The sequence below is a fragment of the Grammomys surdaster genome, unplaced genomic scaffold (assembly GCF_004785775.1).
Source record: "Grammomys surdaster isolate TR1022 unplaced genomic scaffold, NIH_TR_1.0 203, whole genome shotgun sequence".
Classification (NCBI taxonomy): Eukaryota; Metazoa; Chordata; class Mammalia; order Rodentia; family Muridae; genus Grammomys; species Grammomys surdaster.
The window spans coordinates 3,752,201-3,823,753 of record NW_021604648.1 but is presented as its reverse complement, the minus strand read 5'-3'; the positions used below and the strand labels follow the sequence as shown (position 1 = coordinate 3,823,753).

General features: G+C 42.0%; 3 protein-coding genes across 3 annotated transcripts in view; 2 read left to right on the top strand and 1 right to left on the bottom strand.

The window, feature by feature from the left end:
• Rsf1 (remodeling and spacing factor 1) overlaps positions 1 to 9,588 on the top strand; it is a 111,087-nt gene extending 101,499 nt beyond the window's left edge. Inside the window, exons 12-16 of the mRNA XM_028770612.1 lie at positions 1,857 to 1,924; positions 3,709 to 3,916; positions 5,521 to 5,747; positions 6,089 to 6,277; positions 8,578 to 9,588. Of these exons, the coding sequence (XP_028626445.1) occupies positions 1,857 to 1,924; positions 3,709 to 3,916; positions 5,521 to 5,747; positions 6,089 to 6,277; positions 8,578 to 9,146 (1,261 nt within the window). The 3' untranslated portion in view covers positions 9,147 to 9,588. The remainder of the gene's footprint in view (positions 1 to 1,856; positions 1,925 to 3,708; positions 3,917 to 5,520; positions 5,748 to 6,088; positions 6,278 to 8,577) is intronic.
• A 10,609-nt stretch (positions 9,589 to 20,197) lies between these two features.
• Positions 20,198 to 44,204, top strand: Clns1a (chloride nucleotide-sensitive channel 1A). Its single transcript, XM_028770659.1, has 7 exons — positions 20,198 to 20,386; positions 31,543 to 31,679; positions 37,229 to 37,327; positions 38,118 to 38,225; positions 39,601 to 39,774; positions 42,096 to 42,185; positions 43,523 to 44,204. The coding sequence occupies exons 1-6, from the start codon at positions 20,247 to 20,249 to the stop codon at positions 42,161 to 42,163; spliced, it is 726 nt and encodes a 241-aa protein (XP_028626492.1). The 5' UTR covers positions 20,198 to 20,246; the 3' UTR covers positions 42,164 to 42,185; positions 43,523 to 44,204.
• A 3,653-nt stretch (positions 44,205 to 47,857) lies between these two features.
• Positions 47,858 to 59,968, bottom strand: Aqp11 (aquaporin 11). The gene is made up of 3 exons (XM_028770666.1): positions 59,105 to 59,968; positions 52,489 to 52,605; positions 47,858 to 50,551 (listed from the first exon to the last, which is right to left on the bottom strand). Exons 1-3 carry the CDS (start codon positions 59,721 to 59,723, stop codon positions 50,472 to 50,474), a joined length of 816 nt encoding a protein of 271 aa, XP_028626499.1. The 5' UTR covers positions 59,724 to 59,968; the 3' UTR covers positions 47,858 to 50,471.
• Positions 59,969 to 71,553: the final 11,585 nt, after the last annotated feature.

The following is a 71,553-nucleotide window of genomic DNA, read 5'->3' as shown; positions in this document are numbered from 1 at the left end:
GGTTTCTCTGTGTAGCCCTGGCTGTCCTGGAACTCACTCTGTAGACCAGGCTGGCCTCGAACTCAGAAATCCACCTGCCTCTGCCTCCCAAATGCTGGGATTAAAGTTGTGCGCCACCACTGCCTGGCTTGTTTCTTATTTTTAAATCCAAAGAATAGATTTTTGTGCAAAAGCACATTTATCTAGTTGTAAAATTGGATCACTTGTATATGAATTTAACAACACACTTATTTTCAATAGTAATTATGTAATAATCTAAAGACTCTAAAACTTTGCTGATTCTTTGACGTTTTTACTTACTTGTTTATTGATTGTCCAGAGTGTTATGTGTGTGTGTATGTATGTGGTAGAGTACTTACTTTACATATACTGATGTTGTATGAATCTTTCTGCTTTCCTGTGTAGAAATACTATCAAGTGGATAGCTTCCAAAAAGCATATGTTGATTTCTCACAGTTCCAGAGGCTTTATAAAGTACCAACAGATTTGGAAGACAGATTCTAGAGCCTGTTTCTGGCTTATCAATGGTCCCTTCCTGCTTTATGCTCACATGATAGAAATTCTTGTAGATCTAGTGTCTGATATGGGCCTGCTTCTTTATATATACTGTGTGTGTGCGCGCACATGTGTGTGTGTGTGTGCGTGTGTGTGTGTGTGTGTGTGTGTGTAATCTGTCCTCCTGCTTTAATGTCACATGGCAGATGAAGCCAAGAATTTTTTTTCTTCTACTGCTTCCTGCAAAGGCAGGCTCTCCAGGGGCATGGCTGCTCAACACAGCCTCAGCCAATGAGTCCAGTTATGGCCCCATTCCCTACCCTTGATGCTGCTGCTACATTCCATTTAGGACTACATAGGAGTGGAAGCGCTCCCATCCTTGGCACATTGGTCTCATCATCCTACAATGGTCAACGGTCTGCCTATGCCCAGAAGGCTATTCAAAGAAGAAGCCGAAGATCCACTGGGCCTGGTCTTCTCTTCCCACCACTTCAGATGACATGGTCACAGGACCAACACAGCATACGTGCCTTGAGTGTCCCTTGTATTCATTCAACAACAAACATCAGTGAAAATGGCAGCAGTAATGAGAATAGAAAAGAAAACCTACTCTCCTTCAGTGCCTCAACAGAGGATAAGCCCATCCCCAGCATGGGCAGGCCCAGACGCCTCAACGGATGGACCAAGAGGATAGGGAATGCCATGAGGAAGCTGTGTTGCTGCTTTCAACCATGAAACAAACCTTGCCTGGGGCAGAAGAGGGTCTCCCCCCAGAAATGAGGCACAGGAAGAGAGTCCAGAGAAAGAGCAGCAGGCAGGGCTCAGGGACCTTTGTGCTTTGTCCTTACCAGTTTGCTCTGTTCTGGTCTCTCCTCTGAATCAGGTTTCTATTTTCTCCACATTTCTTCCCTTCTTCCCTTCTATAATACTTCACAAGTCTTCCTCAACCACAAGCCTTTTCTCCCTCTTCTGGACTTCTCCTCTTCCCAGCAGGAACTCAAGATTACTGATATGTACCCCATTCTATAGTTGTCTTGATGATCCCATCCCGTCTCCATCTGCCCCTAAAGCCAATAGCTCCCACAGGGTGAGGGCTAGAGGGCTATGGGCTCATGGACTCTTTCAGGAGCTCCCGGCCCTAGCACATGTGTCCATCAGTCACAAGCCCTGCAGAACAGATGCTTACATTTTTAATCCTGCTTAATGAAGACATTAATCATATTCTTCAGTGACCCATGCCCTAAGATTGTCACATGTGAGTTGTATGGGGACAAAACCAGATTATTGCAGCCATTTTGTGTAGGTGGTTTATTGAAATCAAACATATACAGCTTAGACTCTGATCGCTGTGCTTATTTTAGATTTGATGAATTTGATGAAGCGATTGATGAAGCTATAGAAGATGATATCAAAGAGGCTGATGGAGGAGGTATGTGTTTATCTATTATTCTTTTCACACAACTCTACCAGATTATTCTCTCCAGTGCTAACACTGAACAAACTGTCTCATATTTAAAGTAATCTGTTGACATAGTGTTATTATATTAAGTCAGAACTTAGTAATTATTAATTTTTTGTATGATATAATACAAAAGGTTAATTTCCTTTATTGATCAAACAATTACTATCTGGTTCTAATTAGAATTCTCAGGAAACTTTCCTATTGTTTTTATAACTACAAAGCCTCAAAATATGTGGATAATTCAAATTTTAATGCCTGGTGTAACTCTGTTAAAAATCAACTTATTCAATTACCTCCCTCCCTCCCTTTCTTTCATTCTTTCCATTTCATTTTGTTTCATTTGAGATAGGGTCTATCTCTGTGCTCCTGGTTGTCCTGAACTTGCTGTGTTGACAAGACTGGCCTTTAACTTACAGAGATCTTCCTGCCTCTACTTCCTGAGTGCTGGGATTAAAGGCATGCACCACCATGCTGGCCTTAATTGCCTTTCAAAACAGCATTATAAAAAAATCTGAAGGTTGTTTGTTAAAGCATTATATGGCCAGTTACTAGTGCTCTGATGTAGATCTTTCTGCTTTCTACTTGTTACTGTGAAATATTAAGAACTGATCAGTAAGCCTTTTTTTTTTTTAAGGAAACTAACATTATAGCTTTTCAGAAATGTGTCTTTTATTTACGTCTTTATTTTTTTCTGTCCTTATTCAAGAAGATTCTTGAGCAATTGCTAACACGTATGAGGTTTCTTTAGAGTGAAGAGAATGCTCTCAGATTGGCTAGTGGCAACAGATGACTTTGTGGCTAAATCAGAAAGTCCTGAGTTACTTTCTTTACGAGATGGGTCTGGAGAGATGGCTCAGCAGTTCAGAGCAGTTGCTGCCCTTTCAGAACTAGAGTTTGGTTCCTAGCACCCAGGTATGTATGTACAGCACATGGGTGGCTGATACCCAAGGTCAGAAGATGGAGACCAACTCCATGTAACTAGAGTTAGTATGGTTGTGAGCTCGGAAGTAGATACTGGGAGCTGAACACAGGTTCCCAGGTTCCCAGTATCTACTTCCCAGCTCACAACTGTACTAACTCCAGTTCCATGGAGCTCAACTCCATTTCCTTTTTTTTTTTTTAAAGATTTATTTATTTATTTTATATATATGAATACAATGTTGCTGTCTTCTGACATACCAGAAGAGGGCATCGGATGCCATTACAGATGGTTGTGAGCCACCATGTGGTTGCTGAGAATTGAACTCAGGACCTCTGGAAGAACAGTCAATGCTCTTAACCACTGATGCATCTCTCCGGCCCCTCGATTCCATATTCTAACCTTAGGTATCAGTATCAGGCATGCATGTGCTATACATACATACAGCACTCATACAAATAGAGTATTGAGCCAGTTATGGCAATACAAATCTATAATTCTGGAGCTGAGGCACGAGGATCCCCGGGAGTTCAAGACCAATCTAGGTTGCACAGAGAGGCTTTTAAACAGCCTTCTACCAAGTAAAAGGCAGTGAGAGAAAAGAGGGGGTGGGGGTGGGCATCACTTGGTGGTATAGCAAGTCAAATGTAAATTAGGGGTCTCTGCTCTGTGAACTTATACATCGTAAGATAGGTGCATTGATCCTTTCTTTAGAGCATCAGCCGATGTAAGGAACCTGCATAGTTCTAAGATAAATGAAGCAAAGGAACAGCTGTTGCTCTCAAAAGTTATGGGGAGGTTCAGTAAACATGCAGTTACCTCTTCCTTTCAGGAGTTGGCCGAGGAAAAGATATCTCCACCATCACAGGTCACCGTGGGAAAGACATCTCTACTATTTTGGATGAAGAAAGAAAGGAAAATAAACGGCCCCAGAGGGCAGCTGCCGCTCGCAGGAAGAAACGCCGGCGACTGAATGATCTTGATAGTGATAGCAATCTAGATGAAGAAGAGAGTGAGGAGGAATTCAAGATCAGTGATGGGTACGTGTCTAGGGGCCAGTGGGCCGAGAGCTGTGTCCTCAGAGAGCCCTGGCGGTACTGTGCTTGTGGCATTTATTTTTCATCTAGATTGATTTGCAGGATATTTAAATCAAATTAGAGATCACTGATTTTGACTCATTTTTAGATTAAAGATTAAAATTAAAGCTATGTTTATAGTAGTTTAATATTTAAATTTGATTAACTGTAATTGAAGTTTCATTTATTAAAAGCTTTTTTTATACAACTTTCTACCAAGTTCATCAGTAGTTTTTAATCAAGCATGGGAAATGATAAAGAAGTAGTTACTGTACTCTCTCTGGTGCTCTCTAGAGGTTGGGTAAGGGGTAAGTAAGCCAATATTCGTATCACTTCCATTTATACAGAACAAGTATACACAGTATTGTGGAGTTTCTCCTTTTGGCTTGTTAATAGATGTAGTATAACAGATAAGTATACAAAACCACAGAAAAGTCCCTCTGCCTTGCCTGCCTCTGTAACAGATAAAATAAAGTTAGGGTACAGAAGATAGTTGGTCAGGGCAACTACGTAATAAGAAGTTAGAGTTGACATGTGTAGAATGGATATTCTGGGCAGCCTTGTGAGTTTAGCATTAGAGGCAGGGTGAGATATGAAAGCAGCCAAAACAGAAGCCACATTTTCAAATGTCAAGCCATATTTAGGAACCTCCCAGAAAGGCAAGACTATGGGGGTGAAATAGATAATATTCTGGTAGAGTTCCAACCAGGACATAAAAAAGAACAAAATCACTGAGTGGGTTTTTTTCCCTTCTTCTTTTGTTATGCATGTAATTTTGAACTTTGTCCTTAGAAATTAATTTTAAAAAATTACCCAAAAGGTTGATGCATGAGGTGAAAGGGCAAAACTCAGCCTAAGTATACATTTCTGGCTGAAGTCACTGGCTCGGTGAGTGATTATTAATGTCAGGCTGGATAGCTGAGCATGTAGGCGTGTTCACTGCCCAAGCCTGGCGACCTTTTCTTTAGAAGCCATGTAAGGGTAGAAGGACAGAAGCAACTCTATAAGTTGTCCTCTGAATATGCAGGCAAGAGTACTCTATTTCTCCTCATAATAAGCAGTCAAAAATTTTGTATTAAAAATATCAGGCTGGAGGCCAGCCTGGTCTACAGAGTGAGTTCCAGGACAGCCAGGGCTATACAGAGAAACCCTGTCTCGAAAAACCAAAAAATAAATAAATAAATATATATAGATAGATATGTGTATATATTGAGATATCTATCTCAATCAGGCTGGTCGACAGAAGAGTAGTAAGTTGAGACATAGTGAGCCTTTCCGATGTGCTGGATTGACGACGAACCCAAAGAGGTTGGTGGAGCTCCTATGTGGCTCACAGCGTTTATTTTCACAGCTTCTATAATGAGAGGGATAGGTGGCAGAGCATTAACTTTATAGACAAAAGTTGACATAATTTTCCGAGTATATCTTCAAATTTACTTAACATTTTATTGGATTCTTTACAATTAGTGTTTGGAACTTTTGAAAAACTGGTTATCACTTTTAAATGTACCATAACAAATCAAAACACTAAGTGCACTATCATGACATATCTGGCTTCTCCTGGACAGATCTCAGGATGAGTTTGTTGTGTCTGATGAAAATCCAGATGAAAGTGAAGAAGAGCCACCATCCAATGAGGACAGTGACACTGACTTCTGTAGCCGAAGACTGAGGCGGCATCCTTCTCGGCCAATGAGGCAAAGCAGGCGTTTGCGGAGAAAGACACCAAAGAAGAAGTACTCCGATGACGACGAGGAGGAGGAGGAAGAATCTGAAGAGAATAGTAGAGACTCTGGTATAAATGCCTTCAGTTTGTGTCATATATCAGTCTGTATCTGGGTGTGTGCGTGCGTGTGCGCGCGCGTGTGTGCGTGCGTGCGTGTGTAGAGATTGATTGGGTGATTGAGGGAGAGAGAGTGAAATCTACCTGTCTCTGCCTCCCACATGCTGAGATTAAAGGTGTGTACCACTACTGCCTGGCTCTGAATTTTATTTTAAAAGAAAATAAAATTTAATATACACTTCTCTACTAAATTTTTAGAACTAAACTCTAGTAACCTTATATTTTTATAGTGTCATCTAAGTATACTTCTACCAGTGGATTTAAATTTTGTAATTCTTTTTTTTTTTTAACAGAAAGTGACTATAGCGATGATTTTAGTGATGATTTTGTAGAAACCCGGCGAAGGCGATCAAGAAGGAACCAGAAAAGACAAATTAACTACAAAGAAGATTCAGAAAGTGATGGTTCCCAGAAAAGTCTACGACGTGGTAAAGAAATCAGACGCGTTCACAAGCGCAGACTTTCCAGCTCGGAAAGTGAAGGTAAGTAGTGTCCTGTGTGTGCAGGAGGTCTGGCGGAAACAGACACTGCGTAGGAAGAGACGTGGCTCAAGCTTTACTTTAAAACTCATACAGTCACTAGTGTCAGAAGATGAATCTTAGTTTTTTTTCTCCTGTTTATTATAATTGAAATAAATGACTCAACAGGATACTAATTTTTAAAGGTTCCATTATATTAAGTTCTTAATACAATGTGATTTACTCTCCTTTTTGTTTTGTTCCCATTTGAAATAACTTCCTACGCACTGAGTGGCTAAGCAGTTTCAAACCAAATTATCTTTTGTTCTTCTGTACTTTCGATATGAATTTCAGCTGGGATCTGATTCATGTAATGGCATGAGTTGTACTATACCAGAAGTGTAGAAAAGGTTTGAAAACATTCATAGCTGAGCAGTGGTGGCACATCCCAGCACTTGTGAGGCAGAGACAGGTGCATCTCTGAGTTCAAGGCTGGCCTGTTCTATAGAATGAGTTCCAGGATGGCTTGGCTACACAAGAAAATGCTGTCTTGAACACCTCCCTCCCCAAATTTATTTGTAGGGGCTGGAAAGGTTACTCAGTGGTTAAGAGAATTTCTTGTTCTTCCAGAGGACCAAGGTTCAGTTCCTAACACCCACAGTAGTCAGTTCACAACCACACATAACTCCAATTTCAGGGACTCTGATGCCTGCCTTCTGATGTCTGTAAACATTGGCATACACAGACACATACATATACATAAAAATAAGGTAAATCTTTAAAAAATTTTAATAGAAATTTATGATAATATATTTCATTGTTAATTCAGATATCTAAGTTCATTTAAAAAGATGCTGATTCTTTTAAGCATAATTTATCATTGTTTGTGATCTGCTTTGAATATTTCTTTTACAAATTAAACATGAAATAAATGTTTAAAGTATGAGAACAGGAAAAACATATGTGGATATAGGAGACTAAATAAAGGTAAATGTTCCCTTGAGTATCTTCATATGTCACAAATAAACCATTAATCCAGCCATTAAATGTCAGTATTTATTGGACAAGACCTTGGTATCAGCACTAGGAATAGGACAGAACAAAACCGCCCTCATGTAGGTAGATGGAAAGGGTATAAAACAATGTTAGAGTATAAGCTATTAGAAGGAGAAAAGAGGACTAGAAAAATACCCTTCCAATTTCCAATTTCTTCATTGAGAATGATAACATTTAGAGAGCAAAGTTAGGAATTTCTGGTGAAATATTTGCCTAGCATGCATGAGGCTCTAGATTGGGTTCTAAACACACACAAACCTATCTTTACTACACATGTTCCCACATGCACACTCATACATACTCTTTCATACACACAGACTCACACACAGGTGTGACATTTAAGATCCGAAAGAAACACTGGGTAGGTGTTGTTCTCTGAAAGAAGAGTGACACCCCAGAGGGAATGCCTACCTCAGAGACTGAGCTGACTGGACCCACATTGAAGAGAACAGAAGGAAGGCCAGAGTTGCTAAAACTGAATGTGTGATGAGGTCTCTCCTGACATACATACATACATGCATGACCTTAGATCATCTCAGAGCTGTCTAGCTTGTGTTCTACAATAGCTAGAATTTTTTGTGTTAGTGCTGATTAATTCAGTAATACTATCCTCGTATGGCTGTGGAACACTTGAAATTTAGCTGGCTTGAGCATGGAACTAAATGGTGCTTAACTGTAATTAATTTAAATTCACCACGACTAGTGTCTGTGAATGGAATAGGCCACTGTATGGATGATGGATTTGCTTTGTGTGATATGGGAAGTACGATGGAGTAGTATGGTCTCTCATGGGTTCTAGTTTGCTAAAGTACCTTTATTACCAATAAACTGAAGGAGAACAAGTCAGTAGCTTGGAGACCAGTATTCCTGGGATGATGGGTGTGCAGCTAGGTCCATACTTGTAAGAGCAAAAATCGTGTTATGGATAGTTTGTATTTTAAGAGTGTGTGAGTGTATGTGTGTGTGTGTGTGTGTGTGTCTGTGTGTGTGTGTGTGTGTCTGTGTGTCTGTGTGTGTGTTTGCAGTACATGGATGCCTAGTGTCTATGAATGCCAAAAGAGGGCAACAGATTCTCTGGAAGAAGTAAAATACACACTAGATCTTACTCAACATTGTTACAGGTGGTGACGGAGTTAGATGTCTTATCATACCAGATGTCTATCCATTTATTACAGAGCAATATTTTCATAAGAGCAGAGGATAAAGTGGATATGGGAAAGAAAGTTTATGTTAACTGTGCCAACAGCTTAAATGTTTGTTTATTCTAGAGAGCTATATGTCCAAGAACTCTGAAGATGATGAACTAACAAAAGAATCAAAGAGATCTGTTCGAAAACGGGGTCGAAGCACAGATGAATATTCAGAAGCAGATGAAGATGAAGAAGAGGAAGGCAAACCATCCCGAAAACGGCTACACCGGATTGAGACGGATGAGGAGAGCTGTGACAATGTTCATGGGGATGCAGAGCAGCCTGCCCGTGACAACCAGCCCAGTGTCCTGCCCTCAGAGCAAGAGAACAACAAGAAGCCGTACCGGATAGAGAGCGATGAGGAAGAGGACTTCGAAAACGTGGGCAAAGTAGGGAGCCCATTGGACTACAGCCTAGTAGACTTGCCTTCCACCAATGGACAGAGCCCCGGCAAGGCCATTGAGAACTTGATGGGGAAAGCAACTGAAAAGTCCCAGACCCCCAAGGACAGTGGCACAGCCAGTGCAAGTCTAGCCCCCAACGGGACAAGTGGTGGACAGGAGGTGGGGGCACCAGAAGAAGATGAAGATGAGCTTTTGCGAGTGACTGACCTTGTTGATTATGTCTGTAACAGTGAACAGTTATAAGACTTCTTTCCATTTTTGTGCTAATTTATTCCACGGTAGCTCTCACACCAGCGGGCCAGTTAGTAAAGTTCTTTAATTTTTCCTAGAAAACTCCACTACAGAACGACTTTTTAGAAGAAAAATTTCAACAAATCTTGAAGTCTTTCTGGGAAGTGACCAGTTTTGAACTTTGAAGATTAATAATTGCTGTAAATTCCTTTTGATTTTCTTTTTCCAAGTTCATGGTCCTTGGTAATTTCATTCATGGGAAAAAATCTTATTATAATAACAACAAAGATTTGTATATTTTTGACTTTATATTTCCTGAGCTCTCCTGACTTTGTGAAAAGGGTGGATACGAATGCATTCCAAATCTGTGAGGGCCCAAAACAGAATTTAGGGTGGGAGAAAGCACTTGTGCTTTAGCTTTTCATATTAAATATATATTCTATTTAAACACTCACGGCATAGGTGATGATTAACGAACTGTTTAAAAGTTCATGTCTGTACTGTTGCAGTTTGAGTATTGTAGATAACATCACACATACATCACTTAGTAATAGCTTTTGTGACATCAGTTGGTTTACTATTGGAGTTACCACACTTTAAATAAAAAAGAGACCCTGGAAGCACCATCATAAAAAATCATCTGGAAAGCATTTGTATAGTAAAATGTGTAATGAAGCTTTGATAACCAGATTGTGCTAACAGAATCTTTTCAATAGCTTTTAAGCTGTTGTAATAAATTAGATGGCCTCTACATACTGGGCCAGGTGGGCAGTTAGTGAAATAAGTGGTCTGTCCCTAAAATCCAGGTACACTATAAACTTGCCAGTAGTGTTAACTCTTCAGGCCACATGGATTTCACCATCTGAGATGCCATTGAATATAATACATCACATTTGAAAACTGAGAAGGGATTTTCAGGTGAATTTTAACTGGTTTATTCTTGCCCTTATTATCTACTTCAAATTGAAGTCTACAAACAAAGCAGTTCCTTTGGGAGGTTTTTTAGTTTTGAGTTTAGGCATGTGTATGGTGTGTGATTTGTATGATTTGTGTGTGTGTTTGTGTGTATGTATGTTGGAATTTTCTATCTGCCTGGATATATTAGCAGGGTTTGAATGTAGTTTTGGCCTTTGGCCATTATATACTTATATTAAAATCCATTAATAGTCACACAGCCAACAGAAATTGAATGAAAACCGCTGATTTACTTAATAAGTATAATTTCCATTTTAAAACATCTCAACACTTTAAGGATAAGCCCTTTGCTTCAAGAATATGCGGTTTTTAAATCAATGTAACAATAGCTGGCACTAAAATATGAACTTATATCTTAGTTTGTTACAGTTGTGAAGTTTTAGGCGCAGTCCTAACCCTGTACAGCTGTAGCATTTGTGATTCACCTTGCTTGGCACATCCTGAAGCCTTCAGCATTGCTTCAGTGTGTGCTTTTGCCCTGATATTCAGGTTTGCTGTTCCAGTGTTGTCTGTTGCCGGCAATAGACATGCTGTATCTGCTGCTGGCTCAAGGAATTTCACTTTTCTTCTCAGATTAAGCATTATATGTAGTCAGTGTACAGTAAACTACTTCTTTTTTTTATTATTGGAAGCTGGCATTAGACTTGTGTCATAAAGACCTCTGGACACTGTATGATCCTGCTTTCTGTTCCGTAACAGAAGCACTACTAAGTCTTATCTCCTAGTCTTTACATTTTCGTGCTGATCTTTCTTTTCAGTTAGTTGATTTTGGTTTCACTTTAGTTCCATAGAACTTGAGCGTTAATGTTTGCTTTGATTGTAGCAGTGAACTTATGTTTCTGTATCAATAAAACAATGAAAGCAACCTAAAAAAACAAGGATGCAGCAGCCCCAGCTGTGGTTTCATCTGGAAACAATGTTGTGCTGGAAGGACAGGGCAGGTTTACGTTCACAGGCAGTGAAGGACTAAAAAGGAACACAGCTGCATGTATAACTTCCTTTCTAGCTGTTCTGTTACTTGAAAATCAGCTAGGAATAAAGTTTTTAACTGTCTAGAACAGACAGGCATAAGTATTCCTAATACTGTGTGGTAAGTGGTTCCTACTACCCCAGTCTCAGAAGGTTTCAGTCCTGCAACTAGGTAAAGCCACTGTGGTGTAGAAAATCTCCCACGTGCCTGTCTCTACCTCTGCACACGCCAGCTCTTGCATCCACCTATCAATTCTGTTCATTTACACAGATGATTGGAAGTAGTAAATGGGTAGCTAACTCAACAGCATGCAGAATGTGAAGTAACTTCTTCATCTTCTGCTATGGAAAACCCACAGTAATTTTTACTGTAAAGACTGAGTATTCGACTGAGCAAATGTCCCACTGACTTGGGTTTCAAAACCACTTGTGCTACCTGATCCTTACTAAACTTGAGTGTCAACTTCATAATGAGTGTCTCCCTTATAACTTTACATTCTCATTAGACCAACTGGCTATAAAGAGTAATCCAGGCAGCTAATATATACCAATTCTTAGAATCCAGCTACTTCTGCTTGGCTTTTTGTTGTTTCTGTTCATGCTGGAAATGGAATCCAGGACCTCATGCATACGGGGTAAGTGTTCTGACACTGGGCTAGAACTCTTGCCCTGCTATCTCTCAAAAATACTCACTTGGAAGATGTTCCCAATGAGGTTTCTGTTGCTACTGTCAAAATAAATGTTCTCTATCAAAAATTCTGATAAAACTACTAAGAACTGGAGGATGGAAAGGAAAACAGTCATGTAGACTATCTTCAATCCTTGATAGATTCAGACTTATAATAGCGTTTTAGAAAGTCTCCCTTTAATAACTAAAGTGACCCCCTCCTACCTTTTAAAATACAAACATTGAACTTGTATCAAAGGGCTCCCTGTGTCAGACTCCTAGTCTACAGCATATGCATTAAGGGGAGATACAGTGTAGTACTATTCAAAGTGTTTAGTTTTTTATTTCAGTGAGGTTTGAGAGCTAGCCAGATTTTTACAGTTCCAGAGCTTAGAATTGAAATAGTGTATGAAAATGACTCAGACTGGTTTGTACATGTGTGATGATACTGTGTTTATTGTAGAATGTTACTGCAAAGTCATGTGTTTTCAACAATACATATGACACACTGAGGTGGTTTCCTTGACATCTTTTTCCAATTGGTCAAGGTTGCAGATTTAGCGGATAAAAAGTTGCATTAAGAATGAATTCATGTTTACTGATAACTCATTTTTTAAAAAGTGATCTGCCAAAGAACCAAGAACTTCAGATATTAATGAAATTGTTGTGGGGAGAAAGATTTTTAAAAGGATGTTATTACTTTTCACTTTCTAGTTGATAGAACTTATCCTACATAATAAACATTGAAGCAAAGTGCATATATTAAGAAAAAATGTGGACACTTGTTTGTTTAAATAGAGAGTTAAAATCATGGAGAATGTGTCAGTTTTTAAGTGGGGTGAGTGGAGTTCCCTTTGTGACAAGAATACCCATTTAGCCCCGTTGGTAGGCATGAGGTGTTAGCCCTCAGTAGTTCTTCTCCCAGAAGACAGAAAGCACCAAACAGATCTTTAACTCTTAGAAAATGCTGTGACTGCACTGCCAGCTGCCACAGCAGAGCAGGTCTTTAGTTCAGGGTGGTGTCTTAGCTTTAGAACAGATGCTCAACGATTTTTCTTATGAGAAAATGTGTACATACACACATTCTGGATAACTACTAGAATGCTGAATTCATCATGAACTAACTGAGTTACTAAAAGTATAAGGCAAATATGACAAAATTATGAACATGATTCAACTATACAAGGTTTAAAGAAAAAAACAGATTTTCTTGATGGTTTGACATTCTCAAAACATTTCTGGTTCTCTTAAGAAGCAGAGAATGCCAAGACCACATGTATGCTGTAATCTACATAGTCCTTGTCTGTTAGTATGATCCATTAGTGAACTCTCAGAATAAAATTCATTCCTATTTTATCTGCCATTCCCACAGAAACCCTGGAAGTAGCAAGCAGGCTAGCTGCAGTTTTATTTCCTCACTGTTTTTATCCTGATCCTGAAAGAGAAAACTTTTGCTAGCATCCAGTTTTAGACTGGAATATTGTGTTATGCTTCCACTTAATTTCAGAATATTTTGCTCCAACTTAAATAACTTTTTTTTTTGAGTGCCAAGGTTTACTAGATAACTGGCTGCATAACACTGAGGACAGGTCATTTCCATGTAAACAGCCATAAGGTAGCCTTGGTATTGAGCCACGTTTGATTGTGCACTCAGCCCTTGTTGCTCATACAGACCCTCTCAGAAGTTGATTAGAACAGAGGTCCCTGAAGTTTTCTACTCCTGGTCATGTACACAACTCCCTGCCCCAAAACACATTTATACCACTTTGCTCTGAAAGACTGTTCTGGCACACTCACAGTAGGGGTTTCGGTTCGTGGAGATGTTCTTATCTTAATAATGTTTTAGATACATCTATCCCATACACAAGGTATGTGATAGAATGTAACAAATTACCAGATGAGTAGGGATTTATTAAGCTCTAGATATTTTGAATGAGAAAAAGAATTAAGGAACTATATTTGTGGGGTTTGGGGTTTTTTTTGGGGGGGGGGGGTTGTTTTGTTTGCCAAACTGGCACAAGCTAGAAAATGTGCAAAGGACTGAATAAACTCCCTGTTCTTTTTGCCACTGGATGATATAAAGCAAGAACTCGTTTAACTATATATTTTCTTGACTTTCATCAGTTTCAGAAGGAGTCTAACTTAGGCATTTGGGGTTTGTTTGATCTGTATTTATTGCATCCTGGTCATAGGCCAGGAGCTTGCATGTTATGTTTATGAACAGCTAGAACACAGCCATGTGGAACTTAATGGCTCAAGATCTTCTAAATAATTTAACTTATTTTGTACGTTGCAAAAAAGAAAAAAAGTTTATTTTGCTTGAGAGTCACATTTTTTTATAACTGTACAGCTTTTGAGGGATGGGAGGTGGGGAAATACCCTAAAATAGGATGTAGATTTTTACAGTTGTGTTTATGCTAGAACATCTATGGGAGCATTATGTAATTAAATCTCCAGTTGTTTAAAACCTTGTGCCATGGTCTTTTTCGTTCTACTACCCTTTAGCAGAGTTGGTGCATGTCAATACTGCACTGCTGCGTGGACAAGCCTTGAGGTTAGATTAATTCCTGTTTCCAAAGCCTTCATACCATTGCATGAATTACCTCCCTACACACACACACACACACACACACACACACACACACACACACACACAGAGAGAGAGAGAGAGAGAGAGAGAGAGAGAGAGAGAGGGAGAGAGAGAGAGAAAGAGAGAGAGGGAGGGGGGTACAGTTCCTATTAGTGTAAATGCATCTTCAGGATCAATATAACTTAACATACAGACCCTGGCAATCAGCAGCAGCATTCTTTCCGTGCATGTCGTGGTACAGTCTAGGGTGTTAACTGATGTTGGTGTGTTTTGTTCTCTTATCAAAATAGCTTCTTGGTCATAGTGTCTGGAAAATACCTTGCCCAAAACTCCCATTGGATTTCACGTGCACTTTAAGAAGGGATGTCCTATGTTGAGACAGAGATGGGGATGGGGCAAGGCTAGTTTCTTATGTGTAAAGAGAAGGAAAAACTACAATTGTTGACTCTTCTGTAGACTTACCTAACTCCACACAAATAACTTGCTGAAACTTAGCAGGAAAGGAAATCACATGAAGCTTTCTATCCCTCCTTATTTAGTAAGTAATTTTGTAATCTATTAGACCGCTGCTGGCAGTCTTCACTAGCACATTTTCCCATGCTGTAGCTGCACCTTTTTAAATGTCAGTACTTTTTTCTCCCCCGCTATCTGGTAATTTTACCATTCTGATTTACTACCTGGATAGCACAGCTGTATTAAATTTATCTAAATATGTCAATTTCTAAGTAACCATCATCTGCTGGCAACTAATTTGGGACATAATTTTCTTTCCTATTTTTATCCATTTAGAAGCTTAGGGACCATGAGTTTCAATGTGAAGAGTATAAATTCCAGCTAAGGGTTTGTAAATTGTCTTATTTTTAGAATCTCATTTCAATTTTAAAATAGTAACTGAGTTCCAGGAAGCACCTAATCAGAACATGTCCTGGGTTTTAAGATGTGTCGTCTATTTGGAATACTTTATTTTCCCTATGCATAAGAGAAAAGTATTGCTGGAATAGTTCTCCAACTATTGTTTGTAGATGAGAGCTGAGGCAGAAGCTCCAGACTAGCGATCAGAGTAACTGTCAGGGTCATTAGGCTCATGCTGTCTGCCAGTCACAGAGAAGCTGGAGTGCGCTGTCACAGAATAATGTGGTACTGCACGTGTGAACGAGGTGCACAAAGATCTGCAAAGGTGACTCTGACAACACAAGTGAGGTTTGTGTGTGGAGAGTATGGCAGGTCCTGACTGCTTCAGGCTTCAGGAGTGTTAGAACTATAGATCATAGTTGTTTAAATACAATATTTCTTGTGACAACCAAAATACATTGTGGCTGGTGCCAATATTTTCGTTAATGAAATGTTGAATGTTGCATTACAGTCTGATCAGAATTCTCAGTGTAATAAGCCAGGCCTAAGCTATTTTATAGCTACTGGCCTAACTGTGTAACTTTTTTTCAAAATGTTTTATTATGATACTTGTCATTTCTTTCACTTAATATATGTTAATTGTCATAATAAAAAGTTTGAATAAGTCGATGTATTTAGCATTGTGTTTAAAAACATAGTTTATGTTACATTTTGTGGCATTCTAGAAAGCTCAGAATTTTCAATAACTGGTTTGTAAAAGGTTAAGATGTTCTGTATCACCCAGGAATAGACTGTTATTTCATGATCTAGAAAGCAAATTTGTAAGTAGATCAACTTCCTCAAAATAGTTTTTAAGGCTATCTGTCAACTAAGTATAAACATACACGAGAGCACTATTCTTGGTTGTTGTTACTTATCCTCTGGAGAGCTGGCAAGGCCTTTCTTCCCAACAGCCCTCTGCGGACACAACTACACTACAAGTCAGCAGCATAGGCAAAGGTTTTTTGTTCCTTTTGTGTGTGTGTGTGTATGTGTGTGTGTGTGTTGTGTGTTGTGTGTTGTGTGTGTGTGTGTATGTGTTTTTTACTTTATGGAATGAATGCTGTTTTCTGGTCTGTCAATGTTTATGAGCAATTTGAGATTTTTTAAAACAATCAGCTAAGAAATGACAGTGTCAAGACAGGCTTAACTGTTTCTTTTTTTTAAAAAATCTTTCTTAAAAATTCTTTTTGTATATGGGTACTTTATTTGCAGGTATGCCTGTTTAACGATATACATGCATGATGTCCTTGGAGGTCATAAGAGAGCAGTAGGTCCTCTAAACTGGACAGTTGTGAGTCACCATGTGGGTGCTGAGAATTGAGCCCTGGTCCTCTGAAAAATGGGTTTGTACTCTTAACTGCTAAGCCACCTTTCCAAACCACAGCCCTAACAATTTAAAAGTCTTAGCTGAGCATGGGGCTAGAACATAGCTGTCAACTTTTATCTTAGATTAAGAGACTTGAGGATGGTTTGTTTTAAAAACTAAGATTTGATGCATAAAAGGGTGATCAGTTAGTCGATGTGGAATTACAGTAAAACTATTTTAATGAAATTAAATATTAGATGTTAGGACCCTTCTAGATGAGCTAAATCCTTATGTAATTCTGACTGAATAAGTTCAAGGTTAGTCTGAAGAACACTAATCGGATGTGACCTAGTATATACAACATTAGTGTATACGTCACCTCCTATAGGAAAAGTTAGCTAGAACCTATAAGACAATCATGTGGTATAGGCCACCTTCCCTGCCCAGTAACTCTTACTCATTTCAAAGCCACCTGACCCAGTTTCCATCTTTCTGGACTGACCCCAAGAAGATTCTGCAGCAACACCTCTGTCTGTCTCTGTGACCTGGTAGCTTTCCTATTGCCTTTGGGCCTTTCTCCTTTTAGTTCTCTTTGTCTCTGATCTCCATAGTGTTCCTCTTTGAAACATGAAAAAGATGGGTATGTTCTTATTTAATCTGTCTTCTAATTATTTCTTACTGACTTTCAGTGTTTAAAATGAACAGGTCATGGAATTATTAAACTGTATTTAAAAGTTCTTACAAAAATGTCACTAGTTTCTAAGAGAAATTCCAAGAAGCCAATAGGTTCTGTGGCAATAATTGAATTCCACTATCAGAAACTGTTACAGAAAGCTGACACAACAGGAGAGAACACCCTCCCCCCCCACACACACACACACTTTGGTTCTCTGATTTTCTGTTGAAAGCCTATTTTGTCTGTTCACTTACATTTTATTTTCTAGTGAGGCACCTGAAGTTGTACTATGACCTCTCCAAATAAAAGATTTTATTCTACTATAGGGACCAAAAGTAAACATAATAATGATAAAACATCATTAGAACATTTGCCTAAGTTCTAATAATAGTAATTCTGATTCAGTAAGAATGGGTCTATAAGCTTAACTGTTACTGCTACCAAAAGGCAGGAACCTTTATAACCTCTTATCTTTACAGGGCTCTGTCAATTGTTTCTACGTATTGGGTTACATTAAAATGATAGTCTCAATAAAAGGATAGGAATAGTTACCAGGGCATAGTGGTGCACTGTAATAACAGCACTCAGGAGATAGAGGCAGGAGAATCACAAGTTGGAGGCCAGCCTGGCCTACACAATAAGTGCTTAAGCAAGTCCCTTTTCCTGATCTTTAATTTTAGCTATAAAAACACATAACAGCTACCCTGCCTTCCCTCACAAAATTACTCTCAGCAGTAAAGGAGAGAATCGGTGACAAAACCATTCTTTAAAAAAGTTCCACACTACATGAGGTGTACTAAGTGCCCACTACTTACGTTATTCACAGGGATTGAGACAAGAAGTAGAAAATTCAAAGCTTCCGATGTCAGTACTTGATGCTGGCCTGTTGTTTGACTCTCTGGCTTGGCTGCCACTGCTGAGCCTGGCAGTAAGTGCTTGACGGGACCCTTCTCACAGCTGAGATCTTTCTTCACTCATCACCTCAGATAAAATGTTTTGCCATTGGGCTGTAAATGACTCTGTAGACTAAGACAAATTGATAAGAAATTATTATACTGGTTTTAGCCAGTTCTCTCTGTAATACATGGGGACTCCATTTCTGAGAAAAGCACTGTTTGTTTGTTTCACCAAATAAATGTCTTAGAGAAAGTCTCAGATTAATCATTTCTCAAATTAGATTCATAGGCTACTCTTTTTTTTTTTTTTTTTAAAGTACTGGGGATTCAACCCAGGCGTCACACAAGCTAATCCATCGCTCTGCCTGAACTCTGTCTGCTACCCTTGAGACCCACCTTGAAAACCTCTTTGTGAAATCTTCAGCTTAGAAAGCACATGTGCTCATCTACTCAGCTTTTTAAACTGGAAACTTAGAAATGATATCTAACCTCTCTTCCTTGTCTATTCTTGTCTTCATCTTCACAAACTCTTCCTTTCAATCTATATCCACATGATGAGTGAGCGCTTTAACCTTCAGAGAGTTCTAGAATCTTTCTTCATCCCCATCTTTACTCCATTCCCACTGTCTCATTCCTGTTCAGTGGACCTGTCTCCTAGTCTCACTAATGACGAACTGGCCAAATTAAAAAACTTAAAACGCTTGGAACTGGAGACATGGGTCAGCCTCTGAGAATGCCTAATGCTTTTGCAGATGGGGTCATTGCACCCAGGCAGAGGAGCTCACAACTGCCTATTCCAGGAGATCCAATGCCATCTTCTGGAGTCTGTGGACACCTGCACTCACATGTACACAGAGTTAAAAAAAATAAATAAAAATAAATCGTAAGAAAAAAAAACTAAAGATTCCTCTGTTTAGAAGATTCCAAAAAGAAAATATGGAGGAGGAAGAGGAAGGGGAGGAGGAGGAAAAAGAGGAGAGGGCAGAAGAGTAAGAGGAGGAGGAAGAAGAGGAAGAGAGGGAAAGACAAAACTCCCATCACCGTGTTATGTCATCCAACCTAAACAGCCCTACTCCATAGACATTACAATTCTACAGCCAAAAAAAGTGGAGTCTAGAGTCAGTCTTGGAGATTCCACCCACCAATCATTACCAAACTCTAGCTTGTGAGTTTAATGTCTCAGGTCTCATCTGGTCTCATCATAAAATGGGTCAGTAATAAAAAATGTGTTCATGTTTATCATGAAGAAAAAAAATTAATTAAGCAGGTGTGGTGATGGATGTCCGTAACAGTACTGGTAAACTAGAGTACGGTGCAAATCGATTATGTATTGGAGGCCAGCCTGGGCTATGTAAGGAAGCCCTGTCTCAAAAACAACGAACGAATCCATGAAGAAATAAAAGAAGTAAAGTCCTTATGCTGTGTGGTCTATAGGCCTCGGTTACAGGTTTCTGTTTACTAAATCTGTAAGTTTTAACTGTTCTTATTCTTTGGGCTCTAGCGAGCAGGTAAGGCAAGGGCTTCGGACCAGTGGACTACCTTTTTCTTGGGCACTGTCTTTTGACTGTCTTGCCGCACTATCGATCAATTAATGTAACCTTTGTGTGCTCGTGGCGAGATACGTGGGGATGTAGCGCTCGACCTCTCTGGTGACCTGAGGTGGCTGCGGTGAACCTAAGGAGAACTGGCTCGACGAGGCGGAAGCAGAGTAGACTCATGCACCCAACCCGAAGACTTCTGACCTCCAGATGAGTGTGGATTTTATTTCTGTGCGTCCTCCTCAGGCGAGACTCCTGGGGCCTAGGCCCATTCCTGCTTTTTGTTGGGAAAAGCTTCGTATTCTTCATACATCCTCTCTCAGGGTTTGCTGCTATGACCTTGAAGTAGAACCACAAAGAAAACACTCGGTTATTCTAAGCATCCTTAGAGGACCGGGAAAGGGGAACCAGTGTCACGTGACAAGAGCCAGCTGGCTCACCAGGGACCTCTGAGTTGCCTAGAGTATCCCGTCTCTATGGTCAACTGCATGCCAAGTCCCTCGCTGAGAAAGTTGTTCTTCCGGGTTACGGCTACTGCTTCCGGGGCAGCTCCCTGCCAGCCGGGATTGCGGTGCTTGGCTTTCTCGGTTCCTGTGGAGCTATGCTTGCGCCAGCAATGAGCTTCCTCAAAAGCTTCCCGCCGCCTGGGTCGGCAGACGGACTCCGGCTGCAGCAGCCGGACACCGAGGCTGTGCTGAACGGGAAGGGGCTCGGCACCGGCACTCTTTACATTGCGGAGAGGTAGGGTTCCCGGGCTCTGGCGCCGGCCTCCCTAAGGCGCGACCGCGGGGTGCTGCGGGGATGGGCGCCGGCCGACGTTGCTATTATTCGGGTAGGGTGGGATTCTCCCTTCCCGAGCTCAGCTAGCTCTGTTCTCTAGACCGTGTTTCTCCTTAACGACGTGGTGGTTTTTTTTTTTTTTTTTTTAACCGGCCTGTCTCCTGCAAGCCTGGCGCGTGGTCACGTTTAGTTTTGAGTCTGCAGAGCCTTGGTTAGTTCTTCGATGGGCCTGGCTTTCTGAATGATCGTGTGGAGTAGATGTTTTCCCTGAGTGAAATATGTAGCTCGGATTGTGACGGGTTTGGGACCTTTGGTTAACGGGCTTGGGTTTTTTGCTCCAGGTGTGGGTGGGGGAAAAGGAGCATCTCCGGGCCCACGCAGGGCGGAATCATAACCAGCCGAACCCGACTCCTAGATGTGCGGGTCCTGGAAGGAATTCTTATATTTGAGTACCTGCAGGACTTTGTACTTTCACAATAATATAGACATGTTACTAAAATACACACTACACACACACATGCTCATACCCTCGTGCCGCCCCCCATATTTTCCTATCCTTATTCTTCTCTCTCCCCTCTCTCTCCCTCTCCCCCTACCCCTCCCTCTCCCTCTCGTTATACTTTCCTGTCCTTCAGAGTCTCTGGTTTACCTTTTGCTTTATTCCATTTGTTGGCCACGGAGGAAATCCTCTGCTTTTCAGAGCTCGTGTTATAACATCTGGTCTACCTAGAAAATCCAGGCTAGTCCCCTTACTTCACCATCAGTTGATTAGTAACCTTAATTTCATTCAGAGTCCCTTCTGTCAAGTCACTGGAAAACAAATCTCTTGGGAACCAAGATTATGCCTACTACAGAGTCCAGGGTATAAAAGTATAAAATGTTATCTGTTTAGAGAACCATTTGGCTAGTGGGGCAAAACCTGGGTGTTTAGACACGGACTGGAAATACATATGTGGGTGTGTGCTCAGTTTGGTTGGTATATATGTTTGGAGTAGTCAGGAGGGAGAAAGAAAAGCTTTGGGTGGGAGGGAAGAAGTGGTGGAGATTCATTCATTCATTCTGTAAATTCTGTTACACTAGAGAACTCTCAACTAATACACATGGATAATTAAAATGGATCTTGTCGAAGTTAGGAATATATTTCTGTTCACACTCCACATACAGAAGAAATTGTTGAGATCACCAAAGATCTTACTACTTCTACCCAACAGATGTTTTCCAGTTTATAGTCTGACTATTCCTTCCATTCCTTCTCTCTCCTAAGTCTTCTCAAAAGACTCACCTCTTAATCCATGTGTCTCTCTAAGGTCCTTTCCCTCGTCCTCTCTTCTGGGCTATCTAGCATACTCCAGTGAGTATGTTAATACCTACTCTGTTGACTTCCAAATCTGTCTTTTGTTGCAGGACATTTGATCACACTGAAAACCCTGACATTGTATACTAGGAAAAAAAAAACTTTTTCTAGTTGTGGTGTGGCTCAGCCCTTAGCATACACCTTTAATCCCTCTGGCTGGAATACAGACATTCGCTTAGTACACACCTTTAATCCCAAACAATGAAGATAAAGTTTGCAGAAGGAAGCACCATGTTTCAAAGTGATGTCTAATTGAGTGGCAGACAAAGTGACAAATCAGAGAAAGATTTGACAGAATTGGATATGCTCATCTCTCAGGAGGAGAGAGAGGAAAGGGAGGCTACTTATAGAGCAGTGCAGAGAGAGGAAAGAGGCAGTTTGACTGGTACAGTTCTACAGAGACAGATTAGAGAAAAAGAAGGAGCCAGAAAATGAGAAGTAGCCAGAAGATCAGCTAGAGTTATTTTGATGCCAAGCAGAACAATTCAGGAGAAACTGAGAAAAGCCAGATTGAATCAGTCATCTTGGAGAGGCGTTTGCACCAGAACAGCTGGGTTAAACCAGCCAGTTAGAGCGCAGAAAGAACAGGAAAAGGTGAGTTTATTCAGCAGTAAGTATAAGTCTGTAAATATTCTAGGCCTAGATGAGATTGTAGGATAGAAGCTTCCAAGACTAGGCCTGGGTTAGCAAACTGAGGAATTAAACTTCAGAGATGACAGTTGATACAGGAGAATAAAAGTTACTTTTATGCCCTTTGATGTCATTCTCAGATAGAAACTCAGAAGACCAACTACTACACACACACACACACACACACACACACACACACACACACACCAACCAAACTCAGCATCCCTCTTTAGGCCAAACTTGCTTTCCTTCACATTCATGTATTTCTCGTCACTGTGTGAACACCCAGGTTTTGTCCTGTATCAAAATTGCGCTCTAGGTGAAGAGGGTTTTATTTTTTAAAAAACACTTTTATCCCCTGGACTCTATAGTAGGTGTAATCCCTGCTCCCCACCACCCCTGCCTTTTGAGGACAGAAATATTACAGGCAGTGGTCCAGTTAATCCAGTAATTGCTGGCCGTGAAGGGAAAGCCCAAGAATGCAGAAGCTGCTCAGTCCACAGGGCTGAAAGTCTCGTCTGATCCGCAGTGGATGCTGGAATCCTATCTCAAGACCTGGAATAAAGGCACAAGTCTTCCTGATTCAAGATCAGGATTAGAAGTGGATCTCCCGCCGGTGGTGGTGGCGCACGCCTTTAATCCCAGCACTTGGGAGGCAGAGGCAGGCGGATTTCTGAGTTCGAGGCCAGTGTGGTCTACAGAGTGAGTTCCAGGACAGCCAGGGCTACTCAGGGAAACCCTGTCTCAAAAAACCAAAAAAAAAAAAAAAAAAAAAGGAAGTGGATCTTCCTACTTCAAATTAAGCAAAAAACAAAACAGAACAAAAACAAGCAAAAAAACACCCTGCACTGGTGTGCCTGCATTTTTAGTTAATTCCAGATGTACTCAAGTTGACAACCAAGAATTGCCAGTCACACTGTGTAAAATGGGTTTTGTTTCTTTGTTTTTGCTTAAGACAAGGTCTCTGTGTAGTCCTGGCTCACCTGGAACTCACAGAGCTCTTCCTCCCTTTGCCTCTGGAGTGCTGGGACTAAAGATGTGTGCTGCTGCCATGCTCGGTGAGTCTTTCTGTAATTCTTTTGGGAAGGGGAGGCTTCTTGTATATGCTTTTGCATTTTGGAAAGTTTGCAGCTTAAAGGATACAAGTGTTGTTAGTGCCTATATACTCTTACTATATTCATTAACTGAGGGCTGGAGAGGTAGCTCCAAGCTTAAGAGCATTTGCTGCTCTTGCAGAGGCCTCCGGTTCGGTTCTCACATGCTGGCTCACAATGATCCCTAACTTGACTTCCAGATCTGCTACCCTGTCTGACCTATGTGGCCCCAGGCACACAGATAGTACACATACATGTAGCCAAAACATTTTTTTGTCTTAAAGAATCATTAATAGTTAACATTTTGCCTTTTTAAAAAATTATTTATTTATTTATTATTTTTACTTTAGACATGTTACGTTTTATGATCTTTACTATACAAAAATACATAATTTATTAATCGTATTATAAAATGAAAATCATGATATATGGACCTATCAGCATGACATATGTGTCTTGGGAAATAAAAATCTCAGAAAAGTTAGCAAATGTATATTCTGCTGTGACTTTCTTCTTCATTGAATCAGTTATACTCTTTTTTTTCATATATATATATATATATATATGTAATTTTTTTTTCAAATTGTAATTTATACTCATTCACACAGGGGTTTTAAACACAAAAAGGCAGGACGTGGGGAAGGGGATGACACTGGAGTGTAGGTGTTCAGGGGGAGTACAGATATCTTTCAGAACTGGGTATCGGCTGGGTGAAGGTTCAGGGGACAGGTCACTATGACTCTGTCTATGACTCGCTTGTCCTTATCTAAGTTGGTATTGTCTGCCAAGGCTACCTATTTATAAGGTCTATGACTACTCAGGCCGGTAAATGGTCTCAAAAAGTGCCTGTTTACAATAGCTTATAGCCATCTGTTTCAGTGTTTATCCACAGAGACCCAAGACTTGGTGTTAGTATACATGTATGACAGGCCTATTGCTGATTTTAGGCCTATGGCTGATTTTAGGCCTTCAGTGTGTAAGCAGGGCTGCCCCTGACATCTCCTCCCTTCTCTAAGTATAGACGGGCTGTGGCAAATCTAATCTTGCGAAGTCGGGGATAGAGACCTGACCTCCAGTAATTGAAGGGGACTTTGTAATGGCTCCAGTCCCCCTGTTGTTGTTCAGTGAGGCATGGGGGCCATACTCATCCCGATGTCTGTTTCCTGGAGAGGGGATACTTTTGACATCAACCCCTATGCAGTCAGGCTTGTCCCTCAGGAAACCCAGAGAGATATTTTTAACTTTTATTGATATTCCCTTGCAGTGCTTAGCCTCGCAGCCTAAGCAAGAATTCAGGTCGCCTGTCAGAGGGGGTTCTGGGTAGCCCCTCTTGGCTTGGTCTAGGGGCAGAAGTCCCCTCTTTTAGGTTGGGTGGAGATGGGTTTTGGGAACTCCCTGGATAGAGTAACAACCTCATCTTGAGTCTCGTGGTCCTCCATAGCTAACCATGATATTGTATCTGAAAAGGTTTTGCTACCAGATTATTTATCTGTTGTTTCACAGAGTTAGTCAGCCTATTTGAGGCCCAGGGACCAGAAGAAATAAGCAAAAAGAACCCAAGTAATGGTCCCAAGATGAGAGGAGGTAGGGTTGACAACCCTGGAGAGTCTGAAAACCAATTCTTGTACCAGCACTCATCTTTCTCTTTCTCTATCTCTGACTTTTCTCAGGGCCTTCTCTGACCTTTTTCATGCTCTCTTTAACCATCCCTGTCTTGTCTATGTAAAGGTAATATTCTCCTTTAAGGGCTGTACACAGTCAAGAGCTGTACACAGCCTTTTCTATTATAATAGAGTAAATCAAGTCCAATAAGGATCTTTGCGATTTTAGGAGGTCTCTTCAGACAGCGAAACGAGGGATTTCTTCAGATTAGTGATATCAGTCTCTAGCTGTTTGATGTTCTTGTCAATGGCCTTTTGAAGGTCTGAGTAGTATAAGTTTGGAGGCCAGCATCTGGATTAGAACTTCTAACAGCAGACATCACGGGTGATTCATTTTTACCTGGAAAGGAAAAAGAAGGAAATTCTCAGGGAGATTTCTCTTCCCTGGATGTAAATTGTTATTCATTTTATTTATAGTTGGGCCTGGCTTTGTGGGGGTATCTATTTATTTCATTAATCTTTTTGGTAGCCAGTTAGCTGTGCCTTCTGTGGTATCAAACAGGCATATCAATCCTCAGCCCCATAAGGGAACTGGGTCTGGGCCATTCCCTTTAAGGGTAAGAGGGTCCTTCCCCATATCTGTGGCATAGTTTTTATTGGTCTCGGTGATGCCAGAGGCAGTCAGCAGCAGATTTGCCATGAGCTTTCGGTTTTAGAGAGTTAAAAGTGAACAAGGCATGATGGAGAGTATTTCAGGGGGACTCCTTCTGGGGGGGGGGGTACCATTCCCCCTCTTTTGTTTTTAAAGCCAATTTTTCAGAGTTCTTGTAAAATCAGGGCAGAAGCACCAACAGTCGCTCCTTCCACACTAAGAGAGTCATGTGGACATTATTTAAAGAAATATAAATCTATATTAATAATCTCTTTTATCAAAGGACTGTTATAGCACAGCCAACAACTAATCAGACTATATATCAATTAATAATAGCTTCTATTTTTTGTGAGATTACTTCTCTTTTGTCAATTAATTGTTGAGAGAAATTAGGATTTACATCTCTCTTGAGAATATTAAACAGAGACTTAAATTCTTTTGTGGAGAGCTTAAAATAAGATCTTAGCCAGTTAGCATCTCCTAGAAACTTTTGAAAATAAAATAAATTAAGTAAATTCTCTCTCTTTTTTTTAGACCCTTTATCTGTTATGTTTTTTATTGGATATTTTACGTATTTACCTTTCAATGTTATCTCCTCTCCCATTTGCCCCCAAAATTCCTTATCTCATACCCACTCCTCCTATTTTTATGAGGGTGTGCTCCAAACAACCTCCCAGTCCCATCTCCCTGCTCTCGAATTCCCCAACACTAGGGAATTCAAACTTTCAGGGACCATGGCCCTCCACTTCCACTGATGTCTGACAAGGCCATCCTCAATTACCGATACAGTTGGAGACATGAGTCCCTCCCTTTGTGCTCTCAGGCTGGAGGTTTAGACTTTGGGAGCTCTGGTTGAAACTTTTGATACTCCTTCTAGAAAGGACCAAAGCACCCACACTTTGGTCTTCTTCCTTCTTCTTCTTGAGTTTCATGTGGTCTATGCATTGTGTCTTAGGTATTGTGAGCTTTTGGGCTAATATCCACTTATCAGTGAGTTTTGTTTTTTAAGCAGTTTGAAAGTTACAGATATCTCTTAAACTCATATGTAAATATCTTAGCATGTTCCTCAGAAGACACAGTTACCATATACAGAAAGTTTATCTCGTTTTAAGTTTTTATTGGCAAACTCTTAATGTTTCTTTAAGAAAACATTTTTGGAAATGTCCCAATTATAGGTTACATATATATGAATTAAGAATTAATTAAATCAACATTACATTTCTGTCTTGTACCATCTCTAGATACCCTCTTCCCTCATTTCCTTGGTCTGATCACCCTTTGTATTTTTTTTCTCACCTGGCATTTCCAAGTCATGGATTCAATAACTGGCAGTTATTGAAATTATTACAACTGGTAACTAGCATCCAGTCAATGGCAGTGTGTGTTATGTTGGCAGGTGTTCTAATTAAAAGAAGTAGGGCACTTAGGTAAAATGGTGAAAAACCGTATTTTTTTGTGGCAGGACATGTATGTATTTTACACATGCATACATGGCATGCATGTGTGTGTGTGTGTGTGTGTGTGTATAGATATATGTTTTTTAGTAGTACTTCATCTGAGGAAATGAAGGAGAATGTGAAACGACCCAAAGCTGGAACAGGTAAGAGCATGTCCATGGGCATGGGCTTGACAGTATTATATTGTAGTCTTTGGGGAAGCTTTTAGGACAGAAGCAAGAAAAGAATGATGTAGAATTTGTCTCTTAAGGAAGTAGCTTTTGTGTGTGTCTTTGGAGACGCACAACTCCTGGGCTCAGTTTCAGAGTTTAGAGGCTGTTTTGTTTTCAGATTTATTTTATTCCATGTGTGTGGATGTTTTGCCTGCATGTATGTATGTGCACCACATATATGCCTTGCACTCCATGAGGTCAGAACAGAGTATTGGATGCTTTGGACTTAAGTTGTAGCCTATCATGTAGGTACGGAGGATTGAGCTGTGGTCCTCTGCAAAGAGTAGCAAGTGCTTGTGAACACTGATCTCTCTCCAGACCCTAGAGCTTAGTTTTTTTTAAGAAGTTGAGTTCTCATCTAAGTAAGGAAGAGAAAAAGGCATGAGTAGTTCAAAAGAAGTTATTTAAGGCCAATAAACTTTGTACTTAAATTAAAAGTAGGTGCTTTGAGCTTAGAAACAATGCATTTTTACATATCATTCCCAAATCAGTGTTAAGCCAATTAAGCCAACGAGGATTCAAGTTCTCTTTTACCTGCCTTTTATTTCCCAGAAATAAAAGACACTGATTGCACTTATTCCTGAGTCTCGGATTTGACAAAACATGAGTTAGTCTATGTTCACTGCGTTCCTAGTTCTTGTCCTTGAAGTTATGACTCATGTCGCTTTGGCTTTGGTTTTGGTTTTTATGACTAGTCATAAGTAATTATATATTTTGGGTTTGAAGTGCTTTGTGTGAGAAGAGTCTTAAAAATAATTAGAACTTAAAGTCAAGCAAGTATTGCTCCAAGTGCCAAACTGGTTTCCCTCAGCTCCTCAGAGCCTGTAGGGACGTTGTGTTGAGACAGCATGCTGGTATCCTTAGGGCCTACAGCACAATTTCAGCCTTTAAACCAAAGGCACTGATTTTATTTAGATGCCAACTTTTTTGACTGCCCAGGTTTTGTGACTCTGAATACTTGAAATTGTTTTGGACTTCAAAATTTGGGATGTTCCATTCTAAATTGTAGTCATATCAGAAGATTTTGGAGGTGAGAAAGAAAACAATTTGATTGGGCTGTTCATGCTTAGTACCCATGAGCACTGTTTCATCCCCACACTGAGTAACAGTAGGTGGGAAAGGTGCGTGCGGCATGCACATCTTCACATAAGAAACATTACTTTAGAAGCAATCAGGATGAAGTAATTCCTTAGACTTCTATGACTTTGCAATTTAAAGTTTGTTGCCTTAGCCCTCCTTTTTTATTTCAAATAAGCCTAGTGGGTGAAATTCTTTCCAATAACTGCATCTTTTCTTACTTTTAATTTTTAAGTATGCCATTAAATAATCATAGTCTGGCCAGACACAGGTGACACTAACCTTTAATCCCACTACTCGGGAGACAGGGGCAGGTGGATCTCTGAGTTTGAGACCATCCAGGGCTACACAGAGAAACCCTGTCTCAAAATCATCGTCATCGTCATAGTGTTTTCATAGAGTTGTACATTCACCACCACAGTCTGATGTATGCCTTTTGGTAATGCTCCTGCTAAGGCTTGTGTCACACAATTGGGTTATACTGTGAGACACTGATTCCTTGCCACTGGTGAGTTCCTGAGGCATAGAATTTAGTGTCCTCTTAACTGACTGTGAATAATTTTAGAATGCTACTCTATCACTGTTCCTGCTCTTGGCTCTCCAGTTGTATAGTTTTGTTTTGTTGTGTTGTGTTTGTTTTGTTGTTATTTTAGACAGGGTCTTATGATGCAGCCTTGACTGACTTAGAACTGCTATGTAGACCAGGCTGGGTTTGAACTTACAGAGATCTGCCTGCCTCTGCCTTTCAAATGATAGGATTAAAAGAGTATGTCACCATTTGGCTTTTTTGTTGTTATTTGTTTTTTATTTTGAGACCTGGACTGTCTATAGACCAGACTGGCCTGGAGTTGATTATGTAAATTCCATACCAGACTTGAACTTAACAGCAGTTGTCCCAAATCAGCCTCTGGGGAGCTCGTAGTATAGTTGAATTTAGGATATGGAGGCAGGAAAAGCAAGAGTACCAAGAGTCTGTCTGTGGCTGTGGTCAGTTGTGGTAAAGAACAGTTTTAACCCAGCACTGGGAGGCAGAGGCAGGCTGATCTCAGTGAGTTCCAGGACAGCCAGGGCTATGTAGAGAGACACTGGCTCAAAGGAAAAAAAATCATGGCCAACCTGGGCAACTGAGGCCAACATGGGCTAAATATTAAAACTGTCTCAAAATAAGAGGGGATGGGGAGAGGAAGGAGGAGGAGGTGGAGAAGAAACTGGAGAGGAGGATATAGAATATGCATATGTTCTGCAGAGCCACATCCCCATCCTTCTATGTTTAAAAGTTTATTAGTACATTATGTATACTCACATAAAATAAATAAGTAAATCTTTTTTTAAAAGTGCATTAGTGTATAGTAGTTGTATAAAACATAATGGCTTTTTATTGGGACATTCCTCTTTAAAATTGCATTATTTGTTTTATGTGTGTGAGTTCACTGTAGCTGTCTTCAGACACACCAGAAGAGGGCATCAGATCCCATTACAGATGGCTGTGAGCCTCCATGTGGTTGCTGGGAATTGAACTCAGGACCTCTGGAAGAGCAGCCAGTGCTCTTAACTGCTGAGCCGTCTCTCCATTCCCTAAAATAGTGTTATGTATTGACATTATTTACATGCATACAACTTGCCCATTTTATTCATAGAAGTTGATGATTTTCGTTATGCACTCATATCTACACTCAATTTTAGAATATTTTGTCCTCCCCCAACCCCCCAAAAAAACCCAACTCAATGCTCGTTAGTATTCATTTCCTATTTCCTTTCAGCCTTGGAAATATTTTGTGACTTCTTTGGGATCTTGCCCCGTGCCAAAGTGTTTTCACTGGCTTTTCTGCTAAAAAAAAAAGTTCATGGTTAGGGAAATATTCCCAGTAAAAATAGGCATTACCTGTCAAAATTCAACATACTGACTTTGGTGATATGTTTCCTTTGTTAAACCAATAAAATATTTACATTTGTGCACTTTAACAGAAAAGTTTTTTGCGGTTCTTTTTCTTTCTTTCTTTTTCTTTTCTTTTATTTGCATGATATTTTCCCCAAATGTATGTCTGTATATCACCTGTGTCCCTGGTGCCTAAGAAGGTCAGAGGAGGGTGTCAGATCTTTTGCACTTAAGAGTTACACATCATTGTGAGCTGCCATGTTGGTAGTTGGAATCTAACTTGGGTCTTTTGGAAGTGCTCTTAACCACTGAGCTATGTCTCCAGCCTCTGTGGCTTTTTCTTAAAGCTGGTAATAAATGGGAACTTTATCTTGTCTCCCAAAGTAATAATTATTTTTTTGAATTGTAATTGTAATCACAGCTGCTTTGTGTGTACATAATTTAATGTATGATGGGTGGAAAGGCTGATTACCAGTTGTTGGGTGCATGCTTACCTACTGAGAACTGTGCTAACGTTTTTGAAGAATGTTAAATGAAGGAATGGAAGTAGCAGACTGACAAACATACATTAACATTATTGACATACATGTGCTAGTGTGTGTTACGGAGCTGCAGTTGAAACAGAAGAGGTCCCTGTGGAAAGGAGGGCCCATGGAGTTATTTGGAACTTGTTTAGATGAAAAGATCTGCACAACAAAGAGGGTGACTGAAGACACTCTAAATAAGGATAAGCCTAAAAAACAGATGCACATGGAGGGCTGAAAGCTGTTAAGAGCACTTGCTGCCCTTTCGGACGACCAGAGCCAGATCCAGTGACCACACTGGAGGTGACAGCCTCCCATATCTCTAGCTCCAGGGATCCGAGGCTCTCCTCTGGCCCCCACCAGTACCCACATGTATGTGCACATAGAGGAAAAGGAAACACAGGTGATTTGAAAGAACCTGCCTCTCAAAATTTTGAATTTATAGCTAGAGGAAAAGAAAACATAGAAGAGAAAATTCAATTCTTGTTACTAATTTTTTTTATTTTAGGATTATTTCTCATATTGTCAATAAACTTAAATTCCTATACATAAAACTGTCCAGGTTGAACCTTTATAAATTTTGGGACATTAAGTTAGGATTTAATTTCTAAAAATAATCTGCCTAAAACATGTTTTTCAGCCGCCTGTCTTGGTTAGATGGTTCTGGATTAGGATTCTCACTGGAATACCCCACCATTAGTTTACATGCGGTGTCCAGGGACCCAAATGCTTATCCTCAAGAGCATTTGTATGTTATGGTGAATGCCAAATTTGGAGGTATGTATGATATAACTTAATCTAGTGTTTCCTCTGGTAGCGAAGTGTATTTTAAGGGGCATTGTTTGTTTGAGATGAGGTCTTCAGGTTGCTCAGGCTGGCCCTGAACTCCTGGGTTCGATTAACAGTCCTCACCCTCCCAGATACTGATGCTTTAGGTATGTGCCTGCTGCTATCTAAAGAGCAGTCTTTGGTAATACTCTAAGAACTGGCCCATTGGCTCACATATCATAGATATTAGCGTATTAAGCTGAATTAATTATCTAAAATAATTTGAGCACCTGAATTTCTTCTAATGGGTATTGGTTTTGTATGTATCTGCATATGTTTACATTTAGAAGTCTTCTGTTAATATGGTTATATTCTTATTTTTTATCTGCTTATTCAATCTCCTTCTAAAGGCATTTCAGAGATGTGAACCAGTATATTCTATCTTTCCAAAAATGTAAGACAGATTGTATTTATTTTATTTTAAAGATGTGTGTTTGGGCAAGGGTTGTTGACTGCGTTTATGTCTGTGTGCTGCTGCGTGTGTGACTGAGGCAAGAAGAGGGTGTACATTTCCCTAGAACTGGAGGTATAGACTGTATGCATGTTTCTGTGTGTGAATGTATGTGACGTGTGTGGATGCCTGCAGAGGACAGAAGAAGATTCCTTGGAGCTAGAGTTACTTCAAGAACCAAATGTCCAGAGTAGCGTATTAGCTACTTTTCTGTTGCTGTGCCAGAGCGCCATGACCATCAACTAAAGAAGAAGGTGTTCTGGGGGTTAGAGTCAGTGATGGTGGAGCAAAGGCATGCAGCAGAAACAGTCCTAGACTGAGGAACAAGTATTCAAACATAGGAGCTTATAAGGCCATTCTCATTCAAACCACCACAGCAGCGAGCACTCTTAACTGCTGAGTTACGGTTCTCAGTGGGTGGCAGGGAGAATTTAATATATTTCCACTCATTCCTTTATGTGCTGCCATTGGTCAGTGAGATTTTCACTGGAGGAGGAGGGATGCTGCTGGCATCTAATAGATGCCAGATCCCCTGCAGTAAAAATGGTGCAGTCCAGATGTCAGTGGTGGCACGGTCCAGAAACCCTGCATTACAAGGTTTCTAAGTTTTACTGTTCATGAAAATATAACGAAGTTGTTAATTTTATTTTACTTTTTAAAGATTTATTTATTATGTATAGTGTTCTGCCTGCTTGTACACCTGCAGGCCAGAAGAGGGCACCAAGTCTCACTATAGATGGTTGTGAGCCACCATGTGGTTGCTGGGAATTGAGCTCATGACTTCTGGAAGAGCAGTCAATGCTCTTAATTTCTGAGCCAACTCACCAGCCCCCGAAGTTGTTAATTTTTTTTTTTTTTTTGATTTTTCGAGACAAGGTTTCTCTGTGTAGCCCGGGCTGTCCTGGAACTAACTCTGTAGACCAGGCTGGCCTTGAACTCAGAAATCCGCCTGCCTCTGCCTCCCAAGTGCTGGGATTAAAAACGTGAGCCACCACCGCCCGGCCGGCCAAAGTTGTTAATTTTAAGATAATGGGTTGCTTTTGTTCCTGACACCTTCAAGTTGGGATTTTCGTTTGGTTTCAGATCTAATCATTTATATTTCGTTGTGAACACTAGTTACTAATTTTTAGAACTCTGGCAAGCCATGCCTTATTAAGTGATATTGACTGATCCAGCTATTCAGAAAATACTATCACTAGAAGATTTTAAATTCTTGCTGTTGGGAACTATTCAAAGATAGATAAAAATATAATAAAATCTGAAAAGGGATTGGAAATGTTAAAAGTTCTTCAGACCTTGGAGTATGGCATGATTTCTTAATGAAGTATTAAGCACAAAGTTCACTGGCTTGACAGAAAGAAGAAAGGGATTCTTCAGTTTTGCTCACAGTTTCAGGGATATTTCAGTCCATTGTGGTGGAGAACACATGACATGGTAGCAGGCGTGTGGGCAACAGCTGTCCACTTGTCAGGATCTTCAAAGGCCTGCCTGTGGTGCTGCCCGCTGGGCAGGAGTGTTTAAAACATGTCTCTGGGGACATTTTAGAATCCAACCATAATACTAAGTAAATTCAACTATGACTTTTATAACTGTGAGTTAGCGCACTGTTGCTATGACAAAAGAGCTTAGATAATCAATTTAATAAGATGCTTATTTTGGCTTATGGATCACAGATTTTAAGCTTATTTTCATTTGGTCCTGTTTCTTTGGACCTGTGTTGGCACAGCATATCATGGCAAGAGCACATGGTTGAGGAGACTTTAAGGCAATAAATAGAAGACCTGATCACATTATGATAGTCAGGAAGCAAAACTTAGAGGGCCTAGAGTCCCCATTTTCCCCCTCGAGGATAAGCCTACACATGTTCTCACCTCCTCAAGATTCTAACTTCCATTAGCACCACAGGCTGGTGACTTAACTTTTAATATATGGGTTCTTGAGTAACACTTAAGATTCCAGCCATAGCTTTAAATAAGATAATTATTAGGTGGTGTTTGAAATGGAAAACTTTAAAGTATTCTTGTTAATTCCAAATGTTGATGGGTTGGAGCTAGGGGTGTGACTCAGTGGTGTAATGTGTTCAAGCATCTGAGTTCAAAGTCCACCACCAAAACCAAAATAAATGCTGCTGCACAGTGCCCTAAAGTTTGTCTAGCATTGCCACTGAGCAAAGATACTTGTCCAGTCCACAAAAATCTAGTGAGGCAGGGATTCAGTAATAGTAGATACAAGGACCAAGCACCCTTAGTAAGTAAGCTGGCCTTACTTGCCAGGCAAGTCATTTTCTCATGAGTCTTAGTTTTCTTTAAAAAACTAAATCAATAGAGGATTACGTTAGTCTCACTTTTCACATGGCCTCATCTCTGAAAGAGTCAAACTCCCAGTTGCACCACCGACTGGTGACTAAATCTTTAACATGTGGTAAAGTTATAATCCTTGGAAGCCTGAATGCTGCTGTTCTTTGTTTATGCTGATGCTTAAACCCAGGGCCTCATCTACTGGATAAGAGCTGTACCTAGCACTACCAACAGTTTCCTACATTTCTTTCCATCCGTGGCCTTAAGGTGGGTTCCTGAGACTAGAAGAAATTGTTAATAGTGGTTATTTCCAGGGTATAGATGGCTCAGTTCAGTATAACCATGGAGATCTGGGGTGGGGTTCTCAGCACCCACATTAAAACTATGCCTTTTGCCTGAGCACCACAGGAACATAGATAGGCAGATTCCAAGGACCAGCTTGTCTCAAAAAAAGGGGGATCAAAGGCCTGGGCTTAACTTAGGGCTTATGTACATGTATACAAGCAAACATACCAGTCACACCTATACACACACACACACACACACACACACACACACCATTAGAATTATTGTTATTCTAGACTGTGTTATTCTTATACAGTTACTACTGTATTATTACTAATAATAACTAAAGATAACATATATTAAACAACGTGCCATTGGAAACAGCACAGAAAATGAACTGTGAAATTTATTACTTAAAGGTATTATCCGTGACCAGAGTTTTTTGCTTTTGTTTGTCTTCTACACTGACCTTGTAGTAAATAAGTACTGCATTAGTGGATGCCCCTTGTTTACCTTGTCCACCTTACTGGGTGGAGAAACCCCAAAGTAAAGTGTGCTTCTGTATGTCTGAGGGTTTCCAGAGGCAGTTAACTCGGGGAGTTGAGGGGGGAAGCCCCAAATGTGGATAGCACCATCTATAGCTGGTGCCCAGAGGGACCAAAAGGAGAAAGAGGAGGCCTGCCAGTGAGGGCATTCCTGCTTTTTCTCCCCTTCCTTTCCTCTCCCTCCTTTTCCTCCCCTCTCTTCCTTTCCTACACCCTGCTTCCTGATTGCCATGAGGGGAGCAGCACTCCTTCCTCTCACCCTTCCACCTTGACTCCGTTCCCTAACAGTGGAGCCTCCTGCCTCTGGCACCAGAAGCCAAATCAGCTCTTTGTGTTGATTGCTCAGCATGTTGTTACAGTGAAGACTGACACGCCCCTGTGAGTAGATTAACAAGTGTTACTGCATCTTTTCTTCATCTGCATGGATGGTTGAAGTTTTTTTTAATGCTAACTTTAAATGTAAAAATTTACTTTTTCCTTCTTTGCCGTAGCTAAAGACGAATCCAAGGCTTTGAACACGCTTGTCAGGCAGGCTACCACTGATTTGCATCCCCCGCCCATCCATATCCGTTCATGTACATCTCAGCTAGCCCAGCTGTGTTTATATTAGTGTGTACAGTGTGTGTGTGTGTGTGTGTGTGTGTGTGTGTGTGTGTGTGTGTGTATTTGGTTCTTTCCACCTTTAAATGAGTTCTGGGGATCAAACTATTGTGAAAAGCTGCCCTTTTTGGGGTGGGGGTATCTATGTTCTGGCACTCAGTATACAATAAAGATCCACCTGCCTCAGCCTCCCTTGGCTGGAATTGAAGATGTGTGTCACTATGCTCAATTTGGAAGCTGTTTTGTATGGATACCCATTTCATCCTCTACTCTGGTTCAAATTAAACAATATTGTAAAGGTAGTGTGTGTCCTTCCTGTATATGCTTTGCTTTGTTTTTTATTATTATTTTATGTATGAGTATTTTGCCTGTATCATATATATGCCTGGTTCCTGTCAAGATGGGAAAGAAGAGGGTAGATCTCCTGACACTGGAGTTACAATTATGAGCTCTACTGTATGAGTGTCAGGAATTGAATCTAGGTTCTCTCCGAGATAACAAGTGCTCTAATCAGTGAGCCAGTTCTCTAGTCTTCCTATATATGCTTTTAACCTTTCCTGAATATGTATATGCCTCCAACTGATGTGATGGTTTTATGTTTAAAATTTTAATGTAAAACTACCTATTCTGCAACTAGCTTTTTCATCTAGTTCCTTTTGTAAATGTATTTGTGTTGATACATTTATGTATTCAGTTTTCCAGTGCAAGGACTTGAACCCAGGCCTTCCTGTGCAGAGTAACTACCACTAAGCTATTATTTTCAGCCCCTATTCTCCTTGGACATTTTGTTGTGTCTACATACTACTCATTTGTCTGAAATAGTCTCACCGCTGTTAGTGCTGCGCTCTGGGTTCCATACACGTGGGCTCCTGCTGAGCACTTTTTCCAGCGCTGCATAACTAGCAATAAAAATTGAATGCAATATATGCCAGTAAATTTCCTAGCCTGTTGGTTAAATTTTTTGTGTATATATTTGCTTCTCCTTCTCAAGTACAAGTATTTCAGGCACATACTACCAGGATCTAGCTTCAGTGTCTTTAAAATGTAAAATAAGCACTTGTAAGTTTTCATTCCTTGAGATTGGAGAGACATACCAGCAGTTAAGAGCTCCTGCTGCTCTTTCAGAAGACCAGAGTTAGGTTCTGGGACCCATGTTAGGTGACTCATAGTGCTTCTAACTCTAGCTCCAGGGGACTTACTGTCGTCTTCTGGTTCCAGCATGCATTCTGTACATAGAAACTTAAACAGGCACACGTAAGTAAAGTCTTAAAGAAAAAAAAACTTTTAATGTCTAAAAGGTTCCTTTTATTTCTTTTATAGAAGAATCAAAAGAACCTCTCTCTGATGAAGATGAGGAAGACAATGATGATGTTGAACCCATTTCTGAATTTAGATTTGTGCCCAGTGATAAGTCAGCATGTGAGTGTTGTGTGACACTGATCTTTCCTGTGTGTGTTTCCCTCTCCCATTGGCACACACACCTCTCACCTTCATTATGGCTGCCACCATTCTATTGCTCTGTCCTCAGTTTAGCCTCCTTAAAGTCATTCATTGAGCAGGTACTTACTGCTGTCACAGGTTGTGAATATAGTAAGGATATTGTGAACAGCATGGTACCTGGTGCATTTTGTGCAAGGAGGATTCTGGTTAGTCTTATTGGTTGATGTTGCTGACTCAATTGTCAACTGCTGGAAGCACTTTCAGAGTTGAAAATGTGGAGAAAATGTCATGTGACAGAGGCTTTATCCTAATTAGCAATGTGACCAACAACTCTGACTTTTGTTTCCTTTTCTCTTTGTCTTGCTTGTCTTCTCTTCTCCTTTCTTTTCAACAGGGTCTCTCTACATGGTCCAAAACTGTCTTAGAACTATGTAGACGAAGCCTTAGACTCAATGAAATCTTTTTGCTTCTGCTTTCTGAGTGCTGGGATCAAAGGCCTGAGTCATATCACCTGGCTTGGCCTTTTTTCTTAAATCCAACCACCCATGAAGAAATCTCATAATGTCTTGAACTCTTACTTTGTGACTTGTTCATTGTCTTAAGCACCTTTCATGATCAATTTCTATTTGAATTTTGCAGATTTTATGAATATAGTTAGCCTAGTAAACCTTTTGTCTGCTTTTAAACTGGTTTGTAGCAGTGGTTATGTTTATTCTAAAACTCTGTGGTGCACTGGAAAAAATAATAGTTGCAGTTTAATGTCTTTCAGTGGAGGCGATGTTCACAGCAATGTGCGAATGCCAGGCCTTGCATCCAGACCCTGAGGATGAAGACTCAGATGACTATGATGGAGAAGAGTATGATGTGGAAGCACATGGTCAGTGACTTAGGTCTCACATTGGTTTTAGTCTTTCATCTTAAGCATGTAGTTGTGCTAAGGGCATAAGATTTTAGCTTTTTGTGTCTCTATAAAGTAACCTATGTAAAATGGCTATAAATAAAGGGAGGGGATGATACATTAGGATACTTGTGCCTAGGCTTTTTCAGCAGACAAATTGGGGAAATGAATGGATTTTCCAAGCTTGAACAACAATAAGATGTTAGGAGTGGAGATGGATAATAGAAACAAGTGGAAAAGAAAGGAATTGCTAGAAAGTGGGTAGTCAAGAGCGTACCTTAGGCTGAGCTGGCTGCTCCCACCCTCCTGCTGAGAGGTCTGTTCATATATACCTCTTTAAAGTTATATTTATTTTGTTTATTTTACATGTATGAGTTTTTTGCCTGGATTTATATATGTGCACAACATTGTACCTGGTGCCCTCAGAGGCCAGAAAAGGGTTTTGGAACCCCCTGAACTAGAATTCCGTTTGTGAACTGCTGGCTGGATGCTGAGAACCAAACTCCAGTCCCCTGCAAGAACAGCAAATGCTCTGAAGCACCGAGTGGTCTCTCTAGAGTCCTTTTGCTCTTGCACTTTAATTTTCTTTTCCCTAGAACCATACTTTGTTTATCTACAGCTATTTCCCCTTGCCTCCCAGACCAGGATGTGCTCGCTTGCCTGATATAGGCAATTTAACAGTTCCTTTTGCACCAATCTGGGTATCTAAAGTTTTTTCCTATATATGAATCCAGTTCCTGGCCTTTAGACTACCCATTTCTAGCTGGGCAGCACTTGGGAGGCAGAGGCAGGTGGATTTCTGAGTTCGAGACTGGCCTGGTCTACAGAGAAACCCTGTCTTGAAAAACCAAAAAAAAAAAAAAGAGAGACTACCCATTTCTGGGATTACTCTTCATATACACAAATATGCTCTCATTTCTTAGAGGTTTTTAAATGGTTTTATGGTTTGTTTGTTTTTTATTTTATTTTTTAGAGTTTCTGATTTTTTGAAAAGGAACATATGTTAATTCAAACTTCTTTCAGTATCAAATTTTGTGTTCACTTGTAAAATTCCCACCTTGGAATGATAAAGGATTAACTAATTTGAGAAACACCCTCTTTTCCTTCTAGTCCCTAGATAAGTCCTTTCTCTGGAAACTACGGTTTCCTAGTTTATTATTTTTTAAATGTTTTCTCATTCTAGTGGGTAGGGGCATTTCTTTTCTTTTTGGAATTCTTAATAATGACCCTATTAATAAATATTGGAAGTCCCCAGAAGCCTGTACATCTCCAGCAAATGCATTATTTATTATCTATTTTCTTTTTTTAAAAAAGAACATGTATAAAATTGTTTAAAAGCATTCTGTTTGTTTAGAACAAGGACAGGGGGACATCCCTACATTTTATACCTATGAAGAAGGACTATCCCATTTAACGGCTGAAGGGCAAGCCACGTTGGAGAGATTAGAAGGAATGCTTTCTCAGTCTGTGAGCAGCCAGTATAATATGGCAGGTGTCCGAACAGAAGATTCAGTAAGAAATTATGAAGGTGAGTGTTCTTTTTCTTCAGACTGAGCAAATGGCTATAAGGGAAATCTTAAGGGAAATCTTAAAGTAGCAAAGTTTTTTCTTGGAAGCTAGAAGACTACAGAGTTGTTGCTCCAGCCTCCTTTATACAGTGTTGGCTCTGAAGGAGAGGCATCGTTCACCTCATGTGGCAGTCCTGTGCTTTCTAATCTCAAGCTGATTATAGCCACACCTGGATTTAAAGCACATCTTTATATATTTACTCGTGTGTGTGTGTGTGTGTGTGTGTGTGTGTGTGTGTGTGTGTGTGTGGTTTTGTGTGTTTTTTTTTTTTTTTTTTTTTTTTCAAGACAGGGTTTCTCTGTGTAACTTCTGAGTGTCCTGGAACTCTTGAAGTAGACCAGGCTGGCCTTAAACTCAGAGATCCACTTGCTTCTGCCTTCCTACTACTGGGATTAAAGGTGTGCACCATCCCCCCTTATATGTGCTCATTTAATTCTTTTAGAGCTCTGTTGGGTAAGTTTATGATCACATTTCACACATTAGACAGCTAAAGTGAGAAGGATTGAGTTGCTTGAGGTCAAACAGTTGATAAGTGGCAAGAGAATTAAATGAACCATTATATAAAAATAATATGCCTGCCACTGTCATAAGCACCACTTGAATTTTATATGTGTTTAGTATATATTAGTATTTTATGCTCTGGTAACATTGTAATACTTGTTTTTTTTTTTAAAAGATTAATTAATTAATTAATTTCATTTATATGAGTACACTGTAGCTGTCTTCAGACACACCAGAAGAGAGCATCAAATCCCATTACAGATGGTTGTGAGCCACCATGTGGTTGCTGGGAATTGAACTCAGGACCTCTGGAAGAGCAGTCGGTGCACTTAACCACTGAGCCATCTCTCCAGCACGTAATACTTGTTTTTAATGACTACAGGACATTCTTGAAGTGGCTTTAGTGTGTCTTCTGCTAGTCCACTTTCACTTCTCTCATGATGCTGTGATTGGTATCTCCATGCATACAGCATATTGACCTGGGTTCTGGGAGTTCTAGGATTGGCCAGGATGGGGACATGGGGCAGGAATTGTATCTTACTGTATTAATAGCCTATGCTAGACACAGACCAGTTAACTCAAGTAGTTATCCTATCCTAGCATGCATTATTCACACATCCAGGGGGGGCTTTTGGCAGAAGTTTGTGGCAAGTGAAGAGTTGGGAGAGGGTCAGGAGTGAGAAAGTAAAGAAAACAACCACAGATGTTTCTTTCTACAGCACTTTGTTTTCTGTCCTCCTCTCACACCTTTCTTTAAATTGTATTTTATGTGTATGAGTGTTAGTCTGCATGTATGTCTGTGCTGCATTTGCATGACTGGTGCCCTTGTAAGCCAGAAGAGGGTGTCAGACCCCTGGAACTGAAATTGTAGACAGTTGGAATCTACCATTTGGCTGCTGGGACTCAAACCTGGGTCCTATGAGAAGTAGCCAGTGCTCTTATTCTTCACGGCTGAACTGTATCTTCAACTTTCATCCCACACTGTTTTAGTGAGATGATGATAATAGGAAGATAAAATTTGCTGCTGTTGCTTTTTTTTGTTTTCTGCTCTGTGTCTTCGGCTTTTTGGGTGTATTATAAAATAATGTCTAACAGTAAATATGTCAGTTCTGTGAGGAATGAATAGTTGGTGCTTAGTGAATTTGAAAATTCCTGCCAGCCAGACATAGTGGCACGAATTTGTGATCTTAGCACTTGAAGGTGAGCCTGGACTACACGGTGACTTTGAGCCAGCCTAGGCTACATAGCAAAACATTCCAAAACGTTTTAAAAGAGAAAAGGGATGAAAAGGCGTAAATTGACTCCTATTTAGGATTTGTGTGTGTGTGTGTGTGTGTTGATGTTGTGAATTTACAAAGTTAGGTGTGTAGGTTGATCTTAACTTAAGTCCACAGATAGCATTTTCCTTACAGTTTCCTTTCAGGAAATTTAGTTTTCAAAATAAAAAGAGTGGAATTGGAGTGTTAGGTAAGCTGATGTGGTAGTTTCCTGTAGTCCTAGCTCATGGGGGCTGAGGCCAGGAATGGAGGACAGCCTGGACTACATAAGACCCAGTTTCAAAAACAACGAAATGCCCAGATTTTAAGATCCAGTTGTTATTATTTTATTTTTTAGATTGGGTCTCACATGTAGCTTGGACGTTACTACACAGACTAGGCTGGCCTCAAACCCACAAAATTCTACTTGACTGCCTCCCAAGTGCTGGGACTAAAGGCGGGTTCCACCATGTCCAGACCTTGTTGAATCGACCTTTCTGAAATACAATCTCTTTATGTTCAGATGGCATGGAGGTAGAAGCCGCACCAACTGTTGCCGGACAATTTGAAGATGCAGATGTTGATCACTGAAGATGATTTTTGCTACTATACAGTGAGTTGCTTATTCTCTCTTGTTGCAACATGAAGATCCCTGAAATTATTGATTTAAAAAATTCATAATTCAAGAGAATTCTATAAAGGTAGCAGTTTAAAAAAATGTTGCCCATCTCTGGTTGCTGGAAATGACATAGGTTTTGTCCTACAAACATCTCTAAGTTCAGTTCCAGAAAGATATGACGCCCCCTTCTGGCCTCCACAGGCACTACACACACATGGTACACATACATGCAGGCAAAATACCCATATACATAAAATAAATATATATTTTTTAATTTCAGTGTTTCCAAAGTACTGCAGTTGTAAAACTAACTATGAATGATAACATTGGGTTTCTGTTTTCTTTTAATGCAGCTATCAAAATAATAACCTTAGAGAAATTCTGTGATTCTGTGATTTATCTCTTCCTTGCACCTTTGCTGCTTTTGTGTAATCTGTAGTCATCAGACTCTCTGCTGCTAACATCACTGGCTAGCTTTCCTGGTGCCCGGAGAGTTTTCAGCTCTCACAGTCCCAGATGTCGAGAACTTTACCTTTTTATGTCATGGAGAGCCACCTACTCCCAGACCTGTCACCTCCATTACTCACCATCACGTTAGTTAGTGACAGCTGCTTTTGGAGGGAAGGGGCCAGTGGCTGTCATTTGTAAATGTGTTATTTGCCTAGACGGCAATTTTTTCTTTAATCTGGCTTTTCCATATTTCTCCGACAATTCACTGTTCAGAGAGAATCATTCTGTTTGCAGCTGGCATGAGTGACCCACTTGGCACATCACTAATGTTTACACAGTGGAATGCTACTGGAATCCCTTGCAAAGATTCTTGGAGTCTTTATGATGGTGAAATAACTATAAAATTGCTACAGATTTGAGCTGCTGGTTTGTTTTCTGCTCATTTTATTCTCTCTGCTCAATGGCAAAAGAAAATACAGTACTCATAAATTTTATTCATGTTCGTCTGGTAATTGACCTGATTTCCAAACAGTGTAATTTTTGATCATTTAAGATTGTTTGTGCTTTTAAAGTCTGAAGAAGGACTAGAGTGTTGATGTCACCATTACTAATGTCAAACCTCTGGGTGCGTGAGATAGGGTACAGAAGAATGTACCCAGATCATAGATCACAGCTCCCCCATGCGCATGCACACACTGCCTGTGTTCTTCTGGAGGTAACATATACATAAGTTAACAGGTTCTTAGTTTCCTCATCTGTAACATGGAAACATAGTTACCTGTCAGGGATATTACAAGGCCTGAAATACAAGAAGTCTGGACCCCTCCAAGACTTAAATAGTGGCTGTTAGTAGTAATAACTGTGAACCCTTTGTCTTTCAGATTCTGCTCATAACTGTAGGCAAGAACTTGGTGCCTCTTCACTCCAGAAGGGCTGGTGAAAGGCTTTTTTCTTCTCCAAAACTCATTTCTCAAGATAAACTATAATGAGACAGCAAGCTGACACCAGCAGAAGAGACTATGACCTCTATTAACAAAGGTGAACTAACTGAACGGGTATTTGTAGTTTCTCATTTACCCCCAAACAAACTTCCTGTGTCTAGTTATCTTCTGAGAAGGCCTCTAACTCCTGCCTTTGCTGTGTGCAGTCTGTCAGCTGCAAGGCCTATGTGGTAAATGCACAGAGCTCACACTGGGTGAGAGAAGGCGAGGTGCTGAAACTTAGATGTTGCTGGGACTTAGGGGAACTCTCTTATCTCCAAGATAAAAAGCAAAGGCCTCAGAGGGAGCAGCCCTTAGCATGTTCCACAGAGGCATGCGTCCTCTACTTGGGGCTCAGCCACATCTCGCCATGACACAATACTTGTGTGCTAGCTTCTGTCCTTCCTCAGTTACCATCAGCTCTGTTATGTCCTCCCAGGTTAGGTCCTTGACTGTCCACCCTCTTAACATTAGCTTTCTGTCACAGAATAAATCATCTGAAATGAAGTCTGCAAAGTACTCTTAATGATATTTTGTCTTTGTAATAGTTAACAAATAAATATGGGTTTTCTATATCACTGTAGTTTTGCTCTTGACTAAAACCATTAATGAGAAAAGATTAAGATTTTTAAATTGTGTACGTATGTGTGTTTTGTCTGTGTGTATATCTGTACATCATGTGCATGCCTGGTGCCCATAGAGATCTGAAGAGGGTATTAGAGCCACTGGAACTGGAGTTCCAGATGTTTATGAACTGCCATGAGGATGCTAGGAACTGACCCTAGGTCCTCTGCAAGAGCAGCAAGTATTCTTAACTGCTGAGCCATCTCTCCAGCCCAGCACTTGCTGCTCTTTTAGAGGACCTGAATTCAGTTCCTCTGCTTCCATATTGTGCAGCTCACAGCTGCTATACTGCTGACTCCCGGGGATCTCACAACCTCTTCGGATTTCCCTGAGCACTCAGCTATACATGCAAATACATACACCCATACATCATGAATAATAAATAAAGTTTTAAAGTAATGCTGGGGCTAGGGATGTAAGTTAGTTGGTAGAGAGCTAGTCTAGCTGCATGAAGCCCTGGGTTTAGTCCCTACCACTGTATAAGCATGGCCTGATTGTGTATGCCTATAAATACAGAATGATAGTCGGATGCCTGGCCCCTGCTTTGTTGACCGAATCACCTATAGCAGCAGACCAACCACAGCAAATCCCACAGAATCCTGAAACTTGTTCCTTCAGAAAGATACTCAATGAAATTTCTGTTGTCAACCCATGAGATGTTGGCCCCGTGTAATGAGTATACTCCTAGGGTAGAGTTGTGGGTGGTATTTAGACTGACAGCAGAGAGACGTGCAGAAGGAGTTTGTACTTAGTCACTGCTGCTGGGAGGTACTGAAGCTGTATTGTTTTGGAAAACACGTTTAAAAAACACAGTTCAATACCCACATAACCTGATTGGCGCCAGCTCTATAAAGTGGTGTAATGCTAGACAATCACTTTATTTCTTCATTTTTGAGCTTAATTTTAGTGTTACTGGAATTATGCTGCTTGCATGATCTTATGGACTTTATTCCCAAGTTTGACTTGTTGAAATATCCCCAAAAAATAGGGTTAACAGTTTTGTTATTAGTTCTATCATTAAAATCCAGAAACATACTGAGGTTAGAAAACTGCCTTAGCATTTAAGAGCACTGGCTGCTCTCCCAAGGGATCTGACAACCGTCTTTTGCCTCTGAAGGAACTGTGTACACTTGAAGCGCAAACACATATAGTTGTATGTGTCTAGTTGGAAGATTTCATAATTTTAGGTACATGGATGTGATACCAGCACTTAGAAGGTAGAGACAGGAGGATCAGGAGTTTGAGGCTAGCCTGGACTAAATAAAAGTATATAGAGGGTAATTGATACAGCTTGAAATTTTGAGGTTTGTTTTAGAGATTATTAATTATTAGTATATGTTGTAATTATTTAAAATCAGCCTCCAGCTCAGGCCGACTAAGCTGCAGCAGCTCTGCCTAGCCCAACCACCATGTTTCTCCGCCGGAGGCCACATGCATGTGTGCTGCAGCTAGAAATGGCCAACTAGAAACACCAGCCTTGCCACCCACGAGACGTCAGCGTGGGAGATGGCTCTGCCAATCTTCCATGCTGTCTCCACAAGGCTGGGCATTGCCCAGACAGACCATCCCGCCATCCACGTGGGCCCAGTAGAAAAAATGAGACTCTAATGCTTAAAGATTAATCAAAGGCTTTATATGTTTGATAATGATTAATAACAAGATCCCCATACAAAAAGAAAGTTGTATCCCAATTAGCTAACCTAATTATAAGTTGTTCCCCACGACTGCTCTCCATACCTGTGTGGTTCTCCATCCTCCTACATCTCTGCCCTCTCTAGCTCCTCCTCTTCCTCTCCTTACTCCTCCCACCTTAGCACCTCCTACAAGTATATGTGAGTTGCTTATTATAACAGTACCTAGAAGGTAGCTCAATAGGTGTTATCGACAAGGTTAGTGCTGACTTCATTTATCTATTTATTTATTTTGAGGCAGAATCTTATGAGGTCCATACTGGGCTTGAGTTTGCTGTGTTGTTGAAGACTACTATGAACTTTAAGCCCTCCTGCCTCCACCTCTTAAGCCTGGGATTACTGACATGTGCCTTCACACCCAGTCTTATGTGGTTATGGGGATCAAACTCAGGGCCCTTTGTGTTGTTGGCAGGTACTACCAGCCAAGCTGCATCCTAGCCCTGGTACTGACTTCCTGAAGTGAAGCTATGACTAACCCACCACCAGATTAGAATACGTCTGTGAAGCTTGAAACAAAAACTCCAGGAAGCAGTTAAACATCTCAGAGTCTGAGCTTTTCTTGTAGGGCCTGCAGGCCTTCAGTGCAGGTTGTTCTTTGTGCTTTATAATCAGATCTAATGCACTGGAGTGTCTGCTTTCCAGTAGAGCAGATGGGTAGGAGAAGGAAGTGACTCTCAGTCCTAGCAACAGGAACAGTGAATGGCTGACAGCATTATCAAGGGAAGCAAGTCTTTGCAAATAAACAGTTGTTATATACACTGTGTAGAGCAGATGGTTAGGCTGTTCAACATGAGGCTAGTGCTGCAGTGTTTGAAAAACTCTTACTCTTAACAAAATTCTAGTGGTGAGTCCATCCGAAGCCGGTGGAGAGATAAGGGTGTAGCGTAGTGGTGTGGCGCTTACCTAGCATGCACGAAGCCAGGGTCCATCCTCAGCATCGCTTTCTAAAACAAGGTCAGTGGGGAAAAACTGGACAAAAGGATAAAAACAAAACAGATCCATAAAGGAAGTTAGGGACCAGGAGTGTTGACATAGTGTGGATGCTCTTCTGATGTTAGACTAGTGTCTTAACGGTTGCCCTGAGTTCACCACATTCAAGATGATGTTAGCTAGCCTTATGTGTGCCTATAAGTTGCAAAAACCAGAAATCATCTAGCCCTCTCTGCCTTTGAAATGGAAGCATACTAGCCCTGTCTAGATTCACACAGGAGGGATTCATAGATGCTGGTTTATGAGAAGTGTACATTGTCTCCTGTAGCTGTGAAGCTAAAATGTGTATGTATATAGATGGATAGGTAATAAAAGATTAGTGGACGTTGTGTTCTGTTGCAAATAGAATAAGCACAGTTGCGTTTGATTTAGTTGTAGTTCCTGTGTGTGTTAGTATGACAGAGGGAGATGAGAGTTAAGAATGTAGCGGGCACGTTTGCGACAGTCATTGTCCAAATGACTTAAGCTCCGTAAATAGAAGAGAGCACTTGAGATCACTGGGGACTCATCTGGTCTAGTGACTGACTAGTGAAGGAGCTGAAGGAGGTTAGAAATGGAGGTTAGAGTATTCGAGCTCATATTTTGTTTACTGGTAACGACAAGCTTGTAGCTAAGGTGGATCTTGGGCAGAACAAAGACACAGCTATCAGAAGAGATAGCCAAGGTACTCAGAGACCAAGACACCGGAAGGATCCTTTGTGTATTTCAATTACCAAGACATAACTTGAGTTTGCTCCACAAAGAGGCAGGGACTAAGATCTTAAAGGGGTGGGAGAGGTGGGTCAGTGGTTAGTGTACATACTGCTCTTTCAGAGGACCCAAGTTCTGAACTGCCTGGAATTCCAGCTCCCAGGGATCCACCAGGCCTCTTCTGGCCCATAGGCACCTGCACACACAGTATATATTCACATACATACACATACACATTAAATTGCTTTCTTTACTGGAGGAAAGAGGTGTTTATTTTGGCTTAATGGTTCTGAAAGGATGAGAGTCCATTATGACAAGTGGCAGACACGGTGGCTGGAACAAAAACTGAAAGATTACATCTTTAACCATGAGTACATACCAGGGCAAAACAGAAGCAGGGCTGGCTAGGTTATGTACTCAAAGCCCACCCCAGTGACATACTTCTCCAGATGGCTGCATCTCCTAACCTTTCCCAAAATAAAAATCTTTTAAAAAAAACAAACTTAGAACACAAGCAATAAACAGCAGTGAGGACAGGTGAGAAGAGAGAGAAAAGTGCCACCCTGAGAGGAATGCAGGATTGACAGCAGAATCTAGGGACACAAACTCAGAGTCACTGGGGAGGTCAGAGAGTCGACATCGTCACAGTAACGACCGTTCCCCTCTCTGTCAAGCCATGAAGCATGCATGTTACTGAAATGTAAGTAGTTGTTGTGTTCTATGAGAAGCCATGAACTAGAGAACACTCAGCTGCGTTTTGGAAGGCAAAGGGTTGTTTAAAGGAACAGTCATTATTTGGTCGTTTTGCCAGGATAGAATTGAGGCCTCAAATTTGAAGAAGCTGGAACCATGCGTTTTTTGGTTAAAAAAAAAATGTGAAAGTGGCTTTTGTTTTACAGGGAAGCCTGACTTCAGTTAAAAGCGGGCCATCAGCTATCGGCAGTTATCTATGTTGTCAGCCCTTTGAGTCCCCCTGTTAAGAATGGTTTTTAAAAAAGATTTTATTTATTTGGAGGCAGGTTTAGGGGTGCACACCTCTGGAGGAAGCACATCCCTGGGGGAGGGCTTAGAGAGCGCATGCATTTAGTCATGGAGTCACAATTCTGAAGCCTCACACTTAAGTACTCTTATGATCCTTGTGACAGAGCTTCTGGTCACCTGACTGACCTCCGGAGTCTGTAAGCTTATCCCCACGCAGTGTATGTTACTGCCAGCTTAGCTGCCAAGTGTTCGTTTTTACTCATCTCTCATTCCCCTCGCCCCAACCCCTTTTTAAAAACCAGTATTGTGGCCTGGATTGTTTGTAATTAGACTTCAAGCCTGCAAGATGGCCTAGTGGGATTAAGGCATTGCAACACAAGCCCGGCAACCGAGTTCCATCGCCAGAACCAGATAAAGACAGAACTGGCTCCGAGGAGATGTCCTCTGACCTCCATATGTATGCTGTAGCATGCACCCACCCACACATTTTACACACAAAAAATGAAATAATAAACTGGACTTCAGTAAGGCTTGCAGTGGAAAAAGGCTTTTTAAGCTTCCAAATGTACTAATAAGGACTGGAGAGATAGCTCAGTGGCTAAGAGAACTTGCTGCTCTTCCAGCAGACCTGGGTTCCCAGCACCCACATGATAGCTTATCACCTGTAAATCCAGCTGCAGGGGACTCAGAGCCCTGTTGTGGCCTCCTTGAGTACCTGTGTATACACGTGCATATAGATGCACTCATACACAAATAAGAAAAAGAAAAGACACTGAGCTTTAAAGTATAATTCAGAGAGTTGAATGTTGTCTTTAGAACCTCTCCTCCAGTCACGGATAGCTGCTGACATGGAAGTATAAAGCGTGCGTTTGCCCCTGGTGCTGGGGACAGTCACAGCACACCTGGGCTCAGCAGCTCATCCAGTCAAATGGAGGTTAGAATCCATTTCCACATTCTATCATTAGCTGTTCCTGAGCATTTCAGTGTATCATTACAAAGATAAGGAACACAGAAAGAAAACCCACCTGCCTCTCCAGGCGGCTGTGGCATGCAGTTGGGAACATGAAAAGACCAGATCTTGGCTGTGTGTGCATTAAGACAATTTGACTGAAATTGTCAGCTTAAATATTTTAGGTATTAGGATATATTTAAAATTTAGGAAGCCTGAGGCAGTTGGGGTAGTACATACTTACAGCCCTAGCACTTGGAAGATGGTGAGTTCAGGGACAGCCTAGGCTACATTGTGAGTGTCTTTACCCTAAGATAAATACAAAGCAGAAAACCCTGGTTGTGGTGGCACATCCCTGCCTGTAATCCCAGCACTTGGGAAGCAGAGGCAAAGGCTCACTGTCTGAGGCCAGCCTGGTCTACACAGGAAGCTTCAGGCCAGCCAGGTTACAAGGGAGACCCTGTGTCAAACCAATGGGAAACCTGTTGAGGAGTAGTGGATATAAAAGGCATTTCCCAAAACAAGTTTCTGGTTAAAAGATGCCACCATTGCTAGTGTCACTAAGAAGCTGTGGCTGGCAAGCACCTTGTGGAGCCTGTGAGTGAGCCCGCCTCCTGCCTGACCAGTGACCCTCCCCCGCCTCACTTTATCTCTCTTGTTCTTCTCATCACATTAATAATGACTTGGGGTTATAGAGGTTTAATGAATGAGCCTTTTCTAGCAGCATTTAATACATCACTCGACAAGTCTTAACTGAGAATACAGGCTACCTCATCTCACAGTAAGTATAAGTCCAGGTAGTGAAAACATGAAGACACCTTCCACAAAGGAAGTTGAAACAGGGCGAGTCCAGAGTTTGGAAGGTGCTCAGATGGTCACATCCAGCTTGACTGTCCTGTGACTTCGCCTGAGTCTTTGGGGGTGGTTACTCCTTTTTATTAGTCATTTGGTTGTTATGCAGCCATGGGAGGAAGAAGCTGAACATGAGGATCAGCAGCAGCACGCCTGGAAGACAAAACACCGCAACGTAAGCTCAGAGCCGTAGGGACGGCGAGGAGGACCACAGAGTGGAAACCAAGATTGCTGCTCTCAGGCTTCTCTTCAGTCCTTAAAATGATTACATACACAGTAAGAACAGGGCGGACACCTCGGACTCACGTGGCACTGACAGACTTGGTGAGAACCTGGGCTTGCATCATTGGTTCTTCTGTAAAGTGGCAGGGCTTCTTCCGTGCCTCAGAGGTGGCCTGGGAGGCAGGAGCTCACAGCATTTTGGAATTTTTGTTGTTTTTAAGTAGAGCAGAGATTAAGGAAAAGAAAAAGTCTCTGGAGAGCAGGAGGAAACCTTGACAGCTCTCTGCATGCTCACCCAAAGTTCAAACATACACACGGCAGGCTCTGGCTCTTTCTTTCTTCATGAGTTCGTACCATAGTGGGTTTTACAGATACATCACATAAAATACCTAAAACCAGTCTTTAAATACAGAATAGTTTTTTTTAAATGTATATTAATAGTGCTTCATTTACGTATTTGTTGTTTTTGCAATGCTGTGACTCGGTTTGGGCTCTGTGCACTAGACAAGCCATCATCACTGAGTAACACCTCCAAACCTAACTCTTCATTCTTTTCTCAATTTTTATAAATTATTTTTATTGTATAGATGTTTTACCCATTTTTATTTAGCTGATGACTAAATAAAAGTAAGAAATGCTGATACCATAAATGCTGATAATTATATAAACAACATCCTCATTATAGTTACCGTCGCTCTTTAAAAGAGAACTTTTCCTGATAAGTAGGGATGGAACCTGCAGCAGCATGTATACTAAGCAAGCCCTTAGTGGGCCACATGCCTGTCCTGATCTAGATTGCATTAAGATGGATGGGACTTGGGAGCCATTTAGAGGCTGTATTGACTACAGAGCTGTTACACAGGATGCTCTCTGACACATAAGAAAAGCAACCTAAATGATTAAATAACATTTGGTTTAGGACTCACACATTCATAGGGGAAATTATTTAGCAAAAAAATAAAAATTGATCGATTAATTTTTATTATTTTAAGGTAGGTCTCATATACCACAGGCTGGTCTGAATTCACTATGTAGTAATTATTTTGGTACTAGAAATAGAACCCAAGAATTTGTGAATGCTGGGCAAGTTTTCTACCACTGAACTGTATCCCCATTCCCTCACCCCATTTTTATACTTTTGGACTTATATACTAGACTCAGGAAGTTGTCCAGGCTGGACTTAAAATTGCTTTGTACCCTAAGTAGGCCTTATACTTGTAATCCTCCTGTCTCAGCCTCCTAAGTAACTAGAATTTCAGGCAGCATACCAGGCCCAGCTAAAATATTATTTGTGAATGGAAATAATTATCCTTCATTGCCCTCACCTATCAGGCAGCCTGATTCTAACACGGTATCAGGAGCTGGGGAGCTGGCTCACTGGATGAGTGCTCGCTGTATTAGCTTGAAGACCTGAAGCTGGATTCCCGGCACCCATGTAAAAGTCAGGCATGACAGCATATGCCTTGTAACCCTAGCACTTGGAAGTAGGGCAGAGGTGGACAGATACTGGAGCTTGCGCTTTTCAAGCATGTTAACCAAGTTGGGCTCTTTTTTTTTTTGTATATTCTCTGGCTTTAGAAATTGACATAGTGAAGTTCTTTTGTGTCATATTTTAAAATATTTTATAATCTAATTTGGGGTCTGGAGAGATGGCTTGTCAGTTAAGAGCACTGGTTGCTCTTCAGAGAAATTGATTTCTAGTCCAAGCACCCACATGGCAGCTCACACCCGTCTGTAAAACAGTTCCAGGGGCTCCAGGGGCACTGGGCACACATACAGTGTACACTCATGCATGCACAACACTCTACGCATAAATTAGTTTTTTAAATGTCCTAAACTTTCAGACATAGTAAATAAAATATGCTTACCTAAAGAAGGAGCAAGCCAGTATACTACAAAAAACTTATAGAACAGTTCGTCAAAGCACGGGAAGTGCAGTGAAAGTGCCAGCGCCGGGTTAAACAGAGCTCCCGTGAGGCTCCCTCCTGTGAGCAAAGACAGAAATCTGTTACAAAGAAAGCAAGACTGAAATGACACAGCTAACATGAGCCCAGGGGCCTGGGACCCTCCAGTGCACACATGCCTTTGTATTAAAATGGAAAGTGAAATAGACAAAAACGCATTACCACTGGGTCTCTGCCAGCAAAGTCCCTAAGAAGCAACCGAATGGCAGAACTCAAAGGAGAAGTTAAACAAGTTAAGAAATGAAGCCAGAGTGCTGCTGCTGCTGCTGGAGTATGAAGACCCGAGTTCAGATCCCCAGATGGCTGTGGCTGTATGAGCTCATAACTGCACAAGTGGAGTGGAGACAGGACCCTGGGAGCTCGATGGCCAGCCGGCCTAGCTAGAATGACCTGCTTCAGATTCATTGCAAAACTGTCTGAAGGGAATAGTGTGGAAAGTGATCAAAGTGCACTCAGTCAGCATCCTCTGCCTTCTTCACACACATACATGGATGTGCACGCACAGAAATAAACATTCAGAAGGGACTGCACAGAGCCCAGCAGTGGACTCATGTTCCAGCTCAACATAGCGTAGGGGTTTATGGTTGTGACCACACAGCTGACGGAAAAGAAGGCTGGATGCCTGATGAGCACTACTCCCCAGAGTGTGGCAGTGCATTTGCAAATACCCAGGAAGTACCCCAAGACATTTCTGTTCTTCCCAATGGAAGCGTCTTCACGCATGTGGAGTCTGGCACTGACATAGACCCCTATAGCATGTTAACTGTCTTGATAAAACAGTAAGCTAGAGTTGGGTAAGAGCTTTTTGTAGGATTTACCTAATGAGATTCCCTAGGCTGAGAACAGCAGCAATGTTGAGCGGAAGCTATTGAGCAGATCAAACTCACCAATGGCTGTTTTCTCTAACATTCCAGCTTGACAGCACAGCATGGTCATGCACAGCAGTAATAAACAGTGCCATCTGAGAACATGCACTAAGTCTTGAACAGTCTTTGGGGATATTATAAACCTAATGAAACATGGCTACCCTTAGCATTCAAGAAAACTGGTTGGCAGCTGCTCATTTCCGTTTCCACAAAAACAAAGTAAATTGAGCTCCCTTGTACTAAACACCAAGGGCAGAAAGACAAAGACTTCCAGATCTTTGCAATGTTATGACTTAACATCATACAAGTGCCCTGGACAGTTATCATTAGGAATGGCCCAAGCGGGGCTGAGAGATGGCTCAGCTGTTGAGAGCACTAGCTGCTCTTCCAGAGGTCCTGAGTTCAATTCCCAGCAACCACACAGTGGCTCACAACCATCTATCTGTTCACTCTCCTTGTCCTCTAACCCTCAGCACGGTGCTTCAGAGCCCTGTGGGAACTGCTACAGGACCATGATGTCACTCAAATCTGGGTTGGCTCTGTGACTTGAATTGGCAAAGGGTAGAAGAGGTCGTGCCGAGTTCTGAATGCAGAATTCTGAACTGCTGTTGGTGGAATCCTCACTTACTGTTCTCTTGGAACAATGTCCCGAACCTGTAAGCAGAGGTCTAAGCTGCTGGAGGATGAAAGGCCTCATGGAGGGGAACCCGAGTGCTCCAGATGTCAGATGACAAGCACTGGCAGCCAGGTGTGAGCAAGGGTTCTTGGCTTTGACCCCAGCTGAAACAAAGCGGCTACACAAGTGATCTCAAAGGATCTCATCTCACCCAAAAATAAAGGAGTACATTTATTTTTACTGGGTTCCTCACACATGTACTCCACAACACACGTGTCCCTCCAACACAGTGCACCCCACACACATGCACCAATCCACACACAAATCATTAAGCAAGTGGGTAGAAAGCACAAAGAATCATGGGAAATAAGTAGTTATTACTACTTTTAGAGTTTGGAGATGGGTTGTTGCATACCAACAGCTATAATAACTTAAACAGTAATCCACATCAGGTGTGGCTTTTGTGTAAAAACCCAAACTGGATACTTTGCTGTTTTACTTTATAATCCTTTGTTGTTAGAGGCTGCCCTGTGTACATTTAGTGACAACTTTGGCCTCTACCCACTAGATGCTGGTAGCCCCGCCCCTTGCCAACTTTGTAACTATCAAAAAGCCTCAAATATCACCAGGTGTTCCAGGTGTTCCCAACTGAGAATAGCTGTCCTAGAGCAACAGTGGTTCATGTGCAAGAAGACATGGGTAATGTTAGTTTATAGCAAGGAACTAGGAAGTCTAAATGTCCAGAAAGGTGTAGACAAACATGCTTATTTGGAATAGCATATACTATTTTGAAGAAATTAGAGATTTTTTTTATGAACATAGATCTCCAAGATAAACTCTAAACAACTACCATGAGAAAAAATACGGAGGTGCTGGAGAGATGGCTCAGCTGTTAAAGGCTAGGCTCACAGCCAAAAATATAAGAAAAAATACAGAGAGTAGATGTGGTGCTTTTTTATGTTCACCTGAACACAATTATTAGATTCAGTTTCATAACTTATTATTTATGTGTTCAATAAATAAATGAAAAAATGAAGCAAAGTCTATGCGTTTCTTCTGTTTTTCGACAGTCCTATAAGAAAAGGGCAGGGTACAGTCTTAGGACAGATGTGGGGATCCCAGGAGACAGTACCGCTTGGGTGCTTTCATTGACTCTGGCTCTCCAAGCTCCATTTCACAAATGCTGTAATGTACCAACAAGTCTAAGGATTAAGCAAAACTTAAAAATTTAAGAGTTTAAGAAGTAAAGCCGGACACGCTGCATGCCTTTGAAGCCAGCATAGTCCAGCTCTCCCTGAAAAGGCAGGGTTCCTGGGCTGCCTGAGGTGTGGATTCCCCAGGGAGGGGATTCCTCCTCAGAGTGCTGCTGGCTGTGTTGTGTTCAGATTGCACTGCTGACTACAAGAGATGGAATGTGATTGGCAATCCTGCAAAAACGGCTGTGTTATATAGGAGATCTGTGGGAAACTGCAGGGCAGAGGAATAAGGACAATAGCATTTTTCCCCCGATTGCGTTACACCAGGAAGAAACTGCAAGTTTGAAACATGGTCCCTCGTACCCATTGAGATGGTATCTTAAAGATAAGGAAACTGAGGACTTGATTAAATATCTAACAGCACAGTCTGACTCAACCTGGCCTCTTAACACCAAATTACACTGGTATAGCAAAAGGTTTGGGGCCTTTGTTTAATCTAGATGTTGGTTTGTTTGAACACATGTTTATTTGGTGAGGGGGATGTGGTGGTCAGAGGACACTTTAGGACTCAGGTCTCCTTCCACCAGGTGGGGCCTAGAGATCACACTCAGGTCATAAGGCTTGGTGACAATCTATTTTACCCACAGCCATCTCACCAGTCCTGAAACTAAAATTTATTTGTGAATTATTGATTGTATCCATTCCTGTTTTATTTTTTTTACTCTATATGAGTGCTCTATCTGCGTGTACACCTGCGTGCCAGAACAGGACATCAGATCATGCTATAGATGGTTGTGAGCCATCATGTGGTTGCTGGGAATTGAGTTCAGGACCTCTGGAAGAGCAGTCAGTGCTCTCAAGTGCTGAGCCATCTCTGCAGCCCCCGTTTCCTTTTTAAGTGAGACAGTGTGCAATGCTCTTAGTTCATTTTTCTTTGGACAAATGATCTTCCCTATAACTGTGGCCAGAAGGAGAATAAAAACCCGAAAGAGTAAGGAATAAAGTAAATAAACACTTCAGTTTCTCCAGACTAGAGAAAAGGGGGCAGGGAGACTTGTCTGAAAGTTGTCTTACTTGGTGCGGGTATTACTGTGCCGAGTCCTAGTTTATAGATTCTGGAAAGCACGTCTGATCTGTACTCATAGCTTATTGTTTGTAGATGGACACAGACATTATGTCATGGACAGGTATAACTTAAAATTCTACACATTAGAAACATTACAATATAGACAACTTACATGTTTAAAATGACATTTTTAAAATATCTAATTATGCATAGAAAATGAACGCAGAGCTCAATCACCTTGACTGTTGAAGTACATTCTCCCAAAACCCAAATTAAGATTTACTTACAGTCTTCATTCATAGCTCATAGCTCAACAATCTCAGGCCTGGTGCTGCATGCCTGGAATCCCAACTGTTCAGGAAGCAGAGGTGGGACCAGCAAGATGGCTCTGACAGCGTGAGTTCAGTTGAGGGACCCACATGGTGGATGGGGAAATTTGACTCTCTAAAGTTGTCCTCAAGCCCTGCACGTGTGCTATAGCATGCACACACAACCATCCCACCCCAACCCACATACACATACAAAATAAATAAACATAACTTCCTTAGAAAAAGAAAGCTTGGAAGGATCAAATGAGTTTGAAAGCAGTCTAGGTAGTGACAAAGCCAGTCCTTCTCCATTGGCCTCTTACTTATGAGTAACTCCAAGTGTCACACTGCTTCTCTTTTGAAAGACATTTTTACCCCTCACAAGAGCCAAAGGCCATATGCATAAAGTTCTATTTGTGAACTATATCCCCAGCCCAGAAAAGTTAATAGTATATACATTATTTGTGGAATCATAACTTGGTGCTAAAGCATAAAAATACAGGAAGAACACCAACCTCACAACCATCAACAGAGGCACAAGGAGCAATTCGGGGGTGAGAAAGATCTAGGTGTCCTTAATTTTTTTTTAATTATAAAACAATCTCAGATTTTTATTTGTGTGTGTGTGTGTGTGTGTGTGTGTGTTTGTGTGTTTTAAAACGATTTATTGTTTTTTGTATTTGAGTCACTGTCTTCAGACACACCAGAAGAGGGTATCAGATACCATTGCAGATGGTTGTAAGCCACCATGTGGGTGCTAGGAATTGAACTCAGGACCTCTAGAAGAACAATCAGTGCTCTTAACCACTGAGCTGTCTCTCCAGCCCTTGTGTGTATGATTTTGGAGACTAGGTCTTATGTACCCCAGGCTGGCCCATACCCAGTCAGTAGCAGAAGACGACCTTATTCCTTCTGCCCCTACCTCTCCAGTGCTAGTATTATGGGCATGGGTCGCCTGCACAACTCTTTGCTCGTTTAATTGGCAAATACATAACTATACTGTGGCATAACTGCTCGTGCACAGCGGAGTTCCTGCTTTAGCTTAAATTCTCACTGGCCCCTCAAATACACATGTGCCCACTTCTCTTACCCCACATAGTGTATATTCCCGTGTGTCTACTAAAAAACCAGTACTAGATTTAAAGAAGGAAAATTTGTGAAGTCTCTCATGTTACCCTAGGAAGTCAAGCATACACTTGAAGTATATACCCCTACTGTGTTTCAAGGAATTTTTTTATTGTACCCAGGTTTGAGCCCAGAACCTACTAGTGCTAGGCCGGGTTGTTACCGCTGAGGTACTTTACTCAGTTTCTCTTTTAATGAGTACAAGAAGTAATACGACTGTTACTATGTTTCCTTTATTTATATATTCATGCCGCTAAAACTTCTTTTTATAATTCCACTATTATCTCAGTAAAAGTATTTCATTATTTTAAATGACACACTCTTTTTTTTTTTTTTTTTTTGGTTTTTTCGAGACAGGGTTTCTCTGTGTAGCCCTGGCTGTCCTGGAACTCACTCTGTAGACCAGGCTGGCCTCGAACTCAGAAATCCGCCTGCCTCTGCCTCCCAAGTGCTGGGATTAAAGGCGTGCGCCACCACCGCCCGGCGACACACTCTTAAAAGGCACATTTTATCATTAACCAATTTTTGAATCCCTACTGCAGCTGAGCTTTGTGTAAGTAAATAAGACTTCTGGAGGTGTATTTGTTTTTTTTTTTTCTTTCTGGTTTTTATTTTGTTTTCCTTAGACCGGGTTTCAGTATTTAGTACTGTCTGACCTGGAACTTAACATTATCCTCCTCCTCTGCTTCCCGAGTGATGGGATGGCAGGCGTGTGTGCCGCCACACACAGCTGAGAATTACTTGTTTTTAAAGAGCATCTTTAAGCAAAATTTAAACTTGAAACACACCTTTCATGAGAGTCTACTTAAACGTTCACGTGCATCTCAGCATAAGGAAATACGACGAGTAATTTGTAGGGAAAAAGTAGGAAGTGAGTGCAGCTACAGAATTGCTACTCCCTACGGAGTAGGGAGGTACTAACCAATCATGCACTTTAAGCTCGAAGGAACTTTTAGACCGGATCCTTTCTCAGTAAGAGTGTCAGAAGCAATCTATACCACCTTGGCATGAGAACTGTAACCGATAACCTGCCTTTCTAACATTAAAACAATCCCCTTGTAGGCTATTTAAGCCGTTGGCAGTAATCTACCCTGATCTTAGTTTCGGCACAAGAGTGTCTGCTTTCTCTGGGTGTTCAAAACAGCACTGAATGAAGAAGATCTGTATGTTGGCTCCAACTGCTAGGCACTGGCTGCAAGATGGTTCGAATAATAAATGGCCCAGGGTAGGGTGCAGGCATTTGCATCACATTAGCGGAAGGGGCTCAAATGTATCGGTAAAGAACTTAGAACCTCGGGTCATAGAGGCTCGGGACTGCCAAGTGTTTAGTAGGAATAACAAACCTGCATAGGCCAAAAAGGTGATGAGTGCAGCCAGCAGGTGGATGCGAAGCTTGGTTCGGACCTCCTGGAAGTGCAGTAGAGCGCTGTGGAAAATAAAGGAGCAGATGGCCTCTATGATGATCGCTTTGGACATGTCGGTATGGATGGGATTCCTGCAAGCTAAGATCCTCCCGTCGAAATGGTAATTGGTCAGACTCAGGCTCCACAGGGCGCCTATGAAGTACCTGCTGCATAGGGCGCTAACCAGCTGAGCCAACAACCTCATGGCACCCGTGTCGGGGGGCATACTCCCCAGAATCATCTGCATCATCACGCCGCACGGGTTGCTAGCTGTGCCCACCAGGGTCAGGCCATGCACCAAGGAAAAGAAGTAGATCAGTGTCAGCGTCCAGGTTGGGTGCGCGGAGTCCTGCTCGCTCAGCAGTTGGAGCTCATGGGTGCAGCAGCAGAGCTGGAAGGTGGCTAGAAACTCCAGGACGAAGGCGTGGACCATGGGCCTGTGCAGCTGTTGCCGGGCGATCACGCGGGCCAGCCCCATAAGCAGCACGACCAACAGCATTAGCCCCAGCGAGACGCAGGTGTCCTGCACCTCGGGCCGGAGCCCCAGTAGCGCGGACATGGCTCCCTCACCGCTAGGGATGGCTGAGGGCGTCAGGGAAAGAGGAGCGTCGGGGGCTGGAGTCCGAAGTCCGCGGCTCCGCCCTCCCACGCCCCTCAGGGCGGGCCGAGTGGAAAGCCCGGGTTCCGCGCTGGAGGGCTCCTCCCCTCCCCGGCTGTGCTGTGCAGATGTGACCTGAGCCGGGGAGGGGGGGGGAGGAGGAGAGGCGGCGAGGGAGCTGTCCCTGGGCACCGGCGGAGGGGACAACGGTCGGCAGCGCCCCACGCGCACCGGCCCGCCGCCGCCTCCCTCAGCTCCGGGCCAGGGCCCGAGACCACTGCGCACGCGCGCGGCGCCCGAGCTCTGGGTTCCCAGCCGCCGGACCCCGAGCCTAAGACCGCGCCACGCTGGTGACAGCGCCTGTGGCGATCGGAGCGTGGCCTGGGGACTCCACCTTGATCTTTGCTCACTCCGGAAACTGTACTCCACGGAGCCCCAAAGGTCATCTTTGCAACCACCCCGTTTTTACTCACGGAGAGACTGGAGTTGAGGAGCGAGGAGGTGACTCTCAGAGAAGGAGCTGTGACCAACTGGGAGTGGGCGTGAGAACCGAGGTTTGACTGGTTTGACAGGGTGTTAGAGCCTTGGTTTTCTTCACCCACACCCGAACTTTTTTCGTAAGTGTGGGGAAAAATATATATCCATTTTACATGTAAAATTGACGTTAATTGTATTCACACTATTATCTAGCTATCATCACTATTTCCAAACTTTGGATGTTGGTTCTGGTTTTATTTTTTATTGAATGCATTAGTTTAATTGTCTTATTTATTTTTATATTTTACATATAAATATATTTAAGGGGGTCACTGTGCCCATCTCGTGTGTGGCCAAGGAAACCCCTGCAGTAGTTCTCTTCTTCCTCGAGGTGGGTTCCAGGGGTCAAACTCAGGTCCCCAGCTAAGCATCTTGCCTGCAGGTGGTGGTTTAGGTATCAAGTCCTCAAAGTTTATAATGTTTATGTTATCTTCGTCATGAGATATTAAAATACTAAGAACTCATTGTTTGCTTGTTCACATTGGTGTCCAAAGTGTGAAGGAAACTCTCGGAAAGATTGGCTTCCCAGAGTCCCAGGTCAACCTGAGGCAGGATGGAAAGAAGGGAGTTTGAGGGGCCGTGGGAAGAAAGCTAGCCTGGAGTTGAAGTCTCTCACCAGCTGATTCAAGTATGCCAGCACAGTTAACATCTGTTGTGAAGTTTGCCTTATAGATATCCCAAATAAGAATATTAAACTAGTTCCGAAGTCACTTTCTGAGGCGACTTCCTCCTCTCGTGGTCTTTGTGACTTCCAACCATGGCATACCGTGAAGGGCAGAGCGTGATGGTGCAGCCCACCGACCTCACATTCAGACACTCGCAGACAGATCTCGGATTCCGGAGTGGCTGTGTGAGTAAGCGAATATTTGGGTAGAGAGCTGCATTATGGGCGTTGATGAGTACACGGATCTCGGATTAGATGATGCAGGCAAGATTCGTTGTGAAACGAGAAAACAGCTGGGCCAGATCATGCTAAAAGGAGATACTGCTCTGCTCCAAAGACAGAAGGATTTGAGAGGGCAGTGTTTTAAAAGGTGTCTTCCGGTGGGGACACAGGCTGAAACATTTATTCATATTGTTTTGGTGGCCCTTGTGTTGTTATATAACAATACGTGCTGTAAGGTTGTTTTGTTACACACACACACACAGAAAAGAATGTTAGAATAGAGATTAAGGAAATATAACCTTTCCCCCACAGTTTTCTCATGAGAAACTCCATTTAGTGAAAGACGTATCTTATCTCCCTTGAATAACCTTTGTGACCCAGGATTTACCTCATCAGATTGTAGTCATATCCAAGATATCTTATGACACACTCTATAATCCTATTTCCAAAATGGATGTGTGCGTGTGTGTGTGTGTGTGTGTGTGTGTAAGGAAGCACCTTAGAAACACCTCCAACAATGGAATTCTAAAAGCTTCTAAAATCAACATGCGTTTGTGGCCAAGCCGCTTAACTACAATTCCTGAGAAACCCACACCCACACTTGGTTGTCTATTGTCCAGTCCATGAGGGACTTTGTATTGATTTCTGTGTGTAAACAAAAGTCTCTGCTTTGTAAACTCCAGCTCGCTTCACACCAACTCATCCTGAAATTCTTTTCTGCACTGAAGTTAAGAATCCCGGATTTGAGCCTGTGTGGTAGCACACATCTTAATCTCTGCAAAGGCAGGCAGATCTCTGTGAGTTGAAGGCCAGCCTAGTCTACATAGACAAACCCTTCACCACTCTCCCCACATAATTCCTAGTAGGGGCCTCTGGAAAGAACCCCTCAGGCTTCTGAAGTCAGCAGTGAGGAGCCGTGTCTTTTCCCATACCGCACTGCTGACTATCGACCCACCTGATTGGTTTCAAAAATCACAAAAACTCCTCAGCACAGAGTCTAGCACAGAAGAAGTATTTAGTGAGTAGCTTGAAATTGAAACTCCATGTTTTAACAGCCCTGGTCCAAGAGTTCATGCCAACACCACACTCCTAAGAACTCACCCAGGTGCGTGGCCCACAGTGAGCAAAGAGTGGGAGACAGCTCCTGAGGCTCCTCTGACCTTGGGCCTAGCAATTTTTCTGAGTTGATGCATGTTGCAATGCTTGCCTTAGTTCGGAGGTTCCAAGTGACTAAGCACCATCCTGCCTCAGTCTTGTGCCAGATGGCTCTGTCACCTACAAGTCCATATATTTCCTAGACATGTGAGGGCAGGGCAGCACAGTCAGGATGGTGAACTTCTCCACAGTCCAGTCTTATTTCCCAGTCTCAACTGGTCCTTTTATAACCTCGTGAAGACTGTAGCTCGCATCTGTTACCCTACCATGCTGAGGTAAGGTTGGGGTAAGAGGACTGCTTCAAATTTGAAGGAAAATTCCTTTTTAATGCTAAGATTTCTGTGGTGCCAACAGTCAAAAAAGCCATTTCATGAAATATAAAGTAAGTAGAGAAATGCAGCCCTTTCTCTTTGTCTGTGTCAAGCAAAAGAATCTACGGTAAGTTAAAGCCATTTCTTAGCCATTGCTGTTTGGAGAGATTGCTTTAAAACCAGTCCTGTGAGTGTAAGCCCGTCACCAACCCTAGTTAATCAGAACTCAACTGAGGATTAGTTAATGAATGTGTATCCATTTCCTGATGTGCCAAGAAGTCAGTTTTGCTAGTAAGAGCCATATAGAAAATCTGTCTTTTGGACTTTGGTAAAGATTTAAAAATCATCACAGTATATATTGTCATTAAGCAGACTTTGGACATTGCTTCAATTAGAAAGTAAGAGCCAAATAAATGGTGCTGACCAGGCTGAGCCCTGTTCTGAGCTGTCCCCTACTGTGTAAAACAGTGGCTTTCAGTCTGTGCTTTGTCCTGGGTGACTGCATTTTACAGTCTCCATTTGGCCCCATTTTGAGGGCAAATAGAGAAGTAAATGGCTCTGTGCGTCATGTCCACAGACCTGTCCAGCAACAGCCATGAGGCACAAACTGATAATTCTTCCTTTAAAATATTTGTTTTTATGTTCCATATATGAGTCCTTGCCTGCCTGTAGGGACACCACGTACATGTAGAGGCCAAAGAAGGCATCAGATCCCCTGGAGTTGGAGGTATGGATGATTGTAAGCCTCCGTGTAGGTCCTGGGAATTAAACCCACATCCCAGTAAGAACAGGAAGTACACTCAACCACTGAGCCATTGCTCTGGCCCCTAAACATTTATTCTTTTTTTGATTTTTTTTTTTTTTGAGGCAGGGTCTCTTATGTAGCTATGGCTGTCCTGGAATTGTTGTGTAGACCAGGCTGGCCTCAAACTTACTGAGATCCACCTGCCTCTGCCTCCTGAGTGCTGGGATTAAAGGCAGGTGCTACCACACCCAGCCTAATAGTTTCTTCTTAAAAGATGTCAACTATAAACAAAGTGGGAACACATTAGCACATGGGCATATTAAAGCCATATCAGAGAGCTGGAGAGATGGCTCAGCTGTAGGAGCTTACACTGCCTGGAACTCCAGATCTAGGGCTTCACACACTCTCTTCTGCCCTCCATGGGCATCTGCACACAAAGGGCATATATTCACACAGGCAGTCTTTAGAACCATATAAACTAGAACTTATCGGAGGGCACTGAACTCAGCGGTGGCAACAGCCCTGTCAACCTATCATCTAACTGCTTGGTATGTGTGGCCAGGGACTGACAGGCAGAGAACTCCTTACTGTCTCAAACTTCCCCTCAGCTTGGTAGCCACCGCTTGATGCAGCCCACTAGTATTGCTGTCTGTCCACTTCTCTGTCTGTTCATCTGTCTGCTATATGTGCTATATGTGTCCTCCATGCTTCTGCCTCTGGGCAGCTCAGCTTTGTGGCTTTGTATGCTACCAAGAGCTCTCCAGCTGGGTTTGTAGTGTCTTGTCTGACCACCTCCAGCGACTGCCTGTGTCAACCCTCTACTTCTGCTTCTAGTAAGGCCTCTTTGAGCTCTCTGATGAACTGTGGCCCTTTCAAACCCCTTTCCAGCCCATTATAACCTAATCTATATGTAGCTATATATACAATTAGTGCAGTGTTTAATGTATGAGTTGAGACTTTGTAGGAGTAAGTGATTTTAAGTATAACAGTCATGGTGGTATACAACTGCATACCACAACTGTAATCCCAGCACTTGAAGCAGGAGGATCACAAGTTGAAGGTCATCTTTGGCTACCCGAGACTCTGTTTCAAAAATAACTAAATACACAGAACAAAAAAAACTTGTTTGCCAATGGCCAGATATCAAGGGAAATCCAGACTACTTGGCAAATTGAAGCCAACAAAACCAACAAAAATCTTGTGCATTTATTGATATTTAGTAAATTCTGACATTGTGGAAAGAGTTGGATGTATTTGTCTGTATCCCTGGCACAGCATAAACCTTTAGAGCGGTGGTTCTCAATCTTCCTAATGCTGTGACCCTTGTATGGTTGTGGTGATCCCCAACCATACAATTATTTTTGTTGCTACTTTGTAACTGTAGTGTTGCTACTGTTATGAATCGTAATATAAATATCTGTGTCTTCCCATGGTCTTAGGCCAACCTTTGTGAAAGGGTCATTCTATTCTCAGAAGGGGTCGCAAATCACAGGTTGCCAACTGCTGCTTTTAGTTAATGACCTGAGATTGAACATTTTACATCAGCTAAATCAATCTTCCTCTTTTCAGACTCAGGAAATCACTGACACCCTTCCAGAGTGACGTTAATAGCTAAGACACCTTAGCTTTAGTGAAATAACATCTAAGGCCTTCTTTGTTCTTTTATACTATAGAAGAGAGATCAGGAAATTAAAATACAGTACAAAAGAGACCAAGCTTGCTGGCCCACACAACAACGTTCTAGAGGCTGGCCCACACAACAACGTTCTAGAGGCAAAAGCAGAGCAGATCCTCTAAGTTCAAGGCCGGCCAAGGTGCCGTACTGAGAACCTGTCTCAAACAACGATGAGGGCGACAACCACAACCACAACAACAAAAATGTAAAAAACACAGTGACAACAACAGAAAGGGCTCCTTGAGGCAGGGGAAGAAATACCACTAAGATTTCAGCCAGGGGGTGTTCTTCTGTTTTGTTCTATAAGCTGACTACTGTCATGGCTAAAGAGTGACTGGGGTTTGTGTTGATGCTGTTGTCCAGTCATGTGGAAACCAAGAACGATTTGAAGATAAGGAAACGCTGAAACAGAAGTTCGTAAAAGTGGAGAGCAGACTGTGGACATGTGAGGGACCTCTCAGGCTGAGGGAGCAGCAACAGGGAGGAGGAGGGTACGTGGAGAAGTGCAAGGAAAAGTGTGGGGGACACTGAGAACCGGTCTGGTGGTCCACCAGGGAAGGCATAAGAGGGTCAGGGATGGGACATGAGCTGAACCCGGGGAACTGACACATAGTGCCCTAGGCACTGGGACAGCAGAGCAAACTCAGCAGGAGGTGTTCACATCAGTACTGTGACAGTACAGGTGTCAAGGGTGAGAGTGCTGGTCACATTTATCACATGCTAACAACTTTCCAGAACTCACATCTGTCTTTTACATTTATAAGAACCTTATGAGGGTTGGGGTACAGCTCAGTGGTAAAACACTTGCCCAACATGCATAAGGCCCTGGGTGTGACCCACAGTATTTCAAAAAGAAAGACGAAATCACCACACAATACTGTCAGGTAAGTATTGTCCCCATTAAAACAAAACAAACACAAACAAACAAGCTCAGGGCCCACAGTGAGCTCAATGATGGCTCCACGGGTAAAGGGTTTGCATCAAAACTGGTAAGCTGGTGACCCAAGCTGATGCCTGCAATCCATGTAAACTGAAGGGAGAAAAATGACTCAAGAAAGTTGTTCTTTAACCTCCACACACATGCTGTGCCATGAGTGCTCTTGAACACATGAGCATGCATGCACACACACACACACACACACACACACACTTTTTAAAATAAAATTTCAGGCTTTGGAAAGTGACTTGACAATGGGTATGGGCCATCAGTAAACACAAGGGAGGGAAACAAAGCAGGATTGCATTAGAGTTGTGTCTTGATATCTTGTCTTTCTCATGCTGCTGACATCCATTCCTTTTGCTTTATGTTTGGAACAACAAAACAGTGCTAAGGATACAGAGGTCATAGAAACATGGTGGAGTGTCAGGCCCCAGGGCTGAATTGCCTGCCAGCCTTCCTAGGTAGGACTGGATGTGGCACATTCTACCACAAGGTGGCAGTACCTCATACTCATTCCTTCAGTGGCCACACTTGTTTTGTTTTCAGTATAAACACACTTAATAAACTGGATGTGGTGATACAAGGCCATAACCCCAGCAATCAGGAGGAGAGGTAAAAGGAATGCCATCAGGTCATCCTGGTCTACATAATGAATTCCAGGCCAGACGGATACATAACAAGAGCTTGCCAAAACAAGGCAGAGAGCTGCTGGCTCAACAGTTAGAGCGCTTGTTTGGTACTCTTGCAGAGACTGGAGTCTGGCTCCGTGCACCCACACTGGGTCTCACAATCGCCTGTAACACCAGGTGCAGGGAATCCAGCACTCTCTTCTGGTATCTGACTACCCTAGCACTTAGACGCAGTCAACAGACAGTCAGCTAGGCAAGCAAATAAACACATACCACAAATAAAATAAATATTTTTAAAAAGTCAAAAGTAATACTAAAAATTTATCAGTTATAAACCATCTTTTGAACTGAATTTTAACCAGAAATACTTGGTCTGAAACAGGCTTACAGTTCATCTAAGCTCACAGAAATATTTCACACTTTTGTAAGTTTTAGGGTCTTTACATTTGACATCAAGTAAACAGGAGAAAACAAATGTCTTTCAATGTCATGAGAGATTGACACAAAATAAGCCATGACCATTGACTCTGCATTCTGGACATCATGGAAGGCTGAACACACAGAGCTCCCACACGCAGAGACAGAGCACCTGGCAAAGGAAAAAATTATGTTTCCTATAAAATTTCTACCCCATAGGACAGGGGTTTGTTGTGGAAGGCTGCTTGCCTCGAAGGCTGGCCACCTGAATTTGATCTCCTGAATGCTCAGAAAAGTGAAAGCAGAAAACAGACTCCATGTAGCTTTTCTCTGATCTTCCCAGGCACACTACAGTATGCACATGTGTGTGCACACACATAAACGCCCACACTTTTAATTCCCTAGGTTAATTGGGCATGTCGTACACCACACTCAGAGCTCTTGGTGAAGTACCCAACTTATCATTCAACAAGCAATGGCTACATCTTTAATAATTACTCATGTGATTTTTGTTTATTGTTTTTTTTCTATCCTTTGCGAACCTTAGAGATATCCCATCTACTGTTTCTTAACCTTGGGTGTACGTTGGGATCGTGTGGGAAGCACAAACAAATCTGGGACTTAACTTGTCCCAGTCCCAGATGCTCCAATTTAGTGGGCATGGGGTGTGTGAGAGAAGAGTTAGATTTTTGTTTGTTTTGTGCTGGGGTGGAAGCTGAGGCCTTATATATACAAGCCCCTGCTCTCCCTCTGAGCGATGTTTCCTCTCTTCGTTGGAGTTTTTAAAACTCCCAGAACTGTGGTTCTTAACTTTCTTAAGACTGTGACCCTTTAATACAGTTCCTTATATTATGAGGACCCCCCTCAAACCACAACATTATTTCTGTTGCTACTTCATAGGTGTAATTTTGCTACTGTTCTGAATCATAATGTAAATATCTAATATGTAGGATATGGGGTATGGAACTCTGGAGGGGTCGCGACCTACAGGTTGAGAACCACTGCCCTAGATGGCTCTACCATGAATGCAGGAGAGACAGATATTTCTCTAGAGTCTAGACAGACACGCCGAGGTTTGGAGGGTGGACATAGTTTATCTGGTGACACATTAAGAACTCAAACAAGCCGGGCGGTGGTAGCACACGCCTTTAATCCCAGCACTTGGGAGGCAGAGGCAGACAGATTTCTGAATTCGAGGCCAGCCTGGTCTACAGCGTGAGTTCCAGGACAGCCAGGGCTACACAGAGAAACCCTGTCTCGAAAAAAAAAAAAAACCGAAAACAAAACAAAACAAAACAAAAACAACAACAACAAAAAAAAAACCAAAAAAAAAAAAGTACTTAAACAAGAAATGGCCGACTCAGCATCTTGGGCTGTCTTAGCACACATAGCAGCTCCCAGCTCACTGTTGGGCCTCCAGGCCAGGTCCATCCTTTGTCTAACCTACAGCAGTTCAAGCTTCGACTCCAGTGCTTATAATGTGCCAAAACACTGAGTAAACCACAGAACACGTTACTTCAATACGAGAGCGTTCATGGGAGGTATGTGTGTGGGGGGATGGAAAGCAGAGGAAGGTTAAAGATGAAGCAAGAGGCAGAAGCCACTGTTGAGAGAATCCAGGAGGCTAGCCGAGTGCCAGCCAGAGAAGCCAGGACAGTGTTGGATGAAGACTCTGAAAGCCCAGGGATCCCCATCAGCTGTCATCCACCTTCCCCGTCTTACAGGCCACCAAGAACCAGGCAAAACCCAGGAATAAGGAGGTGCCTGCATTCAGTGGATTGATAGCTCAGCAGTTACAACACTCGCTGCTCTTACAGAGGATCTGGGCTTGATTCCCAGAACTCGCACGGCGGCTCACAATAATCTGTAACTCCAGTTTCAAGAGATCTAATACCATCTTCTGACCTCCGTGGGCACCAGGCACACATCTGGTACACAAGACATATATGCAGGCAAATACCCATAAACATAAAAACAATAAACATAATGAAATAATAGTTTTAGAAGTTAAAACAAAATAAAAATGAAAACAACCCCCACACACACACACACACTCAGGCCTTCCAGGATCTCTTTACTGACTCCAGTTCCATGGCCCCGTTCACCCACATTAGCCAGGGCCTTCTTTCGTCCTGAATGTGACTTGATATCTTTTCCGTGGCTGAAAGGGAGCTTCCCCTCGCTGCATTTCTTTCTAGCAGTTCGAACTGTGGGAGAGTGACGAACTGTACTAATAAGACACTAGTACTTAGTGTTTTGTAGGGCTCCAGCCTTGGGATTGTCCTGAGAAGGGAAAATCTGGCAGCCCAGGAGGTGTTAGAACATGAACTGAAATTTCTGGGCTTGCTTTCGTGGGAATATTCCCTCTTCCGCTAGTGAGCCGCTAGGTGGCAGTCGATACCCTAGCTCAGAGTGAGCTGCGTCCAACCGCAGTAGGAATTTTCCTCCTCTGTACCACACAAAGCCAGGTTTTTCTCTGCAGCATGGCCACCAGAACATTCTGTTCAGCCAGAGGCCGGTGGTCAGGATCCTCCCGCGTTCGGGGAACCTCTTCTGTTTGCACGGCTTTACCGAGAACACTGCTCTTCATTTTATGTGACACTGCTACCAAGTAACCTCTCAAACTTAGTGCTCTTAGGTCTAAGGAGGGCTGTCACAGCTTTGAGGAGCAGGTATGGTGCTGGTGGGCAGGAAGCCTGGCTGCTGCTCTGGGCTGTCCTGCCCACTGCCTCCTTCTTCTGATCTAAACCTTGTGCACCCTTGGGGATCAAGACAGAGAGGAAGCCGGGCAGGGGTGGTGCACGCCTTTAATCCCAGCACTTGGGAGGCAGAGGGAGGCGGACTTCTGAGTTCGAGGCCAGCCTGGTCTACAGAGTGGGTTCCAGGACAGCCCGGGCTATAAGAGAAACCCTGTCTCAAAAAAACCAAAAAAACAAAAACAAAAAAAAAAGGAAAGAAAGAAAAAAAGAAAAAAGAAAAAAAAAGACAGAGAGGAAGCCAGACACACTGCATCCCTGCCAAGCTCTGTCTCAAGCCTATGGGTGCAAGGGGAGGTTTTTGTGGTTTTGTTGGTGGTGGTGGCGGGTTTGTTTGTTTGTTTTCCAACAGAACCCAAAGACCTGGAGACTGGGTATGTGTACATCGTTGGGAGAAACTCTCCGTTTTCCACAGCCATAGCAGGACAGTTTGTTAAGCAGCATCTACTTTCTCTAATTAAAAAGTAAAAGTAAAAGGAGTCCAGTGTGGTTGTGCAAGCCTTTAATCCCAGCACTCAGGAAGTAGAAGACAGGGCGAGCTCTGTGAATTTCAGGCCAGCCAGAGTTACATAGTGAGATCCTCTTTTTTTTTTTTTTTTTTTGGTTTTTCGAGACAGGGTTTCTCTGTGTTGCCCTGGCTGTCCTGGAACTGAGATCCTTTTTTTAACTAACTAACTAACTAACTAGTCTAGCTAGCTAGGACTGGAGATTTGGCTCAGAGGAGGACCTGGGTTCCCAGCACTCAATGGTTGCTCACAACCACCCATAACCCCAATTCCAAAGGATCTGATCCCCCCCTTTTTTGGCCTCCTCGGCACACATACAGACAGAACACTCATACACATAAAATAAAAGAAATTAATCTTAAAGGAAATTAAAAAGGACTGGGAGAGAGAGAGTTGGTTTGTTTTTTTGTTTTTTTCCCCCAGTGGCATTGACACTGGTAATGGTCCATAACCCGGCACCATGCTCGTGCAAGCAACCCCAACCAAACTCAGTGTGTCTCAAGACCCAAAGTCAAACAAACAAAAGACTCAAAAGTACCAGAGGGACTTGGTATTGTGTTTTATAAAAAGAAAGAGAAGCCAGGGCTATATTTGGTGGAGGCTCGGTATGGGGTGGAGGAAGGGGGTGCCTCCGTGGGCCCATGCTGAGGCATCCCTTCCTCCTGAGGGACCAGTCACAGGACTGTATAGTATAGAATAGAGTTTATTCAGGGCATGGGAAGCGGAGTTGAGGGAGTAGAGACAGAGAAAGGCAGGGAGAGGCGGGGTGGGGGTGGGGGAAAGAGAGAGAGAGAGAGAGATAGAGAGGAGAGAGAGAGAGGAAGAGAGAGGAGAGAGTAGGGGAGTAAAGGAGTAGAGGCCATCCCTGAGCACGTCTTGGAGAGAGGGGGAGAGGAATGGGAGAGAGGGGGAGGAGGGTAAGGGAGCAAGGGCAAGAAGAAGAGAAGAGAGTTAGGAGGGGCAAGCAGCTCCTTTTATAGTGAGTCAGGCATACTTACCTTGTTGTTGCCAGGTAGCTGTGGGGCGGAGCCTAGACAAAATGCCAACACTTGGGAAGAAGCAGGCATAGGGGAGGGATTTGAGAAAGTACTTTATATAAATGTATGACTGTCAAAGAATAAAAAGATAAGTTTTAAAGAGACTTTAAAAATTAACTATAAGTAAATGAATACACTTCCTGCTTCTAATTTTATTCTTTTTACATGTAGAAGAAACCCACGTCCCTTTTAGGGAT

Coding starts and splice junctions, on each gene's coding strand:
- Clns1a (XM_028770659.1), top strand. CDS start 20,247: ATGCTTGCGCCAGCAATGAGCTTCCTCAAAAGCTTCCCGCCGCCTGGG. Junction 20,387..31,542: donor ACTCTTTACATTGCGGAGAG/GTAGGGTTCCCG, acceptor CATGTTTTTCAG/CCGCCTGTCTTGGTTAGATG. Junction 31,680..37,228: donor GGTGAATGCCAAATTTGGAG/GTATGTATGATA, acceptor TTTCTTTTATAG/AAGAATCAAAAGAACCTCTC.
- Aqp11 (XM_028770666.1), bottom strand. CDS start 59,723: ATGTCCGCGCTACTGGGGCTCCGGCCCGAGGTGCAGGACACCTGCGTC. Junction 52,606..59,104: donor CACCTTTTTGGCCTATGCAG/GTTTGTTATTCC, acceptor CTTTGCTCACAG/GAGGGAGCCTCACGGGAGCT. Junction 50,552..52,488: donor CTGGCTTGCTCCTTCTTTAG/GTAAGCATATTT, acceptor TTTGTCTTCCAG/GCGTGCTGCTGCTGATCCTC.